This window comes from Plectropomus leopardus, chromosome 8 (genome assembly GCF_008729295.1).
Source record: "Plectropomus leopardus isolate mb chromosome 8, YSFRI_Pleo_2.0, whole genome shotgun sequence".
NCBI classification, from domain to species: Eukaryota; Metazoa; Chordata; class Actinopteri; order Perciformes; family Serranidae; genus Plectropomus; species Plectropomus leopardus.
In genome coordinates this window covers 15898648-15970736 of record NC_056470.1, presented here as the reverse complement: position 1 = coordinate 15970736, position 72089 = coordinate 15898648, and the positions used below count along the sequence as shown (strand labels likewise).

Below are 72089 nucleotides of genomic sequence, written 5' to 3'. Positions count from 1 at the left end.
TTTTTTTTTTTTTTAGGTGGCTAAAATACATTTTGTTGGCGAGTCCTCCACAGCTACGCTAGACTCCAGCCTGCTTTTCCAAACTGGGGGTGTGCTGACTGACATCTGTTGTAAGTAACATACTGTCTACATCATACAAACCCACTTCAAAAAAACTGAACCATCTCTTTAAGCATTAAGTTAGTTCCAGCATTAAGTGACTTTGTAGCACTTAGGACAGGACAGGAAGCTGTTTCTTCGCCTGAGATGACCCGATCATATTTCATAAATGTCATGTCATCATGGAGACTGTGCACTGTGAAAGCTTTCAACGTCATTCTCTGCCTGACAGTATTATCAGCACCATCACACAGATGTAAATGGTGTTTACATACAGCAGGCTCTTTCTGTGCTCCACCTGGCTTCTCTGCTGACATGGTAAACATACACTCTTGTCTCCAAGCCGACTGGTTTACACAACACAGCCTACACAACTGAATGCAACTAGACTCCGTGCTGTCTGCTTCAGCTGCGTCCACAACATGGCGCAAAGCTTTATTTTTTGTTGACAGTAATGATTACTTTCACTGTCTCCTTGCAATTGTGACCCTGTTTTTAAAATGGTAATAGCAACCACATATGCATATAATCACTTTTTAAGATGATATGGCAAATTTGTAAGCACACAGATGCACCCTTGACACATAGAGCAACATTATCCTTCAATTGGAGTCTTGTTTCCCACCCCATGGCCAGTATTAAGTCCAATATTTCTTCTTCTTTTAGCTTTGTTTTTGGTCTCAACCTACTCCTGAACCATTGAGACCACAAACAATGCATTGAGAGTGAACCAAAACAGTAAAGTAGTGGGCTGAACAGCTAAATAATGAATGAAAAATGCCTATAAAGCTAATTTTTTAGTCATTGCTGTGGGCATGTTAATGCTTACAAGCTAGCAGGTAACCTGCTTGTTTGCAAACATAGAAAAAAACAGATGCACATGTTCTAAATATTGAGGGGAATGTGCTCCCTGCATCCCCCCTGAAATCAACAACTATGCACTATTTTTTTTCTAAATAGGCGTTAGTGGTCATCAGCATTACAGTTATAGGTTAGAAGGCTCCTGATACACCAATTAGCATGTTTAAAAATGCTCTTATCAGCTATTTAATGGCCTTGTTTGTTGTTATGTATAACATGTACTCTGAGATGAAGATCCAACAACAATGGTTGTTAGTGAAACATTAGGATGTTTCTAGGGGTGATTGTGCCCTAAAATGTGTATTTATTTTTTTTAGCACATTGTCGCTGTGTTTTTAGCGGCTTTTGTGTCACCAAACATGGGTGTTTTAAGCCAAAACATGATCTTCTCTAAACCATAACCAAGTGTTTTTTGAGCCTAAACATCACCACATGTTGACCCCAGAATTGTTGAAACATAAAGAAACGTAGTTTCGCCAACAGCCGTTCAAAGAGGTATGTCACTGCTGGAAAGATGGCCTTTAAATAAAACAAAATATCTACATAGTAGAAAGATGCAAATACTTGCTGTCTAGGCACTGGTTAGACGGGGACGTTTACCGCAGTTTATTTACACATACTACCCACATTATTTTGATACAAAGCTGGTTGAAAAATGGCATCCCTTTGAAAGCAGCTAACAACAGTCTGAACGTACTAGTTGGTGTTGCAAGGCCCTTCTAACCTATATGATAACCACTTCTAACTCCTAATTGATAGAGCAATGACATATGAAATGGATGCCTTTGCCAGTTTTTCAACAATTCACCACAAAGTTTCTTGCCAAGGGCCAAGTTTGCCATTTTTTGCAGATTTTGTTGGGGGTTTTTTTGCCTCATGTAAGTGAAGTTTTTTGCATGACTGGTCAGTACTACTTCACCTAAAATCCAACAATGTCTTTCAAAGCAAATTACTTGCATGCAATATCAAATGAATTGTGGTGAACTTTGCAGCATTCAGTAAATCTTTGCCATACAACTGAGGGGAGCTGCAGAATCAGGTGATATTTCTCTGTAGGTTCATCACTATGAGCGACCCCTTCTCACACCATCACATTGTTGTCACATTTTCATTTGATACATTTTTATTATAAATAGTGTCTGTAGTTCAAAGATTTAAAATGTAAAATATGGTATGGTTTGCACACATGATGATGAATCTTCTGTTGTTTGTTACGCATTTAAAAAAGGCCTCCAGGTGAATTTATGGTTCATTTTCTCACTTAGAGGTGTTAATTGGCTCAAGTGTCATGCTTTCACATCTGGTGTTAAATGATTATGCAGGTAAACACTGAGACAGCTCGCACCAAAGACGCTGTTAATAATGTATTCGTTGTAAATAAATCAGTCAAACTGTATTGTACCTGACGCAGGTAACCGTAGCTAAGTGAGGTGTTTAGCTCATCAGAGGTCAGTATCACTTTCCTCTGGCTTCAAAACAAAAGATCTGAGACATGCAGGAACAGTCTTGAGAGGGAAAAAAGTAACCGTAATCTTTGTTTATCCTGCGTCTGGACTACTCTGGGTTTCCATGGCAACAATTTCAGTTTTGTGTTTGATCAGAAGTGCAGGGATGAAACAAGGTCACTCGACAATCATCTCTCAGAGAAATAGCCCACATGGACGGCACATGCTTCGATAAAACCAAGCTGTTTGTAATCTTGGCACATCTTCTTCTCCCATCACTTAGCAACAGGCCGCGCTTTAGCCATGTGCGCTGTCGACGACGATGGCGATCGCTTCTCTTGAATCATGGGGAAAGGGCAGCAGGTATGATGGATGTAATCAAGAGGCAGGGTACACATTGTTTTCACTCACTAATTAAAGCTGTCACTAATGCAGTTACAAGCTTTGCTGTAATAATAACTGGGCATAATTACCTTCGTCAGGTGAAACTGTCAAGCCGAGGAGGACCCATTGCAGATCTATTTAAAGCTTTGGAAATATTACATCTGCAATCAAGTGAGCCGTAGAGGCAGCCAAAGCAGATGATATAATGCAGCTCTGTGATAGAGAGAGAATGAGAGAGATATTGGAAGAGGAAGCATTTCCTTTCTGTATCTCTAATACCTGTTAATCCTTTCCTCGGGGCAAAGATAAAGGAGTTGATGCATGTGAGCTGTTCCCTAAGGAAGCAAATTATTCTCTAATTAACTATGTGGGAAAACAACGATGATCCTCTGTCTTTGCAACAAGAGCCGTGCCCCTGCACTCGGCCAATAAGACGAGGTCCCCTGGAGAAGGCAGCAAAGTCTCTAAATAGTCAGTGACTCATTGCCTTGAAAATGTTTGGCTCTCTGTGTCAGAAAAAATAATTCAAAACGTTCATCGTGATGTGAATGTTTGTGCTGCTGGTTTTTACCTGCAGTACATTCTGTATTCAGCACCTCACATTTCTTCGGTTTTCTCCTCAGTTTTTTCACTCTCTTATAACTAGCCTCTTGTCCTCGTCTCTTATAACTCCCTGCTGTGGAGCCATTTTGGAAGCACGTCAGAGGTGCAGCAGCAGCAGCAGCAGCAAACACAGAGCCCATTACTTGGCAAAGAGGACTTCCCCGCAAATGACAGACTGTGTACGAAGCAGAGTCCCTCTTGTTATCTTTTCTAAGAGCCCGTCAAGCCAGAGTGGACAGGTTAAAATGCTGACCTGCAGACCTTGTTTGCTGAGCACTTGGCTTTTGTTCCCCCCCCCCCTCACTTTTCACTTTTCTGTGGCTGTGCCTGTGGCCACTAGTGGCACATCAAGCCTTAGTGAAGAGGTCTTCTCTACAGCTCTCCAGTCAAACGGCAATGATTGTGCTCCAGGGGAGGCAGAAAATTGCATCTGCGTTTTGGAGTGGAGTGTAATGAGGCTGAGAGGGAGGCATGCAAAGAAGTAACAGGGTACAAATCTGATGTTCTTTTTATACCGAAGGATGGTGGTGCCATGTTAGGATAAACTTTTTTCTGTACGTTAAAGACAAGAAATAGCCTAATTATCTGCACCACAACAATACAGTTTAATTTAATTTCATTTATTTTATTTTACTTATGAGAAAAACACATTAATCAAATATCTATTAATGTGCCAGTGTTAGCCAGTTATGCTATTTTCAAATGTAGTCCTTTGGTAAGATGGTATTTTTTTAAAAAAACGAAGAAAATGAAATTCACAGAAATATAGCAGGACACAATAAAGACAGCAAGAGCTATAAGCAAGGTTTATCTATAAAGCACCTTTCACAGACACCAGTCATAAAGTGCTTCACAAACAAAAAAGCTGGGAGACTCTTCAAAAGCTTAAGGGCTGCCAGTCGGAAGGAATGATCCCCCCGAGTCTTGAAATGTGTCAGAGGAACACTTAGAAAACCCCGGGCAGAGGATCTAAGAGCTCTGCTTGTAGTATGGGGGAATAGAGGGTCACTTATATATTGTTGAGCCAGGCCACGTAGGGCTCTGTAAGTGAGCAACAAGATTTTAAAATAGATTCTGAAATTATCAGGAAGCCAGTGCAACAAGGTTAAAATTGGAGTGATATGTGACCATCTGTTGAATTGAGTTAGGAGCCAAGCAGCAGCATTTTGGATGGTTTCTAAACGGTGTAATGAGGATTTGTTCAGGCCGGTGAAAAGAGAATTACAGTAGTCTAAGTGTGAAGAGATGAATGCAAGTATTTGCATCTCCATTTTGTTTCTTGATACAACAGACCTAAGTTTGGCTATTTTGCTGAGATGAAAAAAAAGCATGATTGGGTCAGTGTCTTAATGTCATTATCAAAACTCATGGAATGATCAAATATTACGCCAAGATTACAGACTATATTGACAGGAAAATGAAAGGGTACCGAGCTTCTGCTTGATTTTCGATGGGAGGTTATCTGGGGCAATAATCAAAACTTCAATTTTATCTACATTTGACTGCAGAAAATTATTCACCATCCAGCTCCTAATAGCGAGTAAACAGTTTTCCAATATAGACAGTTTGTGGAGCTCATCAAGGTTAAAATGAAAAATACAGCTGAATGTCATCAGCATATAAATGATAAGAGATGTTGCTGAACTCACTGATTATTTGTCCAAGAGGCAACAGGAATTCTCAAGACAGAACACGAGTCATGCGAAGCAACAACAAACAGCAGAACATCAGTGCAAAACAATAACACAGAAACAGCAAACAGCATCGGAGCACAAATAGCCATGCAAGCGCCATGAAGCAACAACACACGGCGAGGCTTTATGTGCAGACATGCAGAACAGTGATAGCAACAAAACACAACAATAGACAAAGATAAAAAAACCCCATCATAATAAAATGTTAGAAGATGCAGTTACAGGTTAACCCTTTACAATCTGGATCCTCATCAGTTTGTTGACACCACCTCTGATAGATGTGAATATTGGTTTGATTTCTTTTGAAAACAGTGGGGAAAAGGCAATTAAAACCTTGGCAAGCAATGTCCCGCAAATACTAAAAAAGAATTAGTAAAAGACAACGAGAAATTGACTTGACAGTTAGGTGTGATTAGATTATTAGAATTTATCAAAAATACTTAAGGTAATGGTTTTGTTGTTTCTTTATTTATTTATTTATTTTGCTTTTAGGTAATTTTCTTGTAACATTTGACTAATTTTTTGCAAATTTTCAGGCCATATACCGTTAAGTTACTTATTGGCTCTTTCCTTTTTTTTTTGGAAGAAATCAAGCCGATTTACTCAGGTTTCAGTGGGTTGAATATATAATTATGATCATTAGTAATATAGTTTTTCCCTAGCTTTTTTCTTTTTCCCTTTTTTTTTTCTCCAAGCTTATTCGAAACAAATTTTCTAAATCTACTAATGCAGTCAACTTGCAATATGTGGAACATTTCTACCCAGTTTCTTATTCACTTTTTTTACGGTTTTGAAAGAAACTGCACTAATTTGCTCAGGGTTCAAAGGGTTAACAATATGTTCATTCGACTAGCACACTGCTGCAGTAGCAAAATGGAATAAGGATGCCATTCCACACTGTGCATGAATGAAATTCGTGTGTAACGGGGAATCATTTTCTCTAAACCTCAGCAAGCTAAATTTGGAAACATTACATTATAATGGAGTGCTATATGATAGGGGAAGGGAGTGTAATTGAGAGGCTGAGTGGCTTTACCTCCACAGTCATGAGAGATTAAAGAAAACATAAATCTGCTGCACCTTCGCATGAAACGCTGATGTAATGTCCTCCAACCGTAAAGCAAGTGGCTGGATCACGAGCAGGACGGAGGGAGGCGTTTGCAAGGCTTTGATGGAGGAGAGGAGGTTCTGAAAGGGGAGATCGTCAATAGGAGAAGGGAGGGTGGCAGAGCGGGAAAGAGCTGGACGGAATGTGCTTTGGCTTTCTAAAACAAGTGTCCTGTTGCATCATTAGATCAGGGTGTTTACTGTGTGCCTTCATTTATTCAGCTCTGGGCTGTGAATAATGGAGCACACACTGAGGAGGTTCCATGTCAGCTCAGGTTGAAGACGCTGAGTGAAATCAATTCTCTATTTTTGCTCATGTGTGTGTTTGTGTGTGTGCTTGCCAGCTTGTGTGTTTGCTAGTGTAATTGAGTGCACTCCTCTTCGATTAATGGACACATTGATGCTGCATCTAAATTTAGTCAGCATTCAGAAAGTGTTCAAGCGTACCTTCTCGATTCCCATCATTAGCTGGTTTACTTTCAGATACTGGGATGAGATCATTCCCTTGTGAGCATCACTTCCTCTTGTTCTGCCTGAACTCTGGCCTTCTGGTGACAGCCAAAACAAAACCAGACTGCCTCTGATTGCATAAGGCACACCCCTCATGCATGAGTGCACTGTAGTGACTCCAGTGCGAGTAAGAGGATTTTATAAACAGGTTTTAAACATTTCCCCTATCTCATCAACACTCATTCTCTCCACTGTCCTGCTGTCATGTTGTTTGTTGAATCCCACGATGCACTAGGAGGTCAGCCCAAAAAGCCAATTCAGCAGCAGCTCCAGACAGACAGACAGACAGACAGACAGCAGAGAGGCAGACCCTGTTAAGCTGAAACTGGCCTTTGCAGTTGTTATATAATAGCTGCTGATGCTGCTGCTGATGGCACTGTATGATGAGCGAGTGAATGAGTCAGTTACTTTGGTGCTGGAGGATGTATCTATTATTCAGGTGTGGGTTCGCCTTCGGGTGCTCTCCCATGTGCCCATCTTCCAGCCAAGACCGGACACTCAGCAGATACACAGACCCTCCAGTGATTCACAGTTCAGTTTCAAGAAGCAGAGGTCGTTTTTATAGACAGAAAATGTACTATTATAGGCTTTTTCACAGCATGCATTTTTACTTGTTTCCATAGTCGAAAAAGTACATTAATGATAGCTAATGAAGTGTCCCAGTAGTGAGCCATGACAGTGTGACAGTGAGTCAGCATGCACATTACACAAAACATTCTCATCCCAACTTAAATACCAACGTTTGGTCAGTGACGCTACACATCATTATATAACGTGCTATAGGTACCAGAGGTACAGGGTCCCCAGACATCCAGACAGTGTTGCCTGTGTGACGTCAGTCAGCAGGCAGTTTCTTTGGATTTGCATGTTTTTGAAATTTCATTGTCACCAGTCATCGCTCTTTTCTAAGTTCAGAAATAGTAACCATTTACCTGCACTAGCAAACACCCCAAAAAAACAGCACTCCACTTAATACCATAAACTATGCAAAGATGGACAACATGTCTCCACTTACCTCCACTGTACAGAAATTAAGTCAAAATATCAGTAAAAGAGGTCACTCGTGGTTGTCTGGACATCTGATCAGAATGCCTCCTGGGTGCTTCCTGTTAGAGGTTTTACGGGCACATACAACTTGTAGGAGTTTTCCAGGGCAAACCCAGGACACGCTGGAGGGATTATATGTCTCATCTGGCCTGAGAATACTTCAAGATCCCCAACTGGAAAGCATTAATGGGAGAAGGGATTTCTGGAGTGCTTTGCTCAGCCTTCTGCCTTTTTGACCTAGCACAGATTAGCAGATGAATATAGATGGATGGATGAATTACTTTTGGTTTTGCACTACAAATAAACAGTGGTCTCCTGGGTGAAAGTCCAGAGTTTGTTGGATCCATCCACCTCTCCTTATGCCTGCTTTAAGCAGACTTTCTTGCTCTTTATACTGCAGCACTTGCCCAAAATATAAAAAAATTCAGCCGCCTGCTGCAACTCATACTTGCTTGCTGCTAAAGGGCACCTCTGAGCATCTGTATCTGACACTGAGGGCTGATGATTAATCATCCATACTCAATGAGCTGAGAGTGGGATCGGGGTGAATCATCTGTAGGTTTGCCACTAAGGGCCTGTTTACACGGCAACAGTTCCTGTGAGAAATGTTAAACTTTTTTGCAGTTTGACCTTTCATTCACACAACAACAGTGTTTTCGCATCATTCCTTCCAATAATATCAGTTAGAGTGGCTATAACTCATATTTTGCATGTTTTTGCTTGTAAATGAATTATTTTACACTGTGGTGCTACTATCATTTTTTTCTAAATACTTTTGCCTGTTCCTTTTGTTTCAGTCTTTTTTACTTTTCACAGTGATTATATTGAAGTTTCTTCAGCCATCAGAGGCTTCGGGTGACTCATATAGACCAATGCTACTGCAGCCCTGGCACAATCAAATTTAGTCTCTGACATCTGTGTCATGATAATGGTTATCCAGGGTCCAGGGGCATCCTACACACTGCAAACAAAACCATAATAAAGAGAAAAAGCCTGATCACGAGAGAGAGAAAGACAGAGAGAGAGAAAGAGAGAAAGAGAGCGCTCTACTGTAAATTAAACAGATTTGTTTCGTGCCTGTGTCAGTCTGTAATAATCTTCAGCTTTGGGAACAGCCTTGTGGCGAGCTTTAAGGGATTTAAAAGGCTCTGCTTCTCTTGCTGTTGCCTCTATTAATCACAGCCCTCCACTCTCTGTAGTGTGTGGACGTTTTCTGGGAAACGAGTTTAATGCAGGGTCATTATTACAATTCCATCCTGTTTTTGCTGTCATTACCACTGAGCTGTGTGCTCAGTGACAAGCACAAAGAAAACTCTTCCTTTTACACAAAAAACAGGAAAAACAATGCAATTCTTAGAAGATGTGCTGCCCTTGAGCACTTGACTGTCCTCTTTGTAACCTCGTTTCTACTTCTGGGTTTATTTTTACATCTGATCTGGCTACAAGAGACAGAGAAAGATCCCTCTGTTTAATGATAATATGATATTAAAAACATTTTATTATTAATGATTGCTCACGCATATATCACTGATCATATGCAATTAAGGTCAATAAAGGCAGAGGGAAGCAGATGTAATTACATGGGTGACACTTTTTTCACTTGTTTGCAGTATGCTATACTTGATGTGAGGCTATAGCGTGAAGATTAATTTCAAAAAGTATAGAGAAAAAAATGCAGGGTTATCCTTATGCTTTTCCTCTCTTTTAAATATGATAGCTGGCATTTTTCCCCCTACATAGCCTATACCCTATCGTACAGAAAATTATTCATGGTGAAAATATTATTGTGAACATGTACAATAAAAGAGGAATTTCTAACAAGAAAGTAGTGTGCAGATATATATACATCTTTTTATTATGTGTGTCATCCAATGATTGCTGCACTGAGTTAAAAGAACATATACTGCTTTACATGCAGACATGCAGTGCATGTCAGATATACATAGATAACTCTGGATCTGACTTCCGATCTAAATACGTCCCAGTGCATCTCTCATGAAAACATGGATGCCCGGAGAAAGCTCTAAGCTTCACAAGCATCTACAGAGGAGCAGCATCAATTATCACAGCCCCATCAGCATAGAGAGGCAGCATATGAAATAAGTCAGCTGTCCTGCTTGTCTTTGCTCTTTAAAATAATGTACAACAGCTAAAAACGGGTGCCGAATGAAACCACTACAGTCAATAGTATAACGTTGTTGTGTGCATTCATCTTTTGTGCGCAGAGACAAAGATATAAATACTCACAAATACTCTATCAAGCACAAATCAACTGAATGTAAACAGAAACACTAAATAAAGTAAAACAATTGATGAAAAGTTTATCCTGCATACAGTTCACTGTGTACGCTGCCATGATTAATCGCTGCCATCTGGTGTATTTACTTTAGCAATCTTGAGCTAGACGGATCTTGCGCAAGCTGACTTGAATTAACGTTATGACTGCCAATTGCAATAAATTGCAGCATTAGATAACAAGAATGATACCTTTCTCATGTCTGTCTGTAAAATAAAGCTACAGTGAGCCGCTGGTTAGCTTAGCTGAGCACAAAAAAGGAAAAAGCTAAAAGTTAATATGGCTCCGTCCAAGGGTAGGCTAATGATATCCAACTATCTATTAGTTATACTGAATTTAGTTCAACCATACCAAAATAAAAGACAATTCAGCAAACAAACCGCTGTCACATCCAGGTGACAACATCTAGCTGTTAGCTAGATGTTTTCCCCTGGATGCCTTTATGCTAAGCTAAGCTAACTGAAACTGGCTGCAGCTTTATGTTTAACAAGCAGATATGAGTGATATGTCTTCTATAACCCGGCAAGAAGGCAAATAAGTTTATTTCTTAATGTCAAACATTTGCTTTTCTCCAGGTTTTCGTGTTTTGCAGATGGCAGATAAAAGAAAAATACAGTAGGCCACTGTAAACTTGTACCTGCTGCTGTGGCAGAAGTCAAAATGTCTTTTAGGTTGTTGAACCACTGTGTCTGAGTTCCCGACTAGCTTGGAGGCTGTTTGGCTGATTTCCAGCTTCTCACCCTTCTGAATGCTGACAGCTGGCCTGCATTATTAACTGTGTAACATCTGTCTGTATTTCACAACATCCCGCCTGCACAACTTGGCTCTCTGGCTCTAATGAGGACAGAAGACATGAGTAAGATGGCAGAGAAAGGATTACGGCTGAGAGTAAAACAGATACTGAGCAGACCGGAGGTGGGGCCAAGTCATTGTTTGACAAGTCACAAGTCGGTCTTGAGTCTTTGCATTTAAGTCCTTAATCAAGACAGTCAAGTCTCGAGTCAAGTCCCAGTCCCAGTTCAGAGTCAAGTCCTAAAACAAATCCCAAGTCAAGAAAGTCAAGTCCTGAGTCAAGAATGACATATCCTAGAGCCTCCCACAGACAATTTTAGCAATCCCATAGTTGTAAAAAGTTAAAATTTAAAATTGTAAAATTCAATCCGTCCAGAATCCGAAGTTATATTGTAATGTTATATTATGTTTGCTTTTATTAACATGTGCGAGCCTGAGAAAGTGTAGTTTGGAGGTGGGGTTAAAGAAGACACTGGCATGCTTGCTCTATGGGACCATGGACGTGTCAGATCTGGGTAATTTTATACCTGCAAGTTGAACAGGATTTGCTTCATGTGCCACTGAGTAACTTTCATAAGAATGAATGGGGCCATGCCTCCAACACTGTATCCAGTTCTCTTCATACATCCAGATATTGATGGTTTTCATTTCAGTTGTGTCATAGGAGCTGGTTTCTAGACGAATGACCACCAGCAGATAAAACTGCATTTAATTTGATGAGACTGAGTGAAAAGATCAAAACTGTGCTCAAGACATGGCAAGTTGCTGTGTGAGTGTTTCACTTGAGCAGACCTGTAATGTTCTCATAAATATGTATGTCATGACTATTTCTGTCACCTAATGTTCATTTGTACAGTTAGCGTGACTAATGCTTTTTCATAGGCTGTCAAACCAGAGAGAATAGGCTGAGCAGTGTGACATTAACACACAATAAGTCATTATTTCACTGATCACTTTGTGACCTTTAAGCTGTTCAGAAACTGACGTCATTTAACTGCCTTGCATGAAAATATTACCATATGAAATTAAAATTTGACATGTTACTAATAAGCCTTATCAGTCACAGTTTTATTTCAAACTGAGAATCAAATAGTGTATTACGTTTGTCACAGCTGAATGTAAGGAAGAATTTTCATGGAAACCTTTTAATTTTTATTTCTCTTAAGATTTTAAACATCAACTTTTCTGCTACTGTAGCAGCGAGGCTGTTACTTACAACTATTAGACTGATTGCCATTAAATTTTTACATGGACATCAAGCCCCTCATTATGATTTGAAATCAGGTGGTGATCTCTTTTCATGTAACATGATCATCAGCCTTACATTTTCATTTTAATAATTGTTTGGTAAAACTAATGACATCTAAAGTTTACACCTTTTCATTTTGATTAGTATATAGTGCACTTTCTTTGTAAAGCGCATTGTTATCTAATGAGTGCTGCATAAATAACTTCATCATTAGTGTTTAGCTCAAAGCAATATAAGTACATATAGGGGATGGCTATAGTCTGTTTTCACTCTCTGCTGCATTTCTTCAGTATAATGTATGTTAAAATATTCTAACCAGCAGCAAAGGTCTTAGCTATAATTAAACATGTCTGAATGTACACAAATGCTTTCCAAAATGAGGTGATTCATGATTAAAGCCATGTTGTACATTTGTGCCAAACAGCTCCACCATGCTGTTGGTTGGCACAAAGTTAAAATGCTATAGTTACCAAAAAATATTGAGAATTCAGTAGAAAACAATGAATATTTAATTCAAGCAAGACAAAGGTATTTTCACATAGAAAACAGGGACATTTAATAGAACGTCTACCCATTTTTTAAAAACAAAATATACATTTATAGTCACAATCTAAAATTTGTATGTCCACCAACCCTGCTCACATTTGACCCAACTTTGTGATGAAATTATGTTCACCAGATCACTCATTACAGACTTCAAATCTTATCTTTACATGTAACTGATTCTTAAGCCTCTGAACTAGAAGGAGCACATTTCCAAAATCTCTGTTTAGCTCAGTTTTATGATACCTTTTTTCTCTCGATACAATAAAACTAAAGTGTTTCACTCACAAAAGTTAGTGACTTTAAGGTGTTTTAACACAGTAGATGAGTGCGGGTCAAGAAACATTTTTGATGTTACATTTTTGTTTCCTTGACCCTCAAAGGACCAGCTGTGTGCCAACAAATCCCAGTCTCCCCTACAGCCTCAAAGAGCCGCTCTATACTCTTATTTTACTGCAGTTAATGTTAAAATAATCCAATCCACCCTCCACCCCTCCATCCACCTGTAGACTCTGAGCCTCGCCCCCCATGCTCATCACTCCCCAATCTCTTCAGCCTGAGCCTTGATGTTTGCCTTCGCGAACAGAAGAGGTCAGAGTCCAGATGCAAAGATCAACTCTGTATTCACAGATTAAATGGTAGGCAGACTAAGATGGATTAAGCCTTTTTGTTGGACCACCACTGTTTTAAATGTTTATTTCCATGTTACTATTTCCAGTGTGTACAGATGATAACATATTCTTGAAAAAAAAAAGGAGGGGGAGAGGGGGGACTTAGGGTATTTTTTAAAACACAAAAAAACCAATAGGCCCATTTGTTATGCAACTACACATTTTCTCTGAAGCGACAATGACAATAATCCTCTTATGAAAAATAAAAAGTTGCAGATTACGACCTACCCCATAATATCAAAAAGGATAAACCAAAAATTGAAAGGTGGGCTAAGTGAAGATGCATTTGGGCTCAGCCGTGCAGATGCTCACTGACAGGAAATGCATTTCTGTCAGAAGGCTCTGAGTGCTAATATTTATGGTAGATATCGATGTTTCATGTAATACTGCTGAGCTCAAGACTCCTGATGAGTGCAACGATGGGAGAGAGGGTCCAGAATATAAATGCAAATGTGCTGTCTTTATCAGAGGAGACTTGTCATGAGTGACAGGAGGAGGGGGGATGTGAAGGCCTCGGCCTTGGTTCTGCTTGACGATACAGCCATAAATCAACCTACTGACTGCACCAATTGGTTTCTGTGAAAATTACACTGCAGCTGTGAGACATACTTCGAGTCTGCTGTTTGTATTTTGAACCACGTGTTACAGAAATAAACATTCAAATACATAAATTTAGTTACTGTATGAAGTAATAACAGTTAAATTACGAATTAATGATAATGCGCTGCTGAGGATGAAGGGAGATAAGACTGTGATACAGCATGTATTGGCTTCAAAAGAATAGTTGAACGTTTCCAAAAAATACTCATACTCACTTTCTTGTCAAGAAGAGGACTGATCACCGATCTAATAGCTGACAATTAGTTTAGCTCAGCATAAAACGGGGGTAAACAGGCGCTTGCATAAGTAACAAAGTTCATGTGCCCACACAGATTAGTATTTTATATCTTCTTTGATTAATCTCTGCAAAAAAACAAAGTATAAATTGAGGATAAATTGAGGTTATGTGCTAGAGCTCTGATCAGGCCCAAGTGGTTTCTGTCAAAGCGACAACTTCTGGGGCTGAAAATATGAAGCCAACACCTTGATTAATCGAAAAATATTTATTCATTGATGGAAGTCTTAGTTGTGAGAGCAAACAGTAACCTTGAAGGCTGAAAAATGAAGCCAATGCGGGATGCCAAGACTGCAGTTTCTTGAATGGCCACTTGAGGCTGGCTCCAAAACAGAGTCAATCCCCATAGACCCTCATGTTACAATACCAACCTTTACAGCAGAAATAAACATGTTAACAGCCTGGTACAGCCTGGTTTTGGTCTCTATAGCTAATTTCAACATTCATGAATGTTACTGTAAAAACATTTGATTACAAGTCAACAAAAGTCTTTTCAGTGCAGTAAGAGACATTTGTGACACAGGATGCATTCGTAAATAGTCACTCTGCGCACCACAGTACACTGTGGCACAAACTGGACCATTTGCAATTTTTGGAGTGCTGTTTGGTTATTCAGAGCACAGAGCAGCAGCGCGTACTCTTGGCAGAGCAGCAGACTGCCAAGCACACTGAAAAGTGAAACTTAACCGTTTGTTAATTCATATATAAATATAACTCTCTCTCTCTATCTCTCTCTCTCTCTCTCTGGAAACTGGTCTGAACCTGACCTGATCAAAGTCCGGGGCAATGTCAAGAATTTACAGGCTGAGGTGCTCATTAGCTTACCTGGTAGAGCGGGCACCCCATGTAAGACTGTGTCCTCACCGCAGCAGCTGCAGGTTCGATTCCTGCCTGTGACCCTTTGCTGCATGTCATCCCCTCTCTCTCTCTCCCTCTTTCACGCTTGATCTATCTTATACAACAAAAGCAAAAGCCAAAAAAATAATCTTTCAAAAATTGCAGGCTGGCCTGCACCTGATGGGTTGGGTCAGTCAGGTTCAGGCAGAGAATCAAAGACTGTTTCTTGGAATAACTCTGCTCATCACGAAATAATCCATCCATAAAAATACAACTCGATGTTTTAATACTTTTTGTGTCTTCATGCTAAGCTAAGGTAACCTGCTGCTGGCTGTAGATTTGTATCTACTGTACAGTAGTCACTCATTTCTATGATCATCATCTGTATGATTTCTAAACTACCTGATGAAGACTTGATTTAAATCAAAATATACTTGTTTCCGGCCATGTTTCACTGATGACAGTTTAAACTTTTGCGACTTGCAAGCATGTTTTGAAACACTTGATTATTTAACGCACCCCTCAAATGCTTCAGCGACATCACACTGTTCATGTTTCATAAACAGTGTGTTCAAATGTATTTTTCAATATTTAAGAAAAAAGTGTGTTTTTTATGTGATGGCTCAGTCCTTACAGATAGAAAAAACATTTTTCCCACCACATGTACAGAATAAGTGCACAGAGAATCAGAAATCATTGTAGAGAAAAATCTCACCTCTCTGATACAGTTTTGAATGTGTTGACTTTAATTAAGCTGTGCAGCAGTTCATGTCAAAGTGTCCCCTCCTGTGTTTCTGGTCCACCAGGTCCATTCAAGTGGTTTTGAGCTGTGTGTCCTTATAACAAAGGTCATATCTTGCCGCAGTGTAGTAAAACCCCTGTAGGCTGTTTGTGACTCAACCAAGGACATTTCACCTCAGTGCACCACCAACCAGATGCTACAACTGCAGTATCAAAATGTCATAAAAGACATTCAGTTTGGAGTTTCACTAGAAAGACTCATTTTTACAGCAATGAGAAATTAACAAATGAATCAGTCCAAAGACATGAAACTACTCATGGTGAATAAAAAACAGTAGCTCGAAGTCATGATGTTCTCACAATAAAAAGTGTGACACTGAAAAGAGTCATCGAGCATCTGCGTGCTTGCGTTGTATTTTTCCAGTCAGTAATAGAAAGTTTACTTGAATCACTACAAATGAACCATGCTGAAAAAGGAAAAACAAGATGGTCCAACAGATTATAGCAGTGATAAGGGAATGATACTGTGGAACTCAAATGCCTGCAAGAGGCCATATTGTCCTCACTATTTTATTTTTATTACATCGTTGGCTCCTTTTTTCGAGGTTCAGTGTTGTTATGCGTCCCCAGACAGACAGCCGCCCGGAGCGTCGGCACTCATCAGTGACTCAGTGTGTGCAGAGGACGACAGTGCCAACCTGGAGCCAACAGAGAGGGCTAATTGTGTCTGTTTGGACTCCAATGCATTAGTCTGGGAAATCAAACAGCACAAGTTACCGTCGCTGGTGTATTCTCTGGCTCTACCACAACTCCCAGCGAGCTATACCAAATTATACTTCTTTATTGTTAAAGTCAGCTCTCAAAAAGCAGATTTCAGTCCTGCAGTGAAATTATAAAAACTAAAACCTTTGCAGTAAAGTATGATATTTCTTTAAATAGAATGTGATGTGTCTAAAATGGTCAGGTGCTGTTTCCTAAATGCTGCAGAATAAATGTTTAAAATCAGGCAGGATAAAACATGTTAAGATCTACATGCTCTAATAACTCTAAAGGAGTTAGTGGAGCATGTAGATCACCATTCGGAGCCTGTCGTTCTCTCTATCACTGTAGTTTAAACAGACAAAACACACCCTAAAATCTATTTTGGATCACTGCTCTTTTCCTCGCAGCCACACATAGCTGAATTTCACATACTTTCTGATCAGCAGTATCTCTGAATTATACGAGGAAGCACAATGTTGCTGTTAGGTTTTTTATCAGCTCAGATAAGTGTGTGCCCTCCCCCAATCTGCATTATGGGGTGTTAGTAATCAGTCTGATGTGGCCCTTCAGGTGGATGTTGTTCTCTGAGGTGCCGTGGGCGGATGAAACTGGAGCAAGGCTGATTTAACTCTGGTCAGATACTGGCTACCCACATGCTTTATAAATGTGTTGACTACCATATTGCTTTCATGGTTTTTGCCCAGAACATGTTTGACTTTGAAAAAATAGCTAAAGAAAATGAGCTAATTTCTAGTGTTCCTCACCTTTTGCTTGCACTATGTGCACTTGATTAAGGCCAAAAATGTCTGTGTTTAGATTTAAAATAGCAGTGTGTATGATTTTAGGTGGATTTTAAGTGGTGAGGATTGCAGGTTGCAACCAGCTGAAACTTTGTGAAGTTAGAATTCATTGTTTGGTAGGTTTTTATCAGGAGCCAAATTATCCACAGAGGTCTTTTCCTCTTCTAAACAAATTAACCAGGCGTTTAAACCACTATAAACACCGAATAAAGCAATTTCATGTTAAAAATGTTTCTTTGATGTTCCTCTGTTTGTTAGCGACAGAAGCCAGCCCAGCACCTGCAAATGTGTTTTCACTTATTTTCTCTGATTACTAAAGATTCAGAAGTTCAGAAGATTTTTAGTGAGAGCCAAATTATCCGCAGAGGTCTCTCTCTCTCTGCTAAACAAATGAACCTGGTGATTTAAACTGGTTATACAGAATAAATAAAGAATTTGCACATTAAAAAAATCTGTGTTTTTCTGACACTGCTTGTCTGCTAGCCATATTAGCAAACGGAAAAGCGGGAATGGCCCTTTGTATAGCCAGTATTTGATTTGTCCATTCTGGGCTACTAAAGAAACATGGCAGTGCAACATGGTGGACTCCATGGAACAGCCCTCCAGGAGATGTGTCAGGCTTTGAAGCCAACTTTTATAGGCCAAAAAGTGTAATTACACCATCACGTGACGCCCCTGCATCCCAAACAGACTTTTTCCCATTGATTTAGGCTATATGGTGTAAGTCACGTCTGTAAATCAGTGGATGCATTTAGCATCGGCCACACAGTCAGAAGTGCTAATCAATTTTATACAAGGCAGTTGAACAATTTTGGCTTCATGCACTTCTGAGCAAACTATCATAGGAATCAATGTGGCCCCTGTATCCAGTTCTTTTAATACAATCATGCCATGGACGAGGAGCCCCTCCCTTTGTAGCTATAAATGGCTAATTTGAAGGTAACAAAAACACAATTTTTTATTTTCAGGTGATTAAACACCAAAAAAAAATACTTATTTTCTTATATTCCATTTCTGCCAGAATACCCTGCTAAATCCCACACACTGAACCTTTGATGGCCATGTTGATGACACACCATATGAAGAACTAAATGTTATTAAAATTCCTGCTCTGTGAGCATTTATCAGTAGGTCTCTTTAGGTGGTGTGTGTAGTTTTCTGTGTGCTTCAGTTACTTGTTAAATGTGAGAGCTCCCCCTCCTGACGAGACCTGCAATTACAGTTAAAACAATATTAGATCAGTAGCTGAAATTGAGCGTGAATCAGCCCACCTGTGTTCAGTTAAATAGAGAAAAGGGAAGCTGAGAATAATCACCGACTTGACGTGGCTGCAAAATACACTGAACACTTCTCCTGATGGCTGCAGTTTGTGTGTGTGTGTGTGTGTGTGTGTGTGTGTGTGTGTGTGTGTGTGTGAGTGAGAGAGTGTATGTGTTTGTGCTCAGAGGCTGATGCACTTTTCTTATCTGCTGTGGGTGGATCGGAGGGGTGGTGGGATGAAGGTGGGGGTGGAGGTGGTGCAGGTGGGGGTTGCAGGCAAGCAGGGAGGCTGAAGTCGGGGTTTCCATGGAAACCATTGTATTTCCCTCCCTTGTGATTGGTGCTGCTGGCACGAGCAAGTGTCTGCTATTTCTGTCATTATTCAACACCTCAGACACAAGCACAGTCACAGGACACACACACACACACACACACACACACACACACAGACATACACGCGGGATACATGGAACTTGAATAGTGGAGCATTGACAAACACAAACAAAGGCTCCTCTATACCTAGTTTCCCCCTCAAATCACCCTAGTTGTATCTCTATCATCACATACTGGATCATTATACACAAAAACTCTCGGGGCATTATTCATCATCAGTCCCCTTTGCACCATTTACTGTTAAAACACACAAATTAACAGGGAAAATAAACATCTGATACAGCCTTCTTCCTTACGTACAGATCATATGAGCAGCAGCATACAGAGTGATCGTCCCTGCTACTAAATCCACCCCAAAAACACCAACATAGAGCTGGTCTAATGTCAGATAACCTTGGCTGAACAGTACTTGGATCAATTTACCAATTGATTTATCAGTAATAAGAGGCAATGACTCATGAACTAATCAGTGTTGGTGGAGCTGCGCTTCCACTGATGAATGAATCCCTCAGGAAATACACTGCATGAAAGAGAGATGTCACACACTGATGTGTGGGACAGTCCATTCATGCAAATCCTGAGGGAGGAATAAACAATTTTCAGCACATCAATCAAGACAAGAAAACCTAAAAATAAAGCTTATATACTGTAGGCTTGAAATCAAAGGGGATATCTGCAGTAAAATACAGTAACAGGGAAATAAAATTATTAGATTTGACAGAATCAACAGCCATCTTCATGCATCAAAGGGTTGCAAAGCACATTGTTATTAAAACATCTCATTTGGCACAATTACTAAAAGTATGATTCACAGAGAAAACAACAGAGGACATGAGCCAGAGGCAACAACAACAACCTGTTTACAACAGTCTGACCCAAAAATAAGATACCAAAGCTAATGAGATAAACCCAAAAATGACCAAATTTATAGGAAAACAGAGTCAGTCCTTATCATCTCATTTTATTCATAATGTTCTGCTTTAAAAGATCTAAAAAATTTAGAGAAAATAAAATACTCATTAAGGGGCTCCATAAAGACCTTTAATTAAGTATGGAATCCCCTTCTTAAAGAAAAGTTGATCGCTGTTTTGTTAAATCAAAAAGTCAGCTTAACACGTTCACCCAATACAGCCCTGCAGTTTGTGTTTTTGCATTTTATTTATGTATTTTTGATTATTGGGGGTTTGTCTCTTTTAATATTATTATTTTTATCAGTATGTTCTGTGTTTCTTGTCAGTGTTTTGTAGGCAATATGCCATTAAATATATCATCATAGTACTGTAACACCTACAAAAAAACCCAACACTAAACAAAGTTTAAAAAAAATAATAAAAAAATAAGATCTGAAACTACCAGATATCTCTTCTCTTTTTATTCAAACACTGGGGTTGGGATAGATCCAAACAACTTTAGATATTTTTGTCTGATATTACTTTTGATGCCAAATAGGCTGTGCATTGTCAGGGGAGTAGGCATAATAAGCTGGACAGCTTCAGCCTAAATATTTCTGGTCTGTTGAAAATCTGATAACATGTTTTATTCATCTTGTTTTTATTTTCTGTTGTATTATTTTGTTGGAAAACATTGCCTATGGTGCTTACTTTATTTTCTTGTCTTTTTAGCAACATTTTTCCCTCATATGTACACATCAATGGATTAAGGTATTATGTACATTTTCACTGAAATGAATTGCAAACAAGCTGAATTCTCTTAGTCCCACTTAAGATTTTAAAGCTTTATTATGACTCTAATCCATAGACTGTATTAAACAATAGACCCGGCCACTGTGACATCACAGTTCGTCATTTTGGCCGTCACCATCTTGGATATATGGCGCCAGAAGTGACTGTATTTAACAAGAGGTTGGAGCTGTGGACAAAGAAAGGTGCAGATCTGACTCACAGACTGTTGCAAAGCCTTGCAGACAGCTTGTCACTCAAGCAGCCCCGCGTGTGAACAGGTGAGTTATATAACAATTCACTCCCTTTACAGTTCTCATGAATGTTGAAATTATCAAAAGAAACTTAACTTTGTTTTGTACCAGGGTTTTAACATGTTTACTTCTGCTGTGAAGTCTGGCATTTAAAGATGCAGCTCAATGGAGACTGAATCTGTTTTGGAGTTGGCCTCAAGTGGCCATTTAATGAACTGCAGTTGTTGGCATTTCCACATTGGCTTCATTTTTCAGCCTGAGGTTCCCACTTACTCTCACAAGGGCTCCAATTAAGACTTTTTTCCATTATCGAATACATTTTTCTCAATCAATTGTTTAGACTTAAATATGCCATATATACTGCACTCTACATACTTTGAATGTATTCTGAATGTACTGCATACTGCCCATAAATGAGCAATTAAGTATGCCCTTAGCAACAGACTATTGATAATGAAGCATACTCAAGCAACATGACTTTATCACATGACCAACTGGTGGTTTGACCCAGCAACTCAAATTTCCAAACAGGTGTTACTTGGATAAACAGAAAACATACTCGGAATGGAAATAGTTGTATGATTGCCAGAATAATGTATAACTCAATAAAGTGTCATATTAAAAGTTTTTAACCTGGCTTAAAATCTCCACTGTTGCAATTGAAGAAATGCAATTGATGGGCAGATGATTACACAGGTGTAGCTTTCGGGGTGCAATTTTTAGTTTGAAAGTAGCACCACAAAGTGATGCAGAAAAGCACAAATTAGAGCATAAAAATACATCAAAATGCAGGAAATTCAGTCCGTCATGCTCAAAATTTTCTGGTTGTGATTAACTACTGAATTGCACAATACTATATCTCACGCTCCAGTGGTAAACAGAGTCAATCCTCAGGGCAAGAAATAGTTCACTAAGTGTAATAATATGTATGTTGTGTGGGCCGGCCTTTTGTAAATGTTAATCTCAGCTCATTAACATTAACCACTGGGATTCTTTTCCTCTCTGTGAATCAATAATCCAGCCTCGTGAGAGAGCTTTTGCCGGATTGTGCACAGAGGGAAAGCTGAACATATAAGGAGACAGAATAAGAGAAATGCTGATCCAGAGGATAAATGTGATTTTCTATCCTAATTGTAGGCTTCTGCACCCGTTGGTGGGACCTGATGTGACCTGCAGGGAGGTTAGTCCTAGAGGCTGAAAAAGCAGAGCCATCCCTCCATGAGGAGCCCAGAGAAAGTGAGGCACTAAGACCCAGTGGAGAGCAGGGTAGGCTGGGTACTGCCTGCCCACCCGCCGCCTGCTTGTCTGCCCTGCACGGCTCTGCAGTTACCCTAGGCTCGTGCCGGAGACAATACGGAGTGTGTATGAAAGTGTGTGTGTATGTTTGTCCACTCTTTGTGTAACACAGACTGAAGGACAGGAGCCCTCTCCTCTTTTTTTGTGCCATCTCTCCTTCTAGCTCTCTCACCTGAATCGAAGACCTGGCTGAACAAGAGCTGAGGGGAAGGAGGTGTGTGTGTTTGGAGGGATGGAGAGGGGGGCGGTCAGCTCGGCTGGGTGGGAGGTGATGACGAGATGAAAGGGGCCAGGTGAGGAGGAGACACAGGAGCACCCCTCTCCTCTCTCTCTCTCTGTCTCTCTCTCTCTGTCTGTGACGTGGTGTGTGTGTGTGTGTGTGTGTTTGCTGTGTATGTGTGAGGGGGGGAGAGAAAGCGAAACAGGTCGGCTCTCCTTCAGTAGACTGTGAACCTGCACAGGAGGAAGCAGCCCTCTCCAGACTGAGGTATGTCACTGACTTATCATCACACACACATCTCCACACATACCTGCCCTGTTAGCGGAGTGTGTAGGGAGATGTGTGGGTTTTAATGCGTGGATGTGAGGATGCTGAAAAGGTGGAGAGAGCAAGATCTGACTGAAGAGGACGAGACTAGAACAAATGTTTTGTTTTGTCATGTTATCTTGGTGTATCTGTGTTAAAATGGCATTTCTGGGAAGAGATTTTATGTATTCCTATTTAAACTCCTGATTGCCACTTGCTGAGGAGAGAATGTGCTTTGTAATGAAAGGGACACTTGAACAACAGGCTGTTTCTCTCCTTGCAGTAAGCATCGTGTCATGTGCATATTATTGGGTCATATGGTTTCCAGCAGGCAGATGCTGAGATTCTGCTGCACCTTAAACTCAAGATTTTGTGTGAATTTCTTCAGAGCTTCTGAGGCAGAGTTTGACTCTAAAATGCACTTATCTCATTGATTTGATCACACAGACCAGGAGGAATGTGCTGTATGTGAGCCACAAAGTCCCTAATGTTCCTTGTTATCATGTAAATTGTTCAGTTTTTGTGGTTTCGACTTGATAAAATCAACTTCAAAACAGCTAACAGCGCCAATTTGGATGCTTTTTAATCAGATTTTTTTTTGGTCATGCAGAGTTGTGGTGATAATTTCCTTTAGCTGGAGCACCAAAGTGACCCCGGACACCAGAGAGCAATAAAACCATCAGTGCAGACTGGACTAAGAATCTCCAGAGGGCTGCTTGTTGTTCCATTGTAGCCAAGATATTTTTGTTTATTGGTTGTTTTATTGGGCTGAAGGTGACTGTAACCCTTTGACCTATTCAGCAAAGGCCACCTTACGTACGCCTGCGTCTGTCTGGTGACTGCGTGCTCGGTGCGCATATGTGGGCAGGAAAACAAGAGGCGCCTCGCAGGGATGAAGCCTGTCACACTTGTGAAATGGAAAACTTGCACATGCAGGTGTTACGGCATGTGGAAATGTACCAAAGCCTCGGTGCTCGTTCCACGGCTTTTACAGTGTGTGGGGTTGTGTCCAGGTGAGGTTGTGACAGTAAACACAGCGTGGGGCCTCTCCACTTCTCCACTGGCCACACAAACACTCACTGCTCTGCCACATGAATTGTAGATGATAATTTAGCTGCATGGGTTTAATTCAGAAGAGTATTTAGCCTCTCAGACTGAACTTAGCCTCTCAGAATGTATTTCCCCATAAATTAGAAAATCGTGGGATGCTTTCATATTTATCGTGACATGATTGTAATAATATGATTTATTGATCCTGTCCTCCCATCACTTGAGACAGCAGGCAGCTCTGTAGTGCTGAGTTTCGCAGTTCATTCGCTTGTCCACTTTGCTTCTTGACTCTGTTAAGGGCGACATATGGTCCACTCTGCACTGTTAGCTTCTCCCTGAGGCACCAGCTGCCCTGAAAACACACATCTGAGGATGCAGATGTCAAATATGAAGTGAATTATGACCCAGGCTACAAGTGAGTGCAGGCTGCATCAAGTCTGACGGCTTCACAGAGTCACCGCAACAGAGAAGATGATACCTTTTTTTTTTTTCTTTTTTACACAAAGGACTGCACTAAAAACCCTTTTTTGCATTTTGATATAAGTGACAAATATGAGATTGCTTTAGAATTCATCTGCTATCCTTTTTATTGTCGGACAGACTAAAAACAACGGGATTATAATGACAGTATTTGCATTAATAGTAGATTAGATTGATGGGTCTAGGGATTATCTTTCCAATGTTTGCATAATGTAATTTTAGTCTGAGCAAAAAAAAAATGATTTAGGTGGTTTTTCATGAGACAAATCTATCAAGTTGTCATATTTCCACACTACAACCTGCTACCTTAGGTTTCATTGATGTCTTGATCATAAAATATCCTTAAAATTACATAATCTAAACTGTAGTTTTCATCATTAAGTGACCTCCAGTAAACTCAAACGCATCATCAAACTAACACAACCTTCACCTGTGCCTTCTTTTAACCAGGACTTTCTCTGCTGTTTCAGATCTTTCCATCTAAAGGTCATATTGGCGAGAGAACGACGACATCACTAAAAGTTACAAGTGTGAGAACTGTGACTGCAGAGCTCCAGGCTAAATTCTGCCAGGGGTCAGGGCCTGCACAGCTCCAGCTGCCATGACAGACACCACCGCCTGAGCTTCTCAGTGACACCCTATGACAGGGGAGGATGGGTGATGGGCCCGTGAAGTTCAGCGGCCTCTCTCCTCCTTATCCCATCCTCTCATGGAGCGTCCCGTCACACCGAGCCCCTCCTGGAACACTTCTCTCTCCAGCCACCCCACATTTCCAGCCTCACTGCATCAGAATATCTCTAACGTAACCCCATCGGTTGCGAGCAGCCAAGGTGGGGTAGATGTGAACCAGTCCTTGGCGCTGTGTGCTATGCTCATCATTGACGTGCTGGCGGTGGTGGGGAACTTAGCCGTGATAATTGTCATCACCAAAACACCACAGCTGCGCAAGTTTGCCTTTGTGTTCCACCTGTGTCTGGTGGACCTGCTGGCAGCACTAGTGTTAATGCCTTTGGGGATGCTGTCAGACCGAATCCTGGCGGACGAGGCGTTGTGTCGGAGCTACCTCTGCTTGAGTGTGTGTCTTGTGAGCGCTGCCATCCTCACCATCTCTGCCATAAATGTGGAGCGCTACTACTACATAGTCCACCCTATGCGTCATGAGGTGAAGATGACAGTGGGAGTGGTGGTGATGGTGCTCGTGGGAATTTGGATTAAAGCCGTTGTAATGTCAGTGCTGCCTCTTCTGGGATGGCTGCTCCAGGGGAACCAGGGCATGGGGACGCCGTCAGTCATTGTTCAGGGTCAGAGACACTGCTCCCTCCACTGGGTGGGAGGCAGGACCACACGGCTGCTTTTCATGGTCTTCTTTACATTCATCTATTTTCTGTGCCCCATGCTTATCATTCTGGTGGTATACTGCAACATGTTCAAGGTGGCGCGGGTAGCAGCCATGCAGCACGGCCCCCTTCCCACATGGATGGACACGCCACGGCAACGGTCTGAGTCTATCAGCAGCCACTCCACCATGGCGGCCAGCCTCGGTGGAACTGGCGCCCGCACCACCCCGAATAGGACCTTCAGTGGCGGGAAGGCTGCGGTGGTCCTGGTGGCGGTGGGAGGTCAGTTCCTCTGTTGCTGGCTGCCGTATTTCTCCTTCCATCTCTACTCGGCCGTGGCGTCTACCTCTCCTGCCTCGCTGGCCCAGCTGGAGGACGTGGTCACATGGATTGGCTATTTCTGCTTCACCTCCAACCCCTTCTTCTATGGCTGCCTGAACCGGCAGATTCGTGAGGAGCTGGGCCGCCACCTGGCCTGCCTCTTCAAGCGGGCCGGGCCGGGCGAAGGGGAGCAGCTGCCGAGCCGTGAGGCCTCGATTGAAGAGAATTTTTTGCAGTTCCTTCAGGGCACTGGATGCAATCTGGAGCCCTGCAACTCTCACAGCAGAGCCAGCCCAGAGGAGCCAGAGACTGAGGGCCTTCAGGAATCAGCTGTTCAGCAGAACACGCCAGCTGACTTCCACATCCCAGGGCAGATCCTTGAGGAAACCTCAGAGTTCATACAGCGGCAACAGCTGAACAATGAGCTGCATGTATCAGAGAACTGCTGCAAAACTGTCCCAGAGCTGTAGCTGCCTTTCATGTACTGACTGTTTTTCCGTCTATAATCCAATAAATATACTTAGTTTTATTCATGTTTTCTAAAGATTTGTTGATGAAATACGTCTTGTGTTCATGCTACAACAGTGTTTTTAAGCTAAAAATCCAGTGAACTGCAAAACATGAAGAATTTCAGTTTTTCAGAGAAGGACAAAGCTGCATATATCATGTGCATAATCTCAACAGTCATGAAGCACTACATGTTTTCAGAGCCATAAAGCGGTCAGGCTGTTTTCGGTGTGATATTAGCAGATGGACAGTAAACCCTTGTTGTGTTTATCACAGGTCAGTGGTGTGACAAACATCACATTAATGTAAAGAAGTGTTGAAACTCTGTGAGAGCAAAATTTCAGGGGGAACAAAGTTTTCACAGTTGATGGAAAACTATAAGAGCCATTAAAGGTCTAGTCTGCAGGATTTATTGGTATCTTGCGGTGAAGTTGCCAAACTGAATCTTCTCCAGTGGGTCAAACCTGGCTGACATGAAAATGCAAATGGACCCACTAGAGCAGGTGTTTGATTTGTCTGTCCTGGGCTACTCTGGAAACAACATGGCGGATTCTGTGGGAGAGGACCCACTCCGTATGTAGATTATCAATGGCTCATTCTAAGTTAACAAAAACACAACATTTCTAATTTCAGGTGATTATACACAAATGAAAACATAGTTCTTAGTATTATACACCATTTCTACCAACAGATGCCCCTGAATCCTGCATACAGGACCGTTTAAAAACAATTTTGAGACAAATGCTCAGTGAAATGTTAGTTTTCATTTGTCCATTCATCATTAAAAGTTTGGTTCTCCATCAGTCATTTGAATATAATCTACAGTATGAAATAAGTCATGCATTACTGTGATTACAATGACTTGAAGAAGCCCCTTGACAATCAATTCAATTTGACACAGCAGGTTCTTAATGAACAAACAGCTGTTGTATTATTAATTCAACTGATGATCCAACCATAAAAACCACCCTGCTGCACCTCTATTTTAACATTAGTTCATCTCCAGCAAAATGCTATTTTTTTAGAACTGACTGCTGGAAGAAAACCTAAAAAAGTAAAGGTTGTAAGTTAGCTGTCAATGTTTCGGATCTGTTTCCATCAAAGTGTATTTATTCAACTTGCAAATCTCCTAAAAACACCTAGGAATTAATGCAAAATGTAGCTGTTTTCCCAGCAGAAAGGAGTGAGCCATTTTAAAAATTGTCTCTGTTTAAAATATTCAGTGTGCTGAACGGGATCATTTCACAGCTGGTGCTGCTGGTGGTATTTATAATAAACAGGCTGGCACAGCAGCGTATTTTAAGCCTTTTTTCAGGAACATTATTATCATGTTTATCTGTTCTCGGTCTTGTGATTATCACCTCCTCACCAAAATCATCTCACATCAGCAGACTCGTGATTTCACCCCCTTCCACTCAAAGAAAAACATTGTGACTGGTTTAATTTGCATGACAGTGATGGTGTTAAGAATTTAAGCTTTTGTGAAAACACCCAGCTAGCAGCACAGTTCAACTTTCAGTTTGTGGAAACGAGGCTGGCATGTGGACAGATTCGGACACCACGACCAGTCCCTGTCACCCTGTGATGTCTGTGCTGTTTACAGGTAAACACAGAAACAGTATGAGCACGCTTGTGTTTGTGCTCTAAACAACCAGGCTTGTTGTGGCTACACGGCAGCACACAGGTGAGACAAAGCTTACACATGGCAAGCTTCGCCTTTGGCCTCATTTAGCAACAAATGAAAGACACTGGTGATACTTTCTCTGATCTCAGGTGGAAAACAAACAGTTTGCACAAGTCACACGAGCAGTGACAAATGTTCCAAAGAAAATTACAAAGGCACAAATCTCTGACTAAACACTTTTGTCTCTTTTTATACTCGCTCTTTCTTGCTGCCTTCATCTATTTTGGACTGCCTCGTACCAGACTGTTGGCATGATCACAAGACACCCAACACCAGGCGAATAGGGAATATTTTGCTGGGAGTCAGAACATAAAAAAGGCCCCTTTGTCCAGAGGAGACATAATGTTCTTAATTTTCTGGAGATATGACTTTGTTTCTGTTTTTCAGATGGGGTCATCATGTTTTAAAATGTGTCTTTTCTGTTAAAAAGATGGTGCAAGCCCAAATGTAATCACAAGATGAAACCGTTGCCATAACCCCCAATGCTTTGCAGTTTGTATGCGTCTTTTTTTTTTAACATTAAAACCACACAATACATTTCTTTAAAAATTATTAATATACAACTTTATACAACATTGATTCCACCAGCATACAGAAACAAGAGTTTAACCTCTGTATTTCAATAATGCCCTTCCTCATTGGGCATTATTGATCATCTCCCCTTTATGGTACAGTGTTGTAATAAATTCACTGATACTTCATGCAGTCTGGGGGTCATTACAAAGCCCCTTATGCTGATTGAATCCACTACTCAATCAGCTGGATTTCCGTTACCCTTGGCAGCAAAATTGCCCCCGGCCAATCTGATTAAACGCTTTAAGCTCTATTTCTGCCACCATCTGTTGATTATGAGGACGGAGATGTAAGCTGTTCTGAAGGGCAGATAATATTCCCAGCTTCAGGAATATTCATGGACACTGTCACCCACAGCTTTATTTGTTTTTAATACAGTCAATATGTTCACCCCGCCCTCCTTTTTTTCTTTTTGTACCTGAGCTGAAAAAACTATTTGAAATCATTATTGGGGTTTGTTTTTCCCTTGTGTATTAGTTATACCCATCAGCTGAAATGATTAAAGACACAGCAAGAAGATTAAATTGAGTGTCATGGTTGTTGTTGTAGCTACCACACATTTTCAGATCATCTATCACATGATCAATTCCCACATCATCTCTTTGTCTCCTGCCACTGTCACTTAAAACAAAAATGGTGTTTTGGCACCTATCTTTTAAAGGTGCTGCACAGTGCCATAATCAAATAGTGTTATACAGAACCATTAGAGATGAAATACAGCACTATAGTGTTTTTTTTATTTATTTTTGAGCTTGGGAGTCCTTGAATGATGCCATGTAATAAGCCTATCATGAATGAGTCAAAGGTCCCATTTTATGGTTATTTTCAGGTTCACACTTGTATTTTGGGTTTCTACTAGAACATGTTTGCTTTAATGCTCAAAAAATGCTCTGTTTTCCGCATACTGTCTGTTCTGAAACAGCTGTATTCACAGTCTGTCTGAAAAACTCTGTTTTAGTGCCTGTCTCTTTAAGCCCCACCTCTCAAAAAAGCCCAGTCTGCTCCGATTGGTCACTGTGTCCAGGTCTCCCACATCTGCACTCTTGGCATCTCTGCACTGTTATTGCAGTAGGGGAATGACAGTAACATCACTGCAGGTGCAGTTTCTGCTTTTATATAGTATTTTTTGTTGCTGTCAAGGTGCAAACCATAGCGATATGAGGTTTAGTTACAACCTTAAAATACATTTCATTTGTTAAGAAATGGTAAAACCCACTGTTAGACGTAAAGGGGGACCAGTAGAATTACTTTATATATATATATATATATATATATATATAAAAAATGGAAAAACAAATAGTGAAATCTGTAGATAAGAATGTTGCCATTTGTGACATCAAAACTTCACTGTAGTCCTAACGTCTCATTTAAAGGCTCAGCTTCTGAATGCAGACTGCGTGCATCCCTCTATTTATTGCTTTCATACTTTCACAGTAGTTATATAGCACCTTTACTTGCTTTTTGATAAAAAAATAAAAGCTGATCTGACTTTTTACAATATGAGACCTTTAAAATATAAATGATTATGAATGAGTTCTTATAATGTTGGCTTTAACGATTCAGAATCCTGCACCAAATGTTTGTAGGTTTGCAGCCTCTGTTTATATATATATATATATGTGTGTGTGTGTGTGTGTGTGTGTGTGTGTGTGTGTGTGGGTGCGTGTGTATATATATATATATATATATATTTATATAGTGTGTTGATTCTTTCTCCAGTAAACTGAGCTTAACTAAGCTTGAGAAGCAGCTGAGAACCTTAACAGAACTATAGAGGGTGTAAAAATGTTATGTGCTATAGAACCACTGAGGAACCAGCATTTCTCTCTCTCTCTCTCTGTGAAATAGAGCAATGCGAACAGGATGAAAGAGGAGTGACATTTGGAGGAAGGCAGGATACTGAGGCTTGTCAGTGTGAGGGGATGTTGTGGACGACATTGTAATTCTCGACAATTGAACTTACACCTTACAGACACTGACCACCTCATATCACAACATCAGGTTCTACATAATGTAATTAACACCCAAATGCATTTATTAATGGACAAATTGTTGGGGACACTCTTTTCAATAAGAGCATGTAATTCTAAGCCATTATTCCTAAATGTTTTCTAGTGGTGGAAACCACATTTTCAATATATTTGTAGACTTCTTGACTTGCGTATTTTCATTTTATGCTGCTTTATATTTTACTCCACTATATTTTAGAGGAAAATATTGTACACTCCATTTATCTGATAGCTTAAACAGATACTCAAATTAATTATACAAAACATTAAAGGACTAATATTTTGTATAAATATATTGTTATAGATTAAGTTACCCAGCAGTAGATGAGATATAACAGTTGCACATTGATGCATGATTAAAATCCAAAAACCTTTGCATATTCAATATTTCTTAGTTATGATGCATTTTCAGTTTTTATTTAATTTTAGTTGTTTTTCACCAGAAAAATCCAAACATAGACTCCATCCACCCAGCAGGACCCGGGGCTCTTCCTCTTTTTTTCTGATTATCCTAATTTTCTTCCCCTCTCCTGTGCTGCTCCCCATTGGCCTGTGTGACTCATAGCTTTCATGTTGAGCTGTGGAGGGCGCCTCCTGCAGCGCAGAGAAACAGTTCAAACAGCCTGACCTTTGTGATGGACTACAACACACCCAGCGAAAGTGCTCAAGGGCAGCTGCCATCATCATGTCACTCTAGGGGGCCACCCACTGGGTGCAGTGCTCAGTCATTCAGTCCATCAGTGGAGCGTGTTTCTTATAAACTAAACAGAAAGCTGGGATTATCTGAGCAACAGGTTTGGAGAAAACCTGTCTATCTGTGAGCATGAACTTTACTTTGTTTCTTGTTGACAGACAACTATTAAAGAGTGTTAAATTTTACTCTGATGTGTTTTGACTGCTATCATCCTGCAGTCTTCCTCAGAAGAGTCACGTGATGTGAGCATGGAGGCGGTGAAAAGTCTCCATCACAGAGATTAACTCAATCACATGAATTTCTCACTCAACACAATTTATCCTTATGTCTCTGAAATCAGCTGTTGCCTCTGTAACCTGCTGATGACAGCAGCTTTGGCAGGACGAGACTGGAGCAAAATTTAGGGATTGTTACACAGACATAAAGTCATAAGTAAAGATATACTAGATACTGGTTCCAATAAAGAGGTTTAGGGACATAATTGGCCAATCACTACTAGCAAAGTAAATTTCAAATAACTTTCCTGGTCTTTAAAATTGTTTTCTAAATCTACACCTCAGAAATTAAATTCTTTACTTAATCTGCATCTGATACATGATATAATATGACTACACCACTTTCTAATAAAGGATTTCTAAGCTGTAGCAAATATCTTTTATAATTGTTAGATAAGTTAATAGCCGTTACCAAGGACAAAGTTGTTTTAATTGCTTTTAATCATTTCTGATTTGAGATAATGTAGTCATAAATATAATGCTTTAAGAAATGCTTGGGACTAAATAGATAGATTGGGACTAAATAGATTTTGATCCAGATGATAAGTGGTCATCTGGTCTCATTAGTTTAAGGGATTTTTGTGAAATCCCTTAAACTAGCCCAAAATTAGTTTGCATAAAAGCTGCTGTATGCAACATTTAGAGCATTAATATGGTAGCAAACAACTATTTAATTGAGTCACGCTCCCTCTCTTTGAGTTGTATTCCCAGTTTCTCTGTTCTTTGTTGTGGCAGACAACCCTTCTGCATGTGTGTGTTATGCCATCCTGACACATGGAGGTGGAATAGCGTTTTCGAAGAAGCATAACACCTGAGCCACACTGTCTCCATGCGTGTGCGTCACAGAATTTTCTTTTTATTTCTGTGGTCATCTTAACAGGTTAGAGCAGCACTGCCCAGGTGCAACTTGACTGCTGCTCAGATGCAACACATCTACAGATTCGAAGTTTTATCAATGTTTTTCCAGCGAAATGTGTTTTCAGCATAAATAGACAGGGAAAAATGGTCTTTTGATAATAATATTATTGACAACAGTTACAATGTCTGTATCCGTCACAGACATAAAGAAATACAAATACATTTGTTTTACTCAACCTTTCTTGTTTCTGTTTCTGCTTCAAAATAAAACCCCGCTGACTGTCAGTAGAATCTCTATTGTGAAATATTTGCAGGACTGTGTTGCTGACAAAGCAGTAGCTTGCAGGGTTTCATAAATTAGTGTAGTAAAGGCTTTTGACTGTGGAAATACAATAGTTAAAGCAGCATGCTGCTCTGCAGCTGCACTTCAGCAACAACATTTTCAGTGCAGACACCCAAGCTTGCAAGCTGCAGCAGTTCAGCAGGGTAGTCATCATGCGCAGCTCACGCATACAGTGTGTCACTGGCGTCACACCCACCTGCAGTCCCCCACACGTTAACACCATTAGTTCTGTCAACACTGTGGGTGCTGTTGACATCATTAGCACTGTTAGCTGCTAGCCACTAGCTCAGCCACTTCCATGATGAGAACCATGTGCAAGCAATCTCAGCCCAGACTGAATCATAAATATACTGTAAATTTAACATCCATCTCTTTTGATGGCTTATTATCACGAAAGCATTGGTAAATTTATATATTCACTATTAAAAAAAAGCCATTGGCTGGTACAAGCAGGCCTATGAATCATCATCAACCAGAAAGCTGTAAACATGGCTCACAGGTGTAGAAGGTGTAATCATGTTGAAGGAGGAAAAAAACAACACATGTACAATGTAACAATACATTAAAGACAAGGTGGAGAGAACAAAAATATAAAGCCTACCATAATTCCATGTGAAAGTGTCCTTGCAATAGTGAATGTTGTCAAATTAAACATGTTACCCACCTTTTAACTAGCAGAGGAGTTCACAGTCTGACATAAATTGCCAACTGGTGAGGTAAATTCAGAGTGGGATATCACATGAAATCCAACAATCTCTTCATAATGATAGCCTACATGTTTCACTTCAATTTAGACTGAATCTAATAGAAGTTTTCGGCTTGCCATAAGGTACAAAATAGGTTTAAAATCAAGAAGAAAAAAGACTGAAACTGAAATTTGATCTCTTTGCCAGAGAAGTCGTTTCTTGTCTTTCAGCAGTGAAGTGCAGATTGGATTGATCTATCAAATCCACACCTGCAGTTCACCTGTGGATCTAGTGGAGGCGCCCTCACACCACACAAAGCTCGTGCTGCACTCTGACGAGTGTAAACGAATATAAAACCTGCACGTGCATCTTCTTACTGTTTTAACGACATTATACATCAACACGGGAGAGTATGTAAGAAACATATCGATTTGTTTCCGAGTCTGAGCAATATTTAAGCTTCACTGGCAGAATTCATACGTATGGTGGTCTAGACACGACTCCATTTCCCATCAGCCCCTTGGGCCGCATCAATTTTCCTTTTTCAGTACCTTTTCGGGGTTTGCAACTGGATCAGCTGGATGAACGCGCGACTGCGCAGCAGCAAAAGTCTTGAGGGGAAAACCTGGTGGTTTTTACAGCGGGGTTTTCCTTAAAAACGTTGGAAATACTCAGATTTTTCTTTCAAATTTTCATTTTGTAAGTTTCTTTCCTAGTTTTTTTTTTTTGTTCCTCCGTGAGTGTAAACTTCGGATTATTTGGATAAAAAAGATTTAAAACATTTGAAGGGAGTTTTTTCCCTTTGAATCTCGCGTGTGATCACCTGTACAGACAGGAGTGTGTGGACTGGAGCAGTGTGAGCTCAGTATCAGACTGTGGTTCAGTTGGACAGACGAGTCTCCGGTGCCAACGCCTTTCTCCTCTCTTCTGTTTCTCCGCTTCTCCTCGGCTGGAAACTTCAGCTCACACCGACCTTTGACGGCGTCTGACGGCGTTTCCCTTCAACTAATGAGCTGCTGAAACGACAGTCAGAGAAAAGAAGTTTTAAAAAGTGAAAATGGGCTGCACGATCAGCGCCGAGGACAAAGCTGCGGTGGAGAGGAGTAAAATGATTGATAAAAACCTGCGGGAGGACAGAGAGAAATCCTCCAGAGAGGTCAAACTGCTTCTTCTCGGTAGGAACTGTGTTTCTCTCACTCTCTTTTTTGTTAAGTCAATGCATGAATAACAATAAATGTTTGATTACTTTTCACGTTTTCACTGCAGTCTTCATGACTCCACACCCCTCCCTGTGTTGGTTTAAAGCAGCTGTGGCTCATCACGTCTCCACTGACAGAAGTTTTAGAAGTAAACCAGATGTTGGTGGTGAACTCGGAGCTTTCTGAGTTGCAATCAGAGGACACTATTTGTTGACTGAGTGTTGTCACTTGTCACAAAGCACGCTGTAACTCATGCAGGCCTGTTTTACTTCAGTGCCTGTAAACAAAACTCTGACTCTGGTCAGACTGTTGACCTGTAAACACTGAGAAATGAGAAGTAAATGATTGTATCTGTATTGTAGCTGGTTAGTATGAATAGGAATGCTGTGTTAAAATTTATTTAATTGTCCCACATAATTTGGCGTCAGTGTTAGAAAGACAAATCCATCACTGGGTCAGATTTGTCCCAAAATGACTTGTGAAAAAGCTGAGCTTTACCTTAGCACAAGTTCAATGTGAGGAGTATCATGAGCTTTTGTCTTCTTGTATCTCTACACACTGTAAATCACGATACAGCCTGTACTGATTTTTTAGGGCTGTAGACTTCGTATTAATCTGACATTTGCTGGTATAGCCTATTAATCATGTCAGTGTCAGAAAACAGCTATCAATTTTCTTAAGCTCAAGTCGATGTCCTCGGGTTTCTTAAAGGAATACTTCACCCACAAAATGATCATTTGTGTATCAATTACTCACTTTGTGTAACGTGCAGTTCAAGAGTAAAACTTTTTTTTTCTCTAATGCCTCCACGGTGAACAAAGAAACCAAAAAACCTTAAAATTAGTGATGAACTGAAGTCATAGGGGACCACCTTCAAAGACAGCTAAACAGTATCAAAACGTCCATTTACACAGCCTCTTCTCATTCCCAAGTCATCAAATATCACCATTTGGTCAGTGATTTTGGCATCAGTTTATAATGCGGTCGAACATCTGGACAGCACCTGTCGTGGTGGTATAATATACCAATGGTTGGCATCAGTTAGAAAGTTTAGGTAATGCCGTGATACAAGGAGCTTGAAAGTCCCTACAGGGTGGGCAGGATTCATGGTGGATACGTCCAACAAACCCTGGACTTTCACCCGGGATCCTGCTGTGTGTCTGATGAAATGTTGAAAGTCTAGAAGAGCCACACGATTTAATAATTTTATCCCAGAACTGGGTAATATTTGGCTTTTTTTGTTAGAAAAGTTACTTTAACGATTAATAGATACATCAAAATTCTTGCCCCTTAATTTTCTATTGATCAACTGATGATCAAATTAATCAACCAATCATTACAGCCATGTTGATTTGGTCATTGTTCTTCGTCTTGCGCTGCTCTTTCTTTGGTAATTTAAGTTATTCTATAAGTAGTAGAAGTAGAAAATGTGTTGGGCCATTACAGTTTAATTTAAGTAATCTCACCTCAAACTTCAGGTGATTGATATTAGTGACTTCCAGGTTCAGTTTAATGACACTGTACTGACCACTGACTGTATGTTCTGCACTTCCTGCTGGTATTCGTTACTGACACACACTTGTTGGTCCTCACACTGTGGGTGTGGACTGCACAGACGTGCCAGTGGGATTAAATGCCCTGAATCCAGCAGCACTCAACATTTTAATGCTCTCTGCTCTCCAGCAGGACCTCCTGTCCTGTGCCAGTTTTCAGAAAGTTATTTAACACCACATCCCATTATCTATAATGTGTAACCTCTGCATCAGCATTGATGAGTCTGTGACCCCTTCAAATGAGACAGTCATCATAAGTTGTGGCGTCAGAAGAGCTTATAAAGGCCCAGGGAAGTGAAAGTAACTAGTATTTCACAAGAAAAAAAGCAAAAATTTGAGAAATCACAAGATGACCCCTGATGATTTATCTCGAGACCCCAATTTATAGCCATTTCCGGCACAATACCACACTCCATCAGAGGAACTGCTGTTTGAGAGAAAGCTCTGTATTCTATGTACGTAAGGGGACTTTTGGCCTAGTAACAGAAGTTATTTATAATTTTATGAACTTTCGTTTTCCTTCCTTGTGTGTGTGACCCCTCTCTACATTTAAAACAGTGGGGGCAGATCTCTTCTCTTGCTCCTCAGCAGTAGCTTGGAGTATTGACTTATGAGGTGGATAATTGATCAGTAAATGGGAGAGAGGAGCAGCTGTTTGTGAGTGAAAGCAAACCTTTAGACCCAGCAGAATGAATGGTTAGGTTTCACTTTCACTGCGCTCTGTCTGTGCGCTCAGTACGCTCAGATAACGTTTATTCCAACAGTACACCTAATGAATGGTCCAAAAATCCACTGAAACTATACAGAAGTACAAAAAGAATAAAACGGTTAAACATAGAGCATCTGATATGTGTTGCCCTCAGAATGTTTTGCACTTTAAAGAAGTGAGCACTACACAAGCTGATTGTACTGATACAGTTGTGATGTGATTCTTTTGACCTTTTGGTTGTCACGTCGCTTTTTTCTCACAAAATGTTGGGCAAGATACTTGAGTCATGTCAAAAGAATGACACGATGAATAAAAACAGAGACTGTGGTATTAAGTGATGTAGTTTTAAGAGAGATTTAAGTGGAATATATCTGTATGTGAAGTCCTCACTATGTGTTTTCCTGTAACATGATGTCATGTTACCAGAATAAACGAGTAACTAGTATTTAATTAAATGGATTATTCTGAGCACAGCTATTGAATTAGTCATCGCAATGAAATCATCACTACATTCATTCACGCAGCAGGACTTCCTGAAGACATTACAACGTAATGATCGCCCCCAGAGAGTTGCGTCACAACAAGATGCATCATGTCATTGATCATGAAAAATCTCCCCATGACATACATGTTCCTTCACAGTAGATGGTGTTTAATCCCCCTTAACACCTGTTTTTAGAAGGATCAGTTTTGGGATGTTAAACAGACAAATCAATTGCTGAAGATATTAGGTAGTAGCTGTGATTTGTTCTGGAGGGACAAGTAGGAAGAATTAGGCAAAGCCCTGAAACAAGTTTATTACATCAGAGAAACACTCCTACTTCACTTATTCATGTCTCAGCAATAATCACCGTAACAGGAACTACTGTAGTCAGCACTTACAGTTACTGATCATGACTAACATGATTTCCACGATTTGCAAATCTCAAAACAGACATGATTTATTCTTTAAGTGTTGTCCTGCTTTTGTCCTTATTGTTTGTGTTCTGGACCATATCTCTGATAGTTTGCTTAACAAGACCTGAAGTGTCTCCGCACGCGCTGGAGAAATGTCTAACCGTTCTTTTGTAAAATTGTGTTGGGTAGGGCTGCACCCTGAGAGTCAAAAATCTTAATCACTGGTCAGAGACTCCTCAGCCTAATGTGATTCTTCAAGTGTGTGTGTGTTTTTTCTTTTTGGTTTTTTTTTTGCCAGTCTCTCATGGACGCACAGTCAGGAAACACAAACCAGTTGGAAGGAAAAAAGGGGCCCCTGAAAGCCTCTCATATTGGTACATTTTGCAATAACAAATATATAAACCCCCTTAAACCTCCTGTAAAGATCAGTGCATCTCCACTGCCCCACCCAAAAAAATCAGAGGGTGCATTTCCCACTGCAAAAAAATTGGCTTTTGTATTTAATGGAAAAGGTTACATTTGGCATGCAAGTCCCTGTCAAATGACTCTGCAGTAGTCACAGGTTGGCCTATTTATTGGCTCCACCTCCGACCAGCTTCGCTCAGCAGTGATGGAAATATGACACCATGGTGGACACGTAAATTATAGCGCCTTTGCTGGAGAGATACAATGGTGGGCTGCCACAAAATACCATCCGTCTCTGTCCAAGCAGCACTCAAACATTGTTCCAATTTCAGCTGGCACAAAGTTTGGGAAACTGAATAAGTCAGAGACATAAAGAAGGTAACCTCTGTCATATTTTCAGTTATTTCCATTCTGCTACCAACTAACTTGTTTTCTGGGTTGTCAGTGACGTTGAATGTGACACACCAAGAAAATACAAAACAAAGCACACCAGCAAAAAAAAACAAACAGAAAGACATAGGCCTACTTGTCTGCTTGTCTACTGGCAATGGGAAAACAGTCTATCGCCTATTTTACGCAAACTAATTGTGGTCAAAAAGGGTATAGGCTAAGCAGGACTCCTTCTAGGTACCTTCGGACAGCTGGATACAGTTAGTTAGGACAGTGCGTCTTAGTATGGGGCCCCCCGGAGTCAAGGATCACCACTGCAGTCAGTGTGCAGTATACTTTTCGGGACATTTCGGTCCTCAGATGTAGCTACAGACAGAGCGCTGCTCTCTGGTACAGGCAGCTGCGTACCCAGACCCAGGATGAATCTGAATGAGATAGAGGAAGCTGCTGGGAGGAAGAAAGGCTTTTCCTGGTCAGGCTGTAAAATAACGTTATTGTCTTCTGCTTAGAAATGGTTCTTTTACAGATACAGCCCCAGTGTCGGGAGATAGCAGAAGGGGAGGAGAATTTGAACTAGATGGGGGACCAGTAACGGTCTACATCCTGTGAGTCAGACCACATTCCTGGTAGTAGCATTATCATTAAAAAGACAGGCAGTTTCATGTTTACGTGATTTTTCTTGCACCTTGATCTACAAGATATGACAGAACAAAACCATGCCAGTAAATCTGCTTCCTTACATTTCAGAGCCACTTGTACCCAAAACTGTGAGCTGATTTTTATCTGTTTCCGCTGTTTTGTTGATAGATTTCAGCCTGATTGCGTCATTTCATTGTGTGGAAGATGAGCTATTTTAGGTACTCCAGCCCTGACTGAAGTCAAACCTGAGGTCATGTTGATGTGGTTGTTGGATCAGCGATGGATGAATCCCACCTGCAGCTGACTGTTTTGTGAGAATGACCATGTGGTTCTGCAAAAGTACAATTCAGGCTAAAATCTCATTGTATGGATATTTTTAAGGTTTTGACTACAGAGTTGAGGCTGAAGTTATTTTTCCAGGCAGTGCCCTCCACCCCCTGTCTGTGCTGGAATGAGAGTTATAGGGGAAAAACAAAGAGGAGTTCGGCTGCTGCTCTTTGTATGAAACCACAAAGCTGGAGAGCCGGCGCACCCCTCCAATGAAAACGGCCTCTGGTTTGACCACGAATGGCAATTCATAAAAAATCTGCATTTTAGATTCTTGTTAAATGAGGCTTGGTTTGGAGTCTGCATGGGTTTGGACGACTAAGTGAATGTCTGCTTAAAATTGGTCCGTGAACTGGCAGCAGGCCACGGTTGATGATCAGCCCCCAAAAATGCCATGAATGAGGGAATTGGTGACTGACAGAACTGAGGAAAGGGATCAACACAATTTGTCCTCCCCTCCCTGTCTGTGTGAGCGGGCGTAAATCTCTTTTGCTGGTGACAGCTTAACCAAAGAATCTGTGGATTTAATTCTTGTTGGCCAGCCATCTAAACATATTACTCTACTGTAAGCCTCCTTGACAAAATTCATCTGCTAAGGATTCCTAACTGGCAGCAGGAACGTGTTTCACCACCTTTTAGGGAAACAACAATTTTAAGACATCCTTATTTCCAAATTCTTCTCACATTCAAACTTGTTTCTCGCTGTTTTGAAACAAAGCAGTTATCCATATTTCAAATCCCAGCGCTTGAAAACGTCCACATCCTGCTAACAATTGTTGCAGTTATATTAAGCAAAAGGAGGCTCTTCTGCCAGTGTAAACTCCCCCCCCAGATGTTTATGGAAATAATTTCTCACTGCTTGTGTGAGTTTGACATCCAGTGTTTCATGTGCACACATGTTTTCATGCCTCTTTAATTAAACTTCAGTTATGAAAAATGACTGATTCCAGAGTGAGTCGACGTGTGGCACAGAGGCAAAGCACTGATTCGCCACCGCAGACACCTGAGCTCAAATCACAGCAGTGACATACAACGTGTGTTCTTACCATCGATCAGTCAGGAGGGCTATATTTAGCACGGGACAATTAATCAGGCTGGCAGTTTGTTCAGGAGGCCAACCATGGTACTGCAGCAGTAAATATCAACACATTAGGCTTTGCTGGTATGTGATGTTTCATACCTTTCTGACTTTCACCATAGTTCGTCTTCGATGGCATAAGTGTGCCGTGTGTGTCTTGCAAAACATGCATTTAAACGACTTCTCTTTAAGCAAGCTGATGTAGCTACGGTGCATGGGAGTGGGTGTGAGTCCGCAAGTCCATCAGTCTGATTATTTTTGTAACAGCCTGGTATTACAAAAATTAGATTACAAAACAGCATGACTGTAAGCCTATTCATATTTTGTATGAAAACAGTTTACACCGTAAGCTACAGAATAACAAATAAAATAACTGGGCTCACTAATGCATTCAAAACTACTGGACTTGAACACAGCATACCTCAGTGTGAATGTTTAATCGCCAATGACAGCTGTGGTCGTGAGTCACGTTCATTTCAGCCCACACCGAATATGATTGGGTACAAAGAGGTCATGTGAAGAAAAAACACATAAACACAGATGCCTTTCTGATCATGTCAGGATATTAATGAAAATGAGACAACACAGATTAAATCCAACTACTAATCGTGTCACAAAATGATTAAATTATTGTACATTATGGAATTCTTTGTCACTATTGATTGTACAGAGGGCAAAATTATCATACAAATGCTATACAATTATACATCTGTAATGCTGGTCAGAAGAGAAGCAATGGCAGACTGTTAAACTCCTTGCAGATGGTAAAAAAAGCAAGTGGCTGCCAATATCATAATGAGAAATTAATCAGGTCCATTCTAATTAATAAATATATTTAATCCCTGTAACTCTGGATAAGAGATCATGGATAGAATAATCTTTTTAATTGATAAAGGAACACTTTGTGCTCATTAACATGTTATGATGATACTGTTCAAATTTGGTGTGAAGTATCAGATATACTATATACAGAACACATTGGTGTTTGTTTTTTTAAGATTGCAGACGGACCCTTTAATCATGTAATGTTTTTATGGCCCCTCTGCTCTCTGACGGCCAGAACAGCAAGATATCTGGGATCGTCTCTCCAGTGGAAAAACACTGGCTCAGCCAGAAGCGTGACAACTGTTTCCTGTTTGGATGATTGTTGTAGAAATAATTTAAAGATTCCTCGTGTGAAATAATTTTCTCGCTCATCATTGTCACAATGGCCTTTATTGAAATGGAGGCTCTGATATCAACTGGCGGGTCATCGGTCCATCACTTGTCACAGATGGACAATATTGTGAAAGCTCACACTTCCCAAAAGAGGCGCCGCAGCTCATCACACTATTTCCCATCATCCTCTCTGTGTTTCTGCACCTCTTAATCTCCAGGCTGTGGTGCACACATTTTATTATAAGCAGTTAGCACCTCATTCCTCCGTGTGACACTGGTGTCTGTGTCTGTCTGTGGCTAATGACAAATAGCAAATGTGCTCATACTCTCTGACACGCTGACTGGTGCATCACATTGTTCATCACTGCTCTTATCTGACAGAATTTTGGAAATACATCATGAAAATAATTTCAGATGTTATTAAATTGAAATCTAATCCGACCCTAGAGTCTGGATCTTGGGAGACAGACAAGGACTTAATGTGAGCCGTAATAAAAAATACTTCATGTTATTTGCGGCAACAGCTGGGAAAAAGTGTGTTTTACAAAAGTGGGAATCTGAACTTCCTCCTTCGCAGAGGCAGCATATCATCATACAACAGTTTCTATGATTTTTTAACACATTTTAACAAGTTTTTTTTCTAAACTTGTTATGTTCCCTTGCAGTCCATTAAGAATGGACCCGCAACCCAGCAGTTGGAAACAACTGCTACAGCAGACCTGAAAAGATCTCGTACAGTATGAAGAGAATATATATATATATATATATATATATATATATATATTATATATATATATATATATATATATATATATTTATATATATATATAATATTTATTTTGATCTGCATGAACTCTGAATATCTGAAAGGGTTTCAATGCTCAGTAGAGTTTCTACAGTATCGATACACCCGAACCAGCTGCACTTTCTTACTCACTCTTACTTTAGTCATTCTACTGTTCTCTGCCACTAACCAAGTGAAAGAACAGTTATCGCTTTCATATTATAGCCTTGTAAAATGTAACTTTTGATTAATGTCTATTTGTCCCTGTAATATTGAAAACAGTATCAAAACATACTAATAATATCTTTCAAGGTAATGTATCAAAGTTGTAAATTCCAGTATCATGGCAACACTAATTAGCATGACCTCATACCTTACTTGATTTTATTTGCTCTATTTTTCAATTATGTCCAAGTGAGAAATTTCTACCATATCAGGGCTGGGTGTTTGAGTGTATTTGTTTCTGGGAAATTCTCTATTTTGCTTTAATAAAAACATCTTTACAAAAGAAAAATAAGGTTTCATTGCTGCAAAGAAGTAAGTCATGACCATGATGTACTTTCCTTCAGGCCCTCCTTAAATGCCTGCCTTTAAAGTCCATCACAAGGCTGCTTTTTCTCGGCTGTTTTGACGCAAACATATTGCACATTGTGTGATGCGTGATTAAATGAGATCAGATTAAGTCTAACCGCTGTGAAAAGCTGGTTTGATCCATTGTCCGTGTGAGAGGGGTCTGGATCTGTCAGATATTATGTGGGTGACTTTTTGTGGCTGTTCTCATATAAGCGCTTCTTTTTTCAGGTGCTGGGGAATCTGGGAAGAGCACAATAGTAAAGCAGATGAAGTAAGTTACAGCTTGTAACACAAACCCCGACATCCTTTAAGAAATGCTGTCATTTTTTTTTTACATAACACTGATAAAAGACAGTCGCTCACGCCCACTTTCAGCTGCAGCCTTGTAGTCCGAGGTTAATAATGTGGGGAGAGCTGTGGTTACAAACAGAGCTCATCTTCGTAGAAATACTGTGGAGGCAAAGTGGGACCCTCATTTCACTCTGCTTAGGCGGTGTAGGAAGCTCCCTTTTGCATAACGTGTTAAACAATGGGCACAGAGGCCGGCCACAGCCTGGCAGGACCTGAATAGACTCCCCCAGTTCCCACATTAGGCATGCTGCATGCTCACTGAGGCTCAAATTCCAGCACTAATGACAGCGTTACATGAAATGTTTCAAATCTGTAATCTGTCCCACATTTGTTAAAGCTATTGTTCACACTGTCAGATATTTATCCAGACTCTAAAAGCCTGTTTGGATTTTGTTTCTGTGTCAGAATCATTCATGAAGATGGTTACTCAGAAGAGGAGTGCAAGCAGTACAAAGTGGTGGTGTACAGCAACACCATCCAGTCCATCATGGCCATCATCAGGGCCATGGGACGGTTAAAGATAGATTTTGGGGATGCTGCACGGGCGGTAAGTAAAAGGAATTTTGGTGTTTTTGAACCCTCTTTTCCTGTTTTTGACCAATGCAGACAACAATTTTTGAAATTGGTCCAGTGTTGCGAGACGGTCCTGTGACTGCAGCGGCGAAACAGGCTCACGAGCAATTGTGCATTGTCTATGTATGTACATTGAAAGAGTTTGTTTTTGTCACTGACGGGCTCGGACTGTTATCGTAAGTATCTGACAACTTTATGGAAAAGGAGGAGAATAAAATGTTTTTTTCTCTCACTCAAGGACAAGTTCAATTCTGAAATACTTTTCCACATTGTGCAAATTAGGGTTCAACAGATTATAGGCCTGGTTGAGTACTCGGGCCAATATTTGGCAGTTTGCCAATTATCTGTATCAGCATTTTATTTGATACAGTTAATTAATTAAAAAGTGCAAAGAAAGTGTCAGCATGGGAAGAACCTTTACTTTGTAAAATCTCAGGTTGATATTTTTATTAATTCATTTTTTACTTAAATTTTCACTTGACTTTATAAAAAAAAGTTGCTTGGATTTTTCTGGAAAGGATGTTGAACGTTTCAGTTTTGATTTAACATTTGCTAAAGGCATTTAAACAAAGTTTTGTGTTGGAGTTTGTTATAGTCCAAATTCTACATCTTGACAGACAGATTTTCATTTTTATTGTAAATGCATATCGGTTCCAAATATCAGTTACTGGTCTACTACTAATTGACGAATACCAAACCACTAATAATTGGTATTGGTATTCGTCCTGAAAAACCAATATCGGTCGACCCCCAGTTGAAATCATCTAAATATTCACCCATGAGCTTGAACATCTTTTTTTATAATGCTGAGCAAGGCTTTCTGTATTCCAACACAACAAACTCTGCCGGGCACTCGTCTCTCCAAATCTCACTAATGTTTCCACCATTGTTTTTCCTGCAACAAGTCACCTTTCATGAGATTTAAGAATGAAACTTCTCTGTAAAGGTAAAGCATGCAAGTGAAGGGGGATTTAGTGGCATCTACCAGTGAGAACTGCAGATTGCAACCAGCTGATAATTCCAGTTAGGATTCCTCAGGTTTTCTTTGTTCAGGAGGTTTTTACTGGGAGCCAAATTATCTGCAGAGGTCTCTTTCTCTCGAAAACAAACGTACCAGATGATTTAAAGTGGTAAAAACGCTGAATTAAGCAGTTTTACACTACAGATCAGTGTTTGGTTTGTCCTCTTAAGGCTAATGGAGAAACATGATGGTGAGTATGGCAAACTCCATATAAGAGGATCCGCTTCCAATGTAGATATAAATGACTCATTCCAAGGTAAAATAAACACTACAATTTTCAGCTGATTATACACTAAAGAAAACATACTTTCTATATTATATTTCATTTCTGCCAACATACCCCTCTACATCCTGCACACTGGACCTTAAAGCAAGACAATAACAAAAAGACCAGTGAAAGGGAAAGAAAAATCATTCATTTCTTTGTAGGAATCCTTTCCATAATGTTGCCAGACACTTACATCAACAATAGGATGCTGTCAGTGGCAAAAACAAGTACATTTATTTGCCCTGTGTTGTTACATTTCAGCCAGTTTCGCCACTGCAGTTGTCTCCTTTAATCACTTAGACACAAAAATCATATTCAGTCTGCATTAAATATGTCTTTGTTTATTGAATGAATCACCTCAGGAAAAAGTTCACAATGACAGCAATTATTGTCTTCATCACAGGATGATGCCCGCCAGCTGTTTGTCCTGGCGAGCTCAGCAGAGGAAGGGGTGATGTCGGCAGAGCTGACCGGCGTGATTCAGAGACTGTGGGGCGACGCTGGAGTTCAGACGTGCTTCGATCGATCACGAGAGTACCAGCTCAATGACTCTGCTTCATAGTGAGGAACTCACTGTTCACTTCTCTGCACACAAACAAACCAAACATCAACTGAAAGACTATTAAATGAGTCAATTTACAGATGACTGCACTGATTTAGGAAAAGAAATCTGCAAAAGTGCTTAGAAATAATGAAATCTGGCATCCATTCACCATTTATTTTGTATAAAAATAAGTTAAACAATCAGTTAGATGAGCTGATTGATCAATCAAGTCAATAGTCAATAAGTCAATAAGCAGAAAAATGATCATTAAACATCTCTGTTTCTTCTTGGTTGTGAGGATCCTCCTCTTTTTCTTTATTTATCTGATTATAAACAGAAGGTCTTAAGCTTTCTGACTGTTGGTCAGACAAAAACAGACATTTTATGACATTACAGTGGGTCATTGGAAAATCCTTGTTTTTTTTCCTCATACCCTGACATTTCATAGACCTAAAAGTTGATTAATTAATTGAGAAAATAATTTGAATATCAATTGGGCATGAATGCAACTTCTTCAACTTCAGCCATACTTGATTTCAAATCAATTTCTAATGATTCAAATGTATTTTTTTGTCATTACTCAACTCTCTGACACACTGAAAATTCCAGGAGGAAGTGAGACTGCTTTAACGATTTATAGGGAAGTCTAAACTTGCACCATTCATCTTCTTTCTCATAAACAGGCGTACAGTAAAGCATTCATATTCTGCCTTATATTTTTAAGGCGTTTCCCTCTTCACTAGAAGTGGGACAAGTTTGACTCAGAGTAGTTCTTCTCCCTCATGTCTGTAGCATTTCCTCTGGAACAAACAGGGAGGCAAGATGTGTCTTGTTCTTCTCAGTCTTGTGTCAGCTTGTTATTCAGCTGATTGCATTCCTGAAAAAGGAGAAACACGAAGGAGAAACTGACAACTTGAAAATGTTTCTGTTCAGTTTTATACAGCTGTTTATACAGAATATAACTTGACAACATGGTTTTAGATCATTGTGATAGTCAACCACTGGATCCAGCTGTCTGATCAGTGTTAAAAAACTCAAAATTACAAATAAAGCAATATATAGTCCGGTCTTGTATTTCCAGTCAGACATGGGTAAAGCTGAAGGTTTTCTGTCTCTGTGGCGTTTATATATTGCTCTTGCCCTGAAAGAAAGTATCTCAAGGACACTTTCTTTGTTTTGAAAACAGCCAAGCTGTCACGGTGCACTTTGTCTACACTGTGAGACAAGAGGAACCAGTGCAGTTGTCTGTTTTTACTCAACCCACAAGGAGCCAGTGTTTATCATGCACCAAAATATGAGCCCATATTTAGTATCATTCTGTGGAGTCCTCGGATGTCTGTCTGCAGAGCCGCCACTCCACCAGACATAAACGTCGATTTGCATTATGTTGTCTTTTTTTGGTTAAAACACCTGGATAACCAAATCTGTTTTTAAACATCTTTTTCAATGAAGCACATAGCTGCCTGTACTGCTGATACTGCTACAGTAAATGTGTAATGTGTAGGGGTCGACCGATATTGGTTTTTTTTCATGGCCGATACCAATTATTAGTAGTTAATGAGACTGATAACTAATATTTATCCATTTACAAAAAAAAAAGAAAATTTTTCTGTCAATATTTAGAATTTGGAGCAACTTTTTATTTTAAAAAAGCAAGTGAAAGTTTAGATAAAAATGAGTAAATAAAAATAGCTCCTTTACATTTTAGAAAGTAAAAGTTCCTCCCATGCTGACACTTTCATTGCACTTTTTAATAATTAATTGTATCAGCGATAATTGAAATAAAATGCAGATACAGATAATCGGCAAAATACCAAATAAGGGCCCTAATAATCTGTTGAGCCCTTTTACTGTTAGATGTATATTACAACTGGGTTCATCTTCATATATTCATGTTTTCTGTCTCTCAGCTACCTTAATGACTTGGACAGGATCTGTCAGCCGAACTACATCCCAACTCAGCAGGACGTGCTGCGTACACGTGTGAAGACCACTGGCATCGTTGAAACTCACTTCACCTTCAAAGATCTCTACTTCAAGTTAGTATAGCTGTAATTTATCTGCTGATGAAGGGCCTCAGGTGGGCTGCCTGTGCCATAAGAATAACTGATTAAGCTTGAGAGGCAGTCAAGGCCCGAGCTGGTTTATTGTGTCACTCAGCATTTAGATGTCTTCATTAACTTAAAGGGTTACTTCGGTATTTTTCAACCTGGACCCTGTTTTTCCATGTTTTTGTGTCTAAATAACAAATGGAAACAGCAATTTTGATATTAGTCTGGTATCGAGTGACAGGGCTGCACCACTCGGAGCACTTGTGCACGTTCAATATATGACCACTAAAAGTGTTTGTTTTTGTCACTGACAGGCTCAGATTGTCACTCTAAGTGTCTGGCAACACTATGGTAAGTGTCTTAACAGAGATAGACCTTTTTGTTAAAGAGCTTTTGTTTAACCAGAAACAGCTCCGGAAATCGGTAATTTCACCAAACTCCATTTAAAATTAACAGTAATTTTAGCATGTAAAGAGGCAGCATATTTACACCTTAGTGGTTTAATTAAGGGTTAATTTAAACCAAACCAGATTTGGTGACTGTTGCAACAGTGGGAAGACTAAGCAAGGTTGTTTTGGGGAGTTTTATTTCATTTCTGTCAACCTTGAATGAAGCAGGGTTTTTTGTCACAGACATAAAATTGTTTATGTAAAACTGTTTATTTAAGTGTTTATTATTTAAGGAGTCTGTTGGGTTTGGCAGTATTGCTTTTGAGGCTGTCTCTGGTTTAAGAAAATGGATCTACTCTTTAACAAAAGGGTCTATCTCTATTGAGATCCTTTCAGTATTGTCAGGTATTTAGAATGACAACATGAGCCTATCAGTGACAAAAGAAGCACTTTTACCAGACGTAAACTGAGGGTGCACAGTTGCCCTGAGTTACATGCAGCCTGTTTCACTGATGCCATCTACAGCCCTGTCGCTCAATACTGAACCAATTTCAAAAACTGTTGTCTCCATTAGTCACTTAGACAAAAAACATGGGAAAATAGGGTCCAGGTTGAAAAACACGAAAGTTACCTTTTAACACGACTGGACTGAAAGTTTATCACTTGAGCAGGAAACACTGAACAACTACATTCTGGTAGAATTTTATTTATTTATATTTTTAAACTTTTCTCGAGTCTTTGTTAGCTCATTGCTTTTCCTGATGAATACTGGATAGTTTTACCACTTTATATGCAAATTGTGATGAGGATAAGGCTGGGCGTCAGAAACACAATAACACAAGCAATTTATTTCATAAACATGAGGTCGTTTTCTTATGATTTTTAACATTTCATTTCACTGTCTAACAGCTTATGATCATTGCAGTCACAAAAAAAGAAAGAAAAAACTTCATGAAAAATGACTTTGAAGTAACTAAATCTTGATTGCACTTGCTTTATGTTGCATGTGCATCTCACTTTTCTTTATACATATATCTATATCCATGATGGTCATCCGTCAGCTGTCTGTGTTTGTCATATGTTGTGGTAATTTGCCCCTCATCATATTGAATTATTTAATGGTATTTTTTTGACGGATGCTGGTTACAGTTTATTTTCAAGCCTCTTTTATATCTCACAAATGCTGCTGACTAAAGTTCAGCCCGCTAGTTTGTAGCAGTAAAAGTGATTATATTGCTTCAGTCCTTTTACACTATTTTGTCTAGCGCCTGTACTTATAAATATTGGTGAAACATTAACTATAATAGCCTCCGTGGCCTGCCTTTGTATCCCCATATTTGAATAAAACAAAAAACACTCAGGATCTGGAAATGTGCAATCACTGAATTGGTGTTGAAGCACATGGTGTTCTTTCATTTAATTTCTGTGTCAGTTAAGCAGCCTGGTGTAGGTTCAGTTTGGCTCTGAGGGCCTCAGGTGGAGACAGAGGCAGAAAACACGTGTGTGTGTGTGTGTGTGTGTGTGTGTGTGTGTGTGTGTGTGTGTGTGTGTGTGTGTGTGTGTGTGTGTGTGTGTGTGTGCGCGCGGGTATGTGCGTGCGTGTGTGTGTGTGTGTGTGTGTGTGTGTGTGCGCGCTACTCAGCAGCGTTATGGAACACAGATTTACGAGGACACTCATCCTCATGAAACATTAAAATAAGAATGACATTAGATTAAAATGAGCACATTCAATGTACATTTATTTACGCAGTTTATGTGTGTCTGCAGAATGTTTGATGTCGGCGGTCAACGCTCGGAGAGGAAGAAATGGATCCATTGTTTTGAGGGAGTCACATCTATCATTTTCTGTGTAGCACTCAGTGACTACGACCTCGTCTTGGCTGAGGATGAGGAGATGGTAAGTGAGTGAGTGTGGTCTGGGGTCACTTTTTAACATGTGGATGACACTGATAAATCATAAGACACAAAGCAACTAATGACTAATAACATTAATGGCGGCTCTGTTCTTTTATAGCTTATAAGTGCTGGCAAAGTACCTTTTCCATTCAGATGCATCCACTAAAAGCTGTGTTAAATATGTTTTTATTAGTCTGTGTCATTTATGATCTTGGTACACATGGTATTTTACTCGCAGAGCCTTTAGTTCAAGTCGCAGTAGGCACCAAACCCAAACAGCAGTGTGCGGGAAGAGTTTTGGAACATTCCCCAAGACCCTGAAACCAAAAGCAGCTAAATTAAATCATCATGAATTTTATTATTCCCTCCTGTGTCAAAATGTCTTATGTGAAAAGTCCTATTATGGGTAAGCTCACGTCTGCTCTCTCTGCAGAACCGCATGCATGAGAGCATGAAGCTTTTCGACTCCATCTGCAACAACAAGTGGTTCACGCTCACCTCCATCATCCTCTTCCTCAACAAAAAGGACTTGTTTGAAGAGAAGATCGGCAGGAGTCCACTCACTATCTGCTACCCAGAATACACAGGTGAGATGCACCTGTGTGTTAGCAATTTATCAAAGTTTTAACGCGATATCATCTGTGTAGTCGCTTCTTGAGTTTTTTTGATCAGAAGAAATGATTATTTCTCTGTTTATGTATCCTAGCCATAAAGGGACAGTTCACCCTGAAATCAAGAATACATATTTTTCCTCTTACCTGTGGTGCTGTTAATCAGTCTAGATTGTTTTGGTGTGAGTTGCAGTGTTGGAGACATCGGCCAAAGAGATGTCTGTCTTGTCTCCAAAATAATGGAATTACAGTAGATGGTACTCTCGGCTTATCGGACTGTGGTGTTCAAAGCGCCAAAAAATACATTTGAAAAACTTTTGTTTTTGTTCACTGGTGCACGGTAAATATGCTTCAACACTGGATTGTGTTGCTAATGTGCTGACTGGCTGGCATGAAGACAGTCCTCCAGTTTTCCCTTTTGAACGAAGATTAAAGACTATAACCATCTGCTGGTACAGAGTTATTCTCTCCCTCAGGGTGCTGAATGTATGTGCTGGTCGGCCATCAGCAATGTGTTCAAAATGTGGCCAAGATACAGGCGGCGTTAGGCAACACAACAGTTAGCTCTTGTCACTGCTATTTCTTTGATGTCGTTTTGGTCTGGGCCTTTAAATACGTTTGATGTCATGCTGTTGGAGGATTCTGTTAGGTTTAGATAATACAGCAAAAGCCATTTTTGAGGTTTCTGTGTGTGTGTTAAATAAGCTTTGAAAGTGGAATGTGTCTTTATTGTGTGCGTTTTGATCTAGTGATGCTTTTTACAGTCAGACAAAGGGTCTGTGTTTTACTGTTGAGCTGTTTTATCACATTTAAACGTCATCACCATCCCAGCATTTTAAGTTTAACTGAATAATTCACTGTAGCCCATTTTGCTTGTCAGTTTTATTAACCAAGGCTGCTCTAATGTCCATGATGGACTTTGACAGTTATATCTATTTATAGATCTGCAACACAAGAGTTTGTGTCAGGGATCATCAGTTTTAATGTCTTAATAGTGAGCATCACTAAAGGTGTCTCTGCACAGCAGGCACGCATAGAATTCAACAGTCGCTTGCAGAAAGGATCATCAATAATTAGGAGGTCTCTGCATTTCTGATGTTTTGCTGACAATTTTTTGATCAAAAAATGAGCCCAATGCAGATTGTATCCACCAGCAGACTGAACTAAAATCTGCATCAAATAAAAAATCAAAAATATAAATGAGTTGAGCTTTTTTCCAGAGATCATACAGGAATGTGAATGTGAATTTAAAACCAACTTCTTTTTTGTAAATTACCTTTTTTACTGCAGGTGGGGACTCATACGAGGAGACTGCAGCTTATATCCAGTGCCAGTTTGAAGACCTAAACAAACGAAAGGACACCAAGGAGATCTACACCCACTTTACCTGTGCCACAGACACCAAGAATGTGCAGTTTGTGTTTGATGCCGTGACCGACATCATCATCAAGATCAACCTGAGCGAGATCGGGCTGTACTAAAGCTTCAGGCCCTGCAGGTCTGTACAGTGACTTTCACCTGCGCTACACTTCATGCAGAACGCTGCAGAGATGTGGCAACATGGTGGTGTTTGCAAAGCCAACAGTCAAAAATGTAATGTTGTTGCATCACTGCAGACTGTTGGGTCACTATTATTTTTGATAACTTTTGGATGGATTGCACTGAAATTTGGCTAAGAAACTATCTGAGTTTTTATAAAGTGCTGCTAACAATCAAAACAATTCAAATTTATGACATAAAAACTAAACGACTATTGATGAAATATGTCTTCCTCATCTGTTTGCCAACATAGTTGTGATAGACAGAGCAGGCAGACACTTTATCTGCTCAGAAAGTGGATTTTACGTAACCAGCACCTGAAAAAAACAGTCATACTGAATAAACTGGTCTCACATGAAAGTAGTCAGGAAAAATAGATTACACGTAATGTGAAGTGAACAAACTAACAAAAACAATCAAATAATAAACTCCATCCACTGATGAAGGCCTTGTGATATGGTTGAATGCCCTAAAAAAAACAAATAATTGGCCAGAACCTTCAAATCATTAAAAACAAAAGTGGTCCGTTCCTCACACCCCTGTTGTGATGAGCACATGGTATCACCCATGAGCCAGCCTGGAGCATTCATGTCACCACCTGCAACCAGGTGTGTGTGTGTGTGTGTGTGTGTGTGTGTGTGTGTGTGTGTGTGTGTGTGTGTGTGTGTGTGTGTGTGTGTGTGTGTGTGTGTATGTGTGTGTATGTGTGTGTGTGTGTGTGTGTGTGTGTGTGTGTCTCCCGTGGTCCGTGAGGGAGTCTGCAGAGGAAAGCAGTAATGGTAAAAAAGACAAAGTCCTGGCAATACTAAGTTAACCTAACTTATTTACATGACAAGAGCCAGTTTCAAGATGCTAAAACTGGCCCGAAACTATGGCTAATAATACCTTTTTGTATTTTTACAGCTGCGTGCATGGCAGCTGACTATAAATGAACGTGACCGAAATTGAATAACATTTAAGACAAGAAAGATATATTTTAACATGAAAGACATGAATGTGTGTGGATGTAAAAATGCTAACATGCTTCTTAGCGTTATGCTAACAAGCTAACATAGCATAAACACTAAGGCAGAGATAAGTATTCGTTTGTGGATGTAAACATGCTAACAAACTTCTCAACATGATGCTAACAGGGCTAATGTACCGGTAGGTAAATAAGGCAGAAATATGTGTCTGTGTGTGGGTGTAAAATGCTAACATGCTAAACATTGTGCTAACTGGCTAACAAAGATACGTGAGACAGAGATATGTGTCCGTGTATAGATGCTAACATGTTAAACGTTATGCTAACAGGCTAGCATGCTAATCTTTAAAATACCAGACGTGCTAAATGTTATAGTCCGAGCATCAACAGTCAACTGTTACTGTGGTTAACGTGTGTATTTTAACAAGAGCCTGACATATATATGGCATAAATAGATTTTTTTCATTCAAAAAGAGCCAAAAAGTATGTCTACAAAATGAACTCTTATTACTACAGAAGTGAATGGAAATTTAGATTAGGCCAACATGTTTAGGGGCATTAATCGGTATCTGTGCGTTTCCTTTTTAACATACCAAATGGTCACATGAACATTATATCTGTTGAAGTCTTTAACAATTATCCAAAGAAGCAGATTAAGTAGCTTTAATTAAATAAATAAGTTGATGAATATATCAGTTGCTCAGTACATGCATACATGAATAGCAGCAGTCTGTAATAATGCCAGTGGTCTCCTCCATGAGTGATTTATTCACAATCATTTGTGGGGATAGTGGCAGAAATATGACTGTATTAAAGTTATGAATTATGTTCATTATTTAGGCTATTAATTGAGCATTGTAGCCAACATGCTTTAAAATGCTTAACTTTAACTTTGAAGGTCAGCTGTCTGGCTCTTGGCTTCCTTATTCTATTTCATTGTACAATTTGGATAATAGATCAAGCTTCAATGGATGCAATGTTCATTTGATCATTTGTAAAGCTAACAAGGTAAAAAAAGGCATCGCAGTTGTTTTTCTGTTTAGTGGTTTAAGAAAGGAAAACAATTAAACCATAGATACACAGATTGGCATTGAATCCATGTTCATCATTTCCTGTTGCCATAAGGATTAAATACTATTTGTCTTTTTCTTGCAGGTGTCAGGAGCAGAAATAGGACTTCTGGGCTGGTATGTCTTGTCTGCAGAGGGCGAATTGGAAAGTAGGTGTTACTAAGAACTGAGCTGGTGGCCATGCTGCATTTAGGACCTAAATTCCACAATTTGGGGACTTGATACTATGATTACGTTTGTCTTAATAGATGTTATGATGCAGAGCATACTGGAGAAAGTGATATGTGGGGGAGGCTTGTGAAATGAGGGTCACTGTGAGATATGTGGAATCCTGTTATATTTAAGACCTGTGCAACAGTCTGGGGCTGGCAGGTAAAGCCCCCTCAGAAAGTCTGTCTGTCTCATGTACAAGGACCAAAAGAGCCTGTTCATCAAATCCATCACTGCATTTCACTGTTTCACAGATGACGAGTTAATTCTGTTCACTTTTTTCTGTTGCATCTTCTCTTAGCTTGAGTCTGTATCACACCGCTTTTATTGAATATTTGTTACATTTCGTTTTAATTTTGGAGTAGCAATTATTTAGTATTACCATTTTTGGATGTGTGAATGCAATAACTTATGTATGGAGAGGCGTTTTGTGTGAGCAGTTTTTGTAAATATACATAACGTATCATTTTGGGTCTGGGATTAGTTTGCAAGAGTGTAATGAACTCAGTAGCAACACAGCTGTCTACATAGTTAATTATTAACTAGACAACATTGTACTGAACAATATTTTTATACATGAGACACATCATTGGAAATCATTTTGTGAAGGGAGATCTTGACTTCCCATAGGAGTTTGAATATAAGTAGGTATTTTTTTAATCATGTAGATATCAGTGAAGATGAAAACATTGAACAAAAAAATGGGTTAGTTTGATATAGCCACAGGCTGTATTTTCTTTGGCTGCAGCTGTCACATAATATTTAGGAAGTCATTTGCTGAACTACAGAATACTGTAGCAGAGCAGAGTTTGGGTCAGTCACTTCCTGCACCGAGGAATCCTGGTAGAAATCATTCCTGAAGGTTCAAGTCGAGCTTTCTGAACATTGCCGCAGTTGTAATTTTCATTTCAACATCATTAAATGATGGCACAACATTGTCTTCTCTTGCTTCTGTTTCAAAGACTGAACCAACGTCTCACCACAGGCAACAGCAACCAGATTTTATCTCCTGTGAAGCTTTAGAAAGACCTAGGCCCACCTAGACCATGCAGAGAAGGAGGTCATGCAAATTGGTTACACTATTTTTAGACTTTAGACACATCTGTATGCTCGAGCGGAAGGCTCAGTTTGTTCCAGCTGCTGCACACAAACCACAGCTCAACAGTATATCCTCATTGTCCTGTCTTTTGTGTTGTTTCTCAAGAATAACAATCCATGGATTATTATTAATGACATTAATGGTTATTATTGCAACATAAATTCAAACTGTTATCAATCAAGTCAACATGAGATCCAAATCCTCACATTTGTGCACGTTCAGTTTCAAAGACAAGGCTGGTGATGGTCTATATTTTTCTTTTTCACAACAAATTGCATGAAAAGACCAAAACCAGTGTGTTCGTTCTTTCAAAATGTTTGACTTCCATATTCTGTCTGTAGCCCCAAGCCCATTAGTTCCTACTGAAGATGTAAATCTTTAAAGGGGACCTTTTGTGCTAATTTTCAGGGTCATATTTCTATTTTTGGTTTCTACTTCAGGTTTACAGGTTTACATGCTTTAATGTTCAAAAAAATATTTTAGCACCTGTCTCTTTAAGCCCCCCTCCCAAAAAAGCCTGGTCTACTTTGATGAGTCAGCTCATTCGTAACTGTGCTCTTGGGATCTCTACACTGCCATTACAGCCAAAAGAATGATTGTAACGGAGAATAGCGGCACTTTCTACCATCCAAAATCACCAGACAGCAGCAACCAGACAGGTCCCAGCAGGAATCTGATCAAGAATCATAGAGAATAAACAAGATCAGCAACCAAGTTTAGCTACATGTAGCAGTGTATGTAATGTTAACACTCGCAGTAATATGGATGAAGCAGATGACCATATAGAGAAATCCGTCATAAGCTGACATCAGCTGAACTCAAAATTAGAAAATACTGTGGGAAAAAGAGTTTTCAGAGCAGTCTGAAGCCTGAGGTTCTGCTCCCAAGGATTAGTTTTACATACATTTACCTCTTTGGCCATGTTTAATATGAATATACTTTATATATATATGACAAAAAAGCATATAGTTTATTTTCATTTCATATATTTATACAGTTCATTCCTCACAGAAAGCTAAGGAATCCCCTAAACCAGGACTAAAAAGTGTGTTTGTTGGAGACTATTTTCAGCTGTGGATTAATACGTTTGGAATGCTGAGTATTTATGGCTGCAGGACGATGTGTGTGGGATGAATCAAAAATAAGCTACAGTGGTCGTTTATGTGTGTTAACAGTTTTTGGACAATATAGGAGGTCACTGGATAAATTAATTGTTGGTTTTGGTCTTTTCATATTATTTATTAATTAGAATACTAGAGGGACAGTTGGAGAGCGCTAATGTCTGCCGAGGCCAAATACAATGTCTTGAAGTGCTAATAAAGGTAGAAAATAAATAACGTGTCCCGGGTGATTCGGATCCGGTCCAAAATTTTATGGATTCTTCTTTTGCACATGCTACATCTTTCCACCCGATTTCATGAAAATCAGGCTAGTAGTTTTTCTGTAATCTTGCTGACAAACCAAACCAAAAATATAACCTCACCGGCAGAGGCAATAAATCATCAGACTCACTCTTTAAGGTCTGCAGACATTTGTATCCTTCTGTTTTAGTAGACCGCTTGACAAATTTAAAAAGCAGTATATGTTTGTGTCTTCCTGTAAAGGCAATACTGCATCTTCTCACAGTTAAAATCTTGATGGACAGATGGAAACACTAATGAACCACGGTGGGAACAGGCTCGACAGATCTAATGAATTTTGCACTACTTTGCCCTGGAGTTTGAGTGAAATACAAAGTAGCGAAACGGAGAGCATGCAACATTAAATATGGCAGCAAAGAGGCTCTGCTGCTCACTCAAATCTAGTGATGCAGTTCCTCTTGTCAGCTCCACACGCTGATTACACTCTCAGCTCTGTCCTTGGTTGCTGTCATATCTCACCAATCTGTCCCTGCACAATCATACAGTAAATCTCTATGTGCAGATTAATTATTGCTTTAATCTGTTTTGCTCTCTCAATAGGTTTATTGTTAATGAACTTCCACACTCTGTCATTTCCCCTCTGACTAGAACAGGGAACTTATATGACAGCATCATTGTTTGCAACAAACAACAGCCTGAGGTTTTCCCTCAGTGTTGACAGCCTGTTTTCTCAAAATTTGATATTCATTCTTTAGTGATTCTGCAGCACAGAAACAGAGACACCAGTGAAGTTAATGCATCTTTATTTCATGCCTCTACATTTCATAAGAAAGGACAAACTCAGTAGATTTTCATTCCCTTTTCATAATAAAGCATCATTCCTCTATTGTTTCACACTCTCTTATATAGATTTATCTTTCAAAATATATTGAATCACCTACTCTTATGTACAAAGATTCTCTACCGTGTTTGACCTCCTGAAATTTATTCATCACATTAAAATGTTAAGTGAATTGAATACATTAATGCTATTTAGATTAGATACATGTACAATTTGGTTTGCAATCTGGATATACTGCAAGCACTGGGAATATCTGAGATATTTGCTCAGTAACTTGTTACAGTTTAAATATCAAGACCACAGCGACTACTGTACTTAAAAACAAAAACAAGGTTGCAATGTTGCTATTCAAAATATTAATATTTTCCCCGATTTTATTTGTTTAATTTATTTTTTACAGAGCTTGGTTTTAATAGTTACATAACTCACAACACAGTGGTCAAAAGGGAGCAACGACGATCGAATGAGCAACTATTTCATCTTCATACCTTCAAACCAGCAGCTTCTGGTGTGAGACAAATACTGTACTTTAGAAAACCTTGTAGAAAGATGTATGTCCACAACAACAATATGGTGACTCGATAGTTGTTTCAACTCGGCTGGGCGTGCATTGTGTTGCAGGGATGTACTGTTGGACGTGGTGATGTGCTAGGAGCAGTCAAGGACCGGGACTTGGCATGGAAGCGATAGCATGAACACAACAAACTGAGGATCCTCTGTGCTCCAACAGTACACTTCTCAGTTAGTGCCAATGTGTGAGGGGTTAAGGTAGGAAAGGAAGTTCTGAAAAAAAAATGAGAACATTTTTAAAAATCACACACAGAAATCACCTTAAATCTAGTATAAAATCATTTGTTATTGTCTTTCAAAGAGACATTTCACCCCTTAATCTAAACTCCACATTAGATTGTGGTGTGAGTTGCCGAGTGTTAGAGTTATCGGCCATAGAGATGTCTGTGTTCTCTTGAATATAGGGATGCTCTGATTTATTGGCACATTACACACATACATTGATAGTATTGGTCCATAATTTTACAATTGGTACATCCCTACTTGAATATAAAAGAACTAGATGGCACTCAATTCATGGTGCTCAAAGGGCCAAAAAAAATCATTTGAAAAACTCTGGTTACTCAAGATAATCTACAGACCTTGTGTGCAGTTTCAGGTGTCAGGTTTCCCATGAATGCAAAAATTCATTCTGATTGGTATTAAAATAGTCTTAAAAAGTCTTAAATCCAACATTTGTTAAGCTGGAACCATTAAAGTAAGAGTTTCATGAAGAAAGTAGTTTCTACATGAAACTCCTCAGAACAAGATCATGATTTTTGGAAAGAGACATTGCTGTTAAGTTCTTCCAGTTTATTTTTTTCAGTGTTTTGAGCACCAAAAGTGGAGCACCATCTAGTTCCACTATACTGGAGAGACGGTAGACATCTCTACGGCCAATATCCCCAACACTAAGCAACTCACACCAAAACAAGCTAGATTGATAAATAGCACTACAGGTAAGACAAAAATATGTATTTTGGGTTTAGGAATGAAATGTCCCTTTAAAAGTAACACTTAGCTATATTCATAGCTTCAGGACAACATGATCTGCAGGTTGTGAGATTCAATATGTTTACTAAAATGAAAAGTTAACTTCCTCTGTCGCTTAGGGAGGGACTGGTTTTAATCACAAATGACTGCAGGGACTGCTTTGAGCTTCTCATTATCTTCCTCATCCTCAGTGGTCCCAAAGGGTCGAAATTGTCTGTGTAGTTTGAGTTTGTGTTGGCCCATGTTATGGTCAGAAGTTGTTGCTTGGCAACACAGGATTGCCAGATATGATTTGCTGTGCAAGGGCTAAATTGAATTGTCAGGGGTCTGCCTCATCTGGACCCCATTATTCTGTATCAACAAAGTCCTCAGGAGTGATGTGATGTGGTCACCACGCACCTCTTTTCACTCTGGAGCTGCTTAGAAGAGACCGCAATCTTTAAGGTTTTCTTTTATGATGATGTCTGTCACGGCGTTGAACACAATCTCGACGTTCTTTGTGTCTGTGGCACAGGTCAAATGGGAGTAGATTTCTTTCACACCCTTCTTCATGTTCAGGTCCAGGAACTGCTTCTTGATGTAGTCGCTGGCGTCGTCATACGTGTTGGGGCCTAACAGAGACAAAGGTTGAGAAAATGGGAGCAGATTTTTTGGTATTGTTGTTAAAAAAAAACAAAACGTTAAATCAGTCCCTCTGCTTTTGCATCCCTTTGCTGGTCAGCTGACATGACGCACATTTAATATGTGCAAGTGATTACTTGCACAGTATAATTTAATTTGAGGAGCAACACTGAGGCTCTCGTTGTCTGCAGTTTTAATCTCATGAGTCCTCACTTGATTAGTTTGATCTTCCGTTATCATTTTGTTTGGTAACAAGTGAATCACAGTCTGTTATTTGTCTGCATTCTAGTAGTATTTACCAGTTGGTTCTCTTTTCACACACACACTCCTGTCTCATATTAATCAAAGCAAAAGCGTGACTGCTATCCACTCTCACTGCATGCCTGACAGATGCCGTCTCACTGTTTCCCTGTCCATGTTTCACCATGCAACACCGAACTTCGCTCAGTGTGCAGCAGGTATACCTAACATTAAAGCAGCATCAGCAGGTCTTACCATCATAGTCTGGGAAGCAGATACTCAGATGGACTTTCTTGATCTTCTCTTCAAAGAGATCCTTCTTGTTGAGGAAAAGCACGATGGAGGTCAGTGCAAAGAACCTGTGGTTGCAGATACTGTTGAATAGATGGAGGGACTCGTGCATGCGGTTCTAAAAAAGGTCAGAGAGGAGCAGGGTGAGTTTACTGGCTGACAGGTCTGTGCATGTTTTATGATATGGTTTTGGAGTCTCGACTTACCACTTCGTCGTCCTCTACCAGCACCATGTCGTATGCACTGAGAGCTCCACAGAAGATGATGCAGGTCACACCCTCGAAACAATGGATCCACTTCTTTCTCTCTGACCTCTGGCCGCCCACATCGAACATCCTGTTCACCACACAGAAAGTCACAGCAAAGTCAGTCCTGGATGTCGCAGTGCTGCAAGGTTTTTGCTGTCATCACACTGTTGCTTGGAGCCCTCTTGTGACTCACCTGAAGTGCAACTCTTTGCAGGAGAACTGTTCTTCAATGATACCAGTTGTTTTGACACGAGATCGCAGCACATCCTGCTCAGTGGGGAGGTAGTCTGGCTTGCAGATTCTGTCCATTTCATTGAGGTAGCTGAGAACAAACAGCAAAGCAATCAGGCATCAATACAAGATTCTCTTCTATAAACACTAAGCCATCTGCATCTTTAGTTTTACACATAACCCGTCTACTGTATCAGTCCCACTTTGGACTCACTAGCCAGCAGAGTCGTTCAGTTGGTACTCAGCAGCTCTGTCAAAGCCAGCCTGCACGCCAGAGTCTTTCCACAGCTTCTGGATGACATCAGCCAGCTCAGCAGGCATTGTGCCTTCTTCAATGGAGTCTGACAAGTTCTGCAGCTTCTGTGCAAGCTCCTGTGGTTTGAACAATACAACAATCAATCAGCACCAGCACTGAACTATTTCTAGCATGATTTTATGTCAGTAAAAATGAAATCTACAAGTTAATCATGTCTGGTTCAAGTGTCATATGAGACCTGGGCACCGGGCGAGCCGAAATCAATGCTCAGCATCTCCATGCCTCTGATGATAGCCAGAGCAGACTGCAGGATGTTGCCATAGATGACTGCTCGGAACTCCAATTGTTCCTCTTTTGTGTAACCACCTTGATGCAGAATCCTTGAAACGGGTTAAAAAAAAGTGAGTTAGATCAGAGAAAAGCGTTTTCAAACTTTGCTACATTATTCCTCTGTTAGGATGAGCTGGATGGTAATGTATACATCCCTAGTGTGATATATACATTACAACAATATTTATTACATAGTTTTTCAGTCATGATGAAAATATGAAAGAAGAAACCTTAAAAAAGTACAATTGCATAACACATATGTGTAATATAGCTGTTTCAGAATAAGACAGCTGTACAGTTTTGTGCAGGATCTGCAAAAATAATCGGGATGGATATGCAAAAGTTCGCAACAGAGCAAAGACGTACAAAGAGATCCCTCTTGTTGTGGAAAAGTTATATAAAAAGTAATTTGTGGAACTACTGAAATAGAATGAGCTTGCAAGCTTATGCATGATTTGGATTTCCTCGCATGAAAAAACTCATTCAATATAGAAACAGCCTACTGGATGTCCACTGGAGCTAGTAGTGCTCACAGTGCCACCCTGTGGTGAGTTCCTGACCTCACTTGGCTCTTACTGCCAGAGTGAAACTAACTGCACAAAACAAGTGCTGACAAGTCAGACTGAGCGGATGTTTGCCCTGTTGACCTTTTGTTTAAAGGCTTCACTGCAAGTGCAACAGACAGAGATGAGGGAGCTTTGGCCTGCTGGCTGTATGCCTGACCCATGAGATAAAACAACATGCACATGGTGTGGATGACACAGGAAGATGAACTTTATCACTTATTTTCATACTTACTTCATTTGTTTTACGATGGTGCTTTTGCCTGACTCACCAGCGCCTGGAAGAGAACAAAAAGGTTATGAATAACTCTTACGGTTACTCTTCATATGTACGTACACTGTGAGCCATAAACAGCCAAAGAATGTGCTTTGATGATGCAGTTAATTTAAAGGAGCGGTGTGGTCAAAATAGACAAAAATGCTGTGACTTTAACCCGAAGTAATGTCTATCTGTTTGGATAGTTTCAGGAGAATATGCCTGTGGACAGTGAGATTTGGTTTGCTAGAGTCATTTTATAACATCTCTTTATGGAAATCATGATGATGCCACTCAAAAAAAAACCCAAAAAACAATCCATCACTGAATCAATAATCACTGTTTTTTTAAGTTTCCTGATCTATCTCCATGCAGAAAGGTAGATGTCAGTATGAGACCAGTTATCAAAGGTAGAGCTTTACATAAACCTCAGTTAGCAAATCATTTCACTTGTCCTTGCCAAGTAGGCAGTGTAAACTGTATAAAATAATACTAAATGTTTTGCAGAGGCACAGATGCCATAGTGCGTGCACATGGGGCCATGCAGAGCAAACAGGCATATATACATATGAGACGCATATAACAAACAATACCCGCTCCAGTCAAGAGAAATGCAGGTGGAGATGATAAAAGCTTAACAAGGCGGTGTTGTCTGTGGCAGTGCAGAGGGCAGGTGTTAATGTGTGCATATATTTCTGTTCAGCTGGTCTGTAACGTTATGGTGATCATGAAGGTGTCTGCAGTGTTCTGGCCCTCAGCGCCGTGTAAGGCCTTGCAGTGGTTTAAAAGAGGAAACTTAACCGGCTAAAGGCTCTGCTAACAGCAACTACATAATCTCCTTGCAGCACAACAACAAAGCTCTTGGCTTTTTTTGTCTTGCTGAGCTATAATATGGTCTAATATGGTCTTCTTCCGTGAGCAATTCATGTCAGACTATCAGCTGATTTTTGTATATTGAGCACCTCATGCTGAGCTCCAGTGTGTTAGCAGACATCTTTAGAAATCACAATGACGCTACATGAGGTGATCCAGACAGGAGGAGAAACATGCTTCATTATAAGGGAACAGCTTCTTTGAATAAAATGTAAGTTGTGCATGTATTAATGCATAATGCGGACTGCAGTTCTGTCCATTTGAAGTGTCACACTTGGGTGCGCAGGCTAAAGGAAAGGCTCTCTGCAGCCCTGTAAACTAACCATAGGGAGTTTATCACATAGCAAACAAAGCTGCACTGCTCTCACTGAAGCAGCCTTAAGCTTCATCCATAGACTTACTGTTGTTGGAGCATGTAAAGAAATGATGGGTTATCTCTAGATATCGCTAGAGGTCATTTGCAAGACAGTTAGATGTTTGTTTAGCTCGGTTTTGATGAGGTAGTAAAGATTGCACGGCGGCGTCAAGATGTCTTCAGCTATGATAATCAAATGAAAAGTGCCTTTATCCTCTCTAAAAGTCATTCTTTTAGCTCGTGCCCATTAACAAATATGCCCTCAGGGCTTTGCAGTGACATTAAATCTGGGCTTAAAAGGGGAGCTCTGTGTCCATGTTTATCCTGCAACGCTTAGATGTTTTGACTTTAATTAAAAGTGAAGTGATACACATTTTGCAGATAAAAAAAAACATTTTTTTCATGTGTACGATATGGAAAAACTTATTATACATCCATGTAATACAGTTCAGGAATAGTCAGGGAGTGCATATTTTTTGTTCTTAAGAGCTAATTTCTCAGATTTCCTATTGACTTGGAGAAGGTAGAGTTGCAGAGTAACAGTTCTGGAAATTCATGTAAATAACTATATTAAGCTTTCTTTGGTTCATCCTCTTTATGGATGACTTTAAAGGCTGTTTTTTGTATCCTAAATATTCAGGGAGTTGTGCACATGTAAAACTTAAGCACACCTGCACACAAGGAGCTAACCGCAAACATTTTTTAGTTTAAGTCAAAACATTCTGGATCCTTTCGCAATGTCCATCAGAGTCCACGAGATGGCACCGTTCTCATCCTAAGCTACTCCGTCCTCTCTGTCTGATCTCTGACTGTCCTGCTGAAGAAACAACTTGAATCCGATGGAAGTATAGATAAAAAGTCTCTGAATAGTTTTTAAGTCGCACAGATTATACTTTGAAAGAATAATACAATGTTGCAAAACATGAAATTTAAGGTTTGAAAGTAGATTGTAAAAGCACAGAAATCGACGCTTTGCAAAGCATTTTTTTCACTGTACTCTAATTTCACATCAGTCCTGTTTTCCTTTTTTATTTCTTATGTCACAAGACAACTCTTCCATAGGATAAATGGTAATCTATATATTTTTTAATTTCTTTTTTGTTTCGCTTTATCGCATAGATTTTCTTGGAATTTTTTTTCTGGTATTTTGACACCGCAAATGTTACTGTTTTATTTTTTATTTTATACTTTCTGTGCAAGTTGAGGGATCAACAAAGACCTTGTCAAGTGGATCTGCACTAAACCTGTTAGCTAATCGGCTTGACATATCACTCCTAGGCAGTGATTCATTTAGACCAAAGGCTGTGATTGTTTTAAGCACCAACGTCCTTCCATTAGAAGTGAAAAGTCATTCTTTAATTTAATACAAGACAGACAAGAAATTCTAAATACAGTTTGCCACTGCTTTTTCAATGTTGATGTAGTTGTCAAATATTTATTGAAAAACTGTTTCATGGCTGAAGCCTTTGAGAAAATTTAAGTTCTGCATATTCTTTAAAACCAGTCATAATGGTGAAAACTTCAAACAGCTGAACCAGCTCACATTTCTGCAGTATTATATTATAAGTACGGGCAAGTATGTTATGTAAGCATAGGTAGTTAACGTGAGTGTCCCTTACTTGTGTTTAGTTTTATACTTTCAAATAGTCTCATTGATATTATCACTATAATTATTGTCCTATATTTTAAATCTGTTCTTTTTTTGAGCTTTAAGTCAGATCCTGCTGTTAGCTGCTCAACCTGCTATATCTCTTTTATCTCCGTCTTCTTTACTTCCACTAATGTCCTCTCAGTTTTGCACAAGCTTAAATAGTCCTCCCCTTTTTCTAATAAACTAATGTAGGCTTTTATCCAGAAACAAATGGTCTGCACAGCCTGTAAATCCTCTGAGCATACCTTACATCTAACTAAGCAGTGATCAGCTGTGTCAAAGCTGTTCAACGCACCTCAGATGGCTCACATCCAAGATTTGAAGAATATGCTAAAAATGAATCAATAAGGTCAGAGTGAAACATCTATCATCAATGTTTAACTACTACTATTATGAAATAAGTGATCTGTTACATAATTTAACTCTTAACCTGAAACTTGGAACCAGTTGTTTATCCTTCAGGGTTCCATGAAATGTGACCAAAACAATTTTCCCAAAACTTTGTCATGTTTTTTTTACCTCTGCATTTTTTAATTTATCAGTTACATCGGTTGACTGCTGGCTGACCGCAACGCTCCTAATCTCCTCTGCAGACCTGAACCTCTGCCGAAAGGTTTGTTCAGCCTGAGATGGAGATTTAAAAGTTAGGAGTAAAGAGCTGCATATTTTGAAGTGATTTCCTGTCATTTTGACCACTTTGCATCACCTGCAGCCTGAAAATAAAAGAAACACTTGATGCATCAAGACTATTGCACTAAGTCCACTTACCAAGCAGTAATAGCTTGACTGTTTTAGAGTCCTTATCAGCATCTTCTTGGAGTTGCTTTTCCAACTCCTTAGACTTTTTGTCCTCGGCGCTTGCTCCCGCACCCATTCTCTCTTCCTCCGCAGCCTCAAGATCCTCAAGGATGGAAATTTTGACGGTTCTCTGTGAGCAGCACAGCAGAGAATCTGGTTGCAACACTAATCGTGCTGAAAGGCGATTTCCGAGCGGAAGGGGATTGGGAGGGAGGTGCTTGAGCCTTCCTGGCTTCTTGGCCTCTTTCGATGAGATGATCAGATGGGACCCTCTCAAGGATCAAATCAATTCAGCAGCTCTGTCCAACGGAGATCCACCCTTTAATTCCCTCTGCTTAAACCTCTGACTTAGGTGGTGCCTCTTCCTGATTGGCCAGCCAATCCAATTAGTATAACAAGGGCAAAAGTGAATGATGTAAAGAAAAGGAGAAAATAAACTCACTCACATTATTGGGCTTAATGAGAGTCATTGATCTCATCAGTCATTGACCTGATTAGTCCATATACAATATACAGCATAAAACTATTTATATATGAAATTATATAAATATTCATGTATGGGGTGGTGGGGAAGGGGGGTTGGTGCTGATAACTGATTCTCTTTCTTCAGCTATGGTATATACATAAAGAAAACAACTGTATTTTATAATTTTATAGAACCCATTAGACTGTTGGTATGTACTTTGTTCACTGTCAGTGGCTGTGGTTTTTAAACACGGAGACCTGACAAAGATCTGACTGGGATCAAGCTGTTTAATTAAATATATGTGTGGCTGCAGTCAGTGTGCGTATGTTGCTCTTTTGATCTATTCTGTATTTTCTCTTGACTTCAGTGTAAGTCACATGGACGTGGCAGGGAGGCATTAACCTCTCATAAACTTCTTATAGTTAAGACGTTTAAATCCAGGTGGTGTGGTTCCTTCTAAATAAAGCAACTGTCACTGCTATGTGCTGTGCAGTGGGATCTCCGCAATAACATGACCCAAATATGTTTCCCAAGTTGCATCCGACAATTGAATCTAAAAATAATTTTAAAAAATTGTTTCAGCCGGAGCAGAATTTTTAAAGACAGGAGATGGGATATAACGTGCAGTGAACATGTTGTTGCAGGATTGGCGCAGCTGATCCGTGAGCAGGTCAGCACTGTGAGGGTTGATAGGTGGAGGTCAGTGGGCCTGGTTTTCAGGGCTGTCACCGCCCTGCGTGTGCGAGGATGTTCACTCAGATACTGTATCTGAGGTTATTAATTCAGTCAAAAAACAGGCTGCTATTGTATTGTTTGTATTGTATTGTGGTTTGGTTAAATATCTTTCAAAGCTTTTTAGTTTTTAGTTAAACTTTTTGAGTTGTCTTTCACTTTACGTGCATTTGGCATTGCATATTACAGGTGTGAGCACAGCATCAATAATTTTCGGTTACTGAAGATCAAATAAACTTTAGTTATATAATACATTTCATACATAATAAAATGCTACACAATGTACTTTACAGAGAAATGACATGTAATAATTACACAAATGCAAGTGCAGAAAGAATCAGTGCAGAATATACAAATACCAGAATATACAAGACACACACTCACACCTACATGTTAAGAAGGTAGCCGTTGACTGTTTTGAAGATTAGCCTCTCAAAACACTGCAAATAAGTTGAACATTTGGGACATTTCTGGGCACAGCATGCATTGGAGGTCAGGTTAATAAAAAGGTAGCGACCAGGTGCTGGACAGTAAGCAGTAGAACAGTAATGCTGACTAAGTCGCAAATATCGTAAATCTTGGGTTGGATTTTTCTTTGATTTTGCTGGTGATACTGTTTACAAGTAGCCAACAATTTCTGCATAGCTTTAAAGCTTTTGTAACTTTTGAGTGTCACATCTCACAACAAAGCCGATTGTTAATTACTGAAGTACTGACACTACTGTATGTAAAAGGTTTACCAGTTAAAAGTTTATCTTAAAACAGTGCTCATATGCCCTTATGTACAGTACATCGGAAGGATAATTAGTTGCTGTAATTGTCTGTTCTTTTACAACTTCTGATGTAAGTGATTAGGAACAAAATCCACAGCCCTTGTTCTGCATAAAAATGTATTGTAAAGTTCAGATAATGTGAGGCCTCAGAAGTCTGGAAAACAGGAAACAAACATGAATTTTTAAACTAAAAAGACTAATACCAACTCTGCTTAATTAACTCAGACTTCTGAATTAAATTAATAGGAATAACAACTTCATCTGAACTTTAGAAATAATGTCTATGACCTCAGCTGCAGTTAAGAATGGTAAAATGAGGCAGTGTTGAGACTGAAAGTGTTTTGATTTTCAAAGTTTGTCAACTATTTATTTGTTTTAAATATGTGAGCAAACTGACTATAGGACATATCTGTAGCGTCAGGAGTGACGACAAACTTTGGGATACTTTGAGACTGATGTCCTGGTCCTGAATAGACTCTTTTAACCTCCTTTACTGCAGGGGGTAATGTCAGCTCAGCAGATGAAGTGCAGGTCGTCACTTTTCTGTGGGGACAACTGCAGTAGATTCTTGTCAGATTGTGCAGCCCAGACGCCACAATAAAATGTCTGCATAGTATGTTTCTGCAAACTACAGATATGCTAATTTATGATGCATATGATGCATTTCAGAGTACACTGAGTTTCTCATCAGGAGGATGAGGAGGGATTTGTGGATGATGTAACACCTCAGCGAGACACCTGCCAAGCAGCAGACCACTGAGACCAACGAACAAGAAAAGCTATATTTTTTAACAACGCATTGAGACATTTTCCAGCAGACGTTGGGACATGTCCAGCCATGTTTGACATAACCAGGGATTTTTATGACATGATTCTTTCCCACCCTAACTGAGTGGTTTCTATGCCAAAACCTTCAATGATGTGTGTTCATATTTTTCAACGCCCTGCTGCACAAACTGGCATAACAGGAACATGTGATTGTATATTTGCATTCACTGCAACAAGTCTTCTTGCCTTCAATTTACAGAGATTATATTAATAGCACCTTTGTGTTGTGTGACTGCAAATTGGGGCATAGAAACAAATTTTGAGCCCCATGCATAAGCAGTCTCAATGAGCCCCCTACACTTCTTCTCTTTATCCATTTCTCTCATGCACTTTTTGACTTTTCTTTCACAAGATCGCTTTCCCTTTTGTCTTTTTTCTGTCTACAAGCATATGGAGACAGAAATATCTGCAAATTATACATCACTTCAATTGATGCAGGTCTTTATTTTTATGTGTTGTGGCAATATAGCTAAAAGTATGATCACAGATGTGTTGGTTTAAACTTCAGCAGTATATCAGCAGAAGGACACGACTTTTTATCAGGCTTCCGTTTGGGACCCTACAGTTGTTTTACTGCGCAGTCATTTACATCACCCCATAAGATTTTTTTTATCACGTACAGTCTAATAAAAGCAGGTTGCTTAGGGTCAACCTGACCTAGAATTAAGTTAAACTTTGCACATATTGTTCCCAAATTTCTAACTTTCTCTGTCAGTATCTTGTAGGAGGAGCAGGTTAAACAGAACTTGGGTCAGACAGTTTGAGATCCAGTTTAGTGACGTCAGGGTCAAATAGGCTCAGTGGGCAGCTAAAGGATTGACAGACTGGGATCTCTGAAGAAGAAAAAGTGTGACACGTGAATGAAGGTGAAAACAGAAACCATGATCTCAGACAGATTCGCAGTGGCTTCAAAAGATCATTCTTCACAAAATCTTTGTTTCATGTTTTTAATAAGGGGGAATATTATCTGACTGTAGAGTAAATTCAGGAATTCACAAGAATTCAAATTTCATCTGGTGAAAAAAAATACTGATTTAGCCCAAAAAAAAACCAAAAAAAAAAAACCCTCCAATCACAAACTTTGCTTATTAGGTGGAAACTGTGTTTCCACAGTCAGTGCATCAAAAAACAGCCCTGTCCCTTTCATACTGCTTCTCTTTCATCATGTTGGAGCCCAGTTCTTTGGTGAGATACGGAGCATTACGCTCACGTCACTCTTCCTAAGCATGTAGTGCTAATTGCACAGGGCAGGGTGCTTCAGGTCTAAATCCCCAAACGCTTCCAAGCAGGCTAATCGCAGTAGCACATCTAGTGATGGCGGCCAATCCCATTAGGAGATGGATGGCGTAGCCCCGCTTTGTGTTCAGTCCCTGCGTCTCTGATCTGTTGACAAGATTACCCGCAGAGCCTCAGATCAACCAGAGAGGCAGGGGCTTAACATGTCGTGTTTTTGGGCGGTGGGTGCTGGGAAACTCAACATGTGGGACTTTAATTTTTTAGCAATGTACTAAACATTACTGTGCAGAGTGGATGAATAAGTAATGCAGCTTTTCTTCAACTTTGTCAAAGTAGGCTAAGTTGGAGGGATACTTCATTAGTAAACATGATCACAGAGAGCCTTTTACAAGTTAATGAATCTTAAAACACCCCATGTTGCAGCCATAAATACAAAAGAAAGAGCTGATTCTTCTTCTTATATTTGTAACTTTGAGGCCTCGCTGTAGAGCGTATTTCAACAAACATCTAAGTAACAGATCAACAAGCAGATAAATAACAAAGGATCTTGGTTAAGTCAATGATATTCCCCCCAAAACATTGTTGAATTTCAGTCACTCTCCTGAAACAAAGTAACAAAAAGATAACTTATGTTAGTTTTGTGAATCCTCTTTGCTCTCCTGACTGTGACTTGTGATGATGCCACTTTGTAAATCCTGTGCAGGAGGTCCACACCCACTGATGAGCTCATGTGGTTTTCTCTACAAGCTTTCTGACCAGTCTGCAAAATAAATAGGTGTACTCCCAATGATGATGCAGAAGGGCAGCTTGGTGACGCTGGACTGCAGCAAGATGTTGTGATACTTGCCTTTAATCCTATTACCCAAAACATCTTGTAACTCCATCATACAGCTACCACTAACTCTGTTTAAGGATAAATTAAGTTGTAATTCATCTTCTTTTTTCTTTATTTCCTTGTTTGTAAGATATACTCAGATTTGCTAAACATATATTACCTGCATCATTTTCAAACAAAGTAGATTTTTAACATTTTTATTCACATTTTTATTTGTGATTTAGTTTCAGTTATGGACACTGTTTGTATTTTTTGTGTTTTCAGATTTAATTTTAAGTGAACTACAGTATTTCTGAGCTAAAGTAAGGGTGCAAAATTCAGAAGATAGGGAGAAGAATAAGGATAAGATGTAACAATGCTATTTTGAGCATTGTAAGTATATTTGTCATTTACTTTTTGTTGTGAATTATACTGATACATTTACATTTTTAACTTATCTGATTATAGATTGAGTTTGAGTGAACTTTCTCAGTATTTCTAAGTGAAAAATTATAAATATATGAGCATGTAAATATAAGAACAAGAATCAATCAATAGATATTTTATTTGTCACATAAAATCATACAAAGTACAACCCAAGAGAAATGCGATCCTGTCAGCTCTTTCAACTTCTGCATCACAATTAAGTCTTTAATATATATATATATATATATATATATATATATATTAAATATACACCCTTAGGGGGATAAAAAGGTGTCCAGAAGAGCTACAGTGTATGTGTTTATGGCATCCTGGATAATTCTGGGGATAAGACAAATTGCAACACACACCCACACACAAAGGGAGATAATGTCTTCAGTAACCAGAAATTGGCTGTAAAAGAGATTTGTTTTTAGTGTGAAATTACTTTTTCTGTTGTCTTGTGCAACACAAGACAGCAACATTGATCAGAATTGCACA

At 39.7% G+C, this 72089-nt stretch overlaps 3 protein-coding genes across 3 annotated transcripts; 2 read left to right on the top strand and 1 right to left on the bottom strand.

Moving 5' to 3' along the window:
- The first annotated feature begins 22617 nt into the window (after positions 1 to 22617).
- gpr61 (G protein-coupled receptor 61) lies at positions 22618 to 26402 on the top strand. Its single transcript, XM_042492497.1, has 2 exons — positions 22618 to 22705; positions 24745 to 26402. Exon 2 carries the CDS (start codon positions 24984 to 24986, stop codon positions 26400 to 26402), a length of 1419 nt encoding a protein of 472 aa, XP_042348431.1. The 5' UTR covers positions 22618 to 22705; positions 24745 to 24983.
- A 7733-nt stretch (positions 26403 to 34135) lies between these two features.
- Positions 34136 to 55695, top strand: gnai3 (guanine nucleotide binding protein (G protein), alpha inhibiting activity polypeptide 3). The gene is made up of 9 exons (XM_042491000.1): positions 34136 to 34736; positions 43502 to 43544; positions 44030 to 44171; positions 45890 to 46047; positions 47941 to 48069; positions 50238 to 50367; positions 50800 to 50953; positions 52268 to 52475; positions 54636 to 55695. The coding sequence occupies exons 1-8, from the start codon at positions 34619 to 34621 to the stop codon at positions 52456 to 52458; spliced, it is 1065 nt and encodes a 354-aa protein (XP_042346934.1). The 5' UTR covers positions 34136 to 34618; the 3' UTR covers positions 52459 to 52475; positions 54636 to 55695.
- Positions 55696 to 58433: 2738 nt separating this feature from the next.
- On the bottom strand, positions 58434 to 66392 carry gnat2 (guanine nucleotide binding protein (G protein), alpha transducing activity polypeptide 2). The gene is made up of 9 exons (XM_042491568.1): positions 66287 to 66392; positions 62619 to 62661; positions 61729 to 61870; positions 61449 to 61606; positions 61197 to 61325; positions 60962 to 61091; positions 60720 to 60873; positions 60003 to 60214; positions 58434 to 58844 (listed from the first exon to the last, which is right to left on the bottom strand). Exons 1-8 carry the CDS (start codon positions 66390 to 66392, stop codon positions 60024 to 60026), a joined length of 1053 nt encoding a protein of 350 aa, XP_042347502.1. The 3' UTR covers positions 58434 to 58844; positions 60003 to 60023.
- Positions 66393 to 72089: the final 5697 nt, after the last annotated feature.

What these genes read in the sequence shown, in the direction of transcription:
- gpr61 (XM_042492497.1), top strand. Translation starts at nt 24,984, where the DNA reads ATGGAGCGTCCCGTCACACCGAGCCCCTCCTGGAACACTTCTCTCTCC.
- gnai3 (XM_042491000.1), top strand. Translation starts at nt 34,619, where the DNA reads ATGGGCTGCACGATCAGCGCCGAGGACAAAGCTGCGGTGGAGAGGAGT. An exon ending in ACAATAGTAAAGCAGATGAA is followed by an intron (nt 43,545 to 44,029) that starts GTAAGTTACAGC and finishes TTTCTGTGTCAG; the next exon opens with AATCATTCATGAAGATGGTT. An exon ending in CTGCTACCCAGAATACACAG is followed by an intron (nt 50,954 to 52,267) that starts GTGAGATGCACC and finishes TTTTTACTGCAG; the next exon opens with GTGGGGACTCATACGAGGAG.
- gnat2 (XM_042491568.1), bottom strand. Translation starts at nt 66,392, where the DNA reads ATGGGTGCGGGAGCAAGCGCCGAGGACAAAAAGTCTAAGGAGTTGGAA. An exon ending in ACCATCGTAAAACAAATGAA is followed by an intron (nt 61,871 to 62,618) that starts GTAAGTATGAAA and finishes ACCCGTTTCAAG; the next exon opens with GATTCTGCATCAAGGTGGTT. An exon ending in TGCAAAGAGTTGCACTTCAG is followed by an intron (nt 61,092 to 61,196) that starts GTGAGTCACAAG and finishes TGTGGTGAACAG; the next exon opens with GATGTTCGATGTGGGCGGCC.